General features: G+C 40.2%; 2 protein-coding genes and 1 long non-coding RNA gene across 3 annotated transcripts in view; all 3 read right to left on the bottom strand.

The window, feature by feature from the left end:
- Positions 1–14656: 14656 nt before the first annotated feature.
- On the bottom strand, positions 14657–36370 carry LOC105925983. The gene is made up of 3 exons (XR_001166206.3): positions 36267–36370; positions 19899–20076; positions 14657–16863 (listed from the first exon to the last, which is right to left on the bottom strand). It is a non-coding gene; the product is annotated as an uncharacterized LOC105925983 (long non-coding RNA).
- A 1797-nt stretch (positions 36371–38167) lies between these two features.
- Positions 38168–40754, bottom strand: foxa2 (forkhead box A2). Its single transcript, XM_012862121.3, has 2 exons — positions 40418–40754; positions 38168–39799 (listed from the first exon to the last, which is right to left on the bottom strand). The coding sequence occupies exons 1-2, from the start codon at positions 40487–40489 to the stop codon at positions 38588–38590; spliced, it is 1284 nt and encodes a 427-aa protein (XP_012717575.3). The 5' UTR covers positions 40490–40754; the 3' UTR covers positions 38168–38587.
- A 14219-nt stretch (positions 40755–54973) lies between these two features.
- prkd3 (protein kinase D3) overlaps positions 54974–72089 on the bottom strand; it is a 60235-nt gene continuing 43119 nt past the window's right edge. The window contains exons 9-19 of the mRNA XM_012862084.3: positions 70645–70768; positions 70428–70505; positions 65423–65699; positions 63131–63183; positions 62623–62695; positions 62416–62522; positions 62127–62288; positions 60178–60276; positions 58901–59168; positions 56953–57038; positions 54974–56832 (exon numbers count right to left, since the gene is read on the bottom strand). Of these exons, the coding sequence (XP_012717538.1) occupies positions 56659–56832; positions 56953–57038; positions 58901–59168; positions 60178–60276; positions 62127–62288; positions 62416–62522; positions 62623–62695; positions 63131–63183; positions 65423–65699; positions 70428–70505; positions 70645–70768 (1501 nt within the window). The 3' untranslated portion in view covers positions 54974–56658. The remainder of the gene's footprint in view (positions 56833–56952; positions 57039–58900; positions 59169–60177; positions 60277–62126; positions 62289–62415; positions 62523–62622; positions 62696–63130; positions 63184–65422; positions 65700–70427; positions 70506–70644; positions 70769–72089) is intronic.

Raw genomic sequence — 72089 nt, 5'->3', positions numbered from 1 at the left:
TTTTTTTTTACTAAAATCCATACTATTTGCAAAATGGAAATATTATTATTTTTGCAAACGTATTAATGGGCTCAGCCAGAAGATTGATGAACAAAACAGCACAGCCTGCTTAATACTGGTGACAGACTTATTATGACAGACTTTATGAATCAAAAATATGATAAAAAGCAACACTACAAAAACAAGAAAACAATGTGCCACGACAGATAAGAGTTGTTACTTAACAGTGGGCTTCGTGTATACAGTGGAATCCACATTTTTTACGTGAGCTGCTTTAGTCTTCCTGGGATAAAGAATCAGTGATGGATGTGGGAATCTGAAGTCTGGCCCTAAATCTCTTCTGTCAGGAGGCATTACTGCTCCAGGTTGAGCAGGAAGACAGTTGGAATCCTTCAACACCGAGATATCTTAATCTGAGTGTTTCAGAAGTGCGACTCTTGATGAAGTGGTCACCGGAGCAGGAAGGAGGAGGTGCAAAGAATCCAGGTGGCCCGTGACATTCAAATCTGAAAGAGATGGCGTGCCTGAACTCAGCAGCTCCAAGATCCAGGAATCCTCCAGCTTTAACCCCCACCCTCTACCCCACCGCCGTTGCAGGAGAGCGCTTGCAGGCGGAGGTGGTTTAAAAGCCGTGCCCCTGTTTAAAGCTGCCATCATCATTACACTAAGAGGCTGAATTGTGGCGGCGTAATGTGTGTGCCGAGTTACTCTGTCTGTTTGAAGGGCCCTCAGCAGGAGTGTGTCTGCTGTTGACACTCCCCATTTAATATTGTTTGAATTTTTCATCAAGATCCCAACCCTTGTTACAAGAGCTCTTTGTTTTCTGACTTGTTTGTACATTCCTTCTATGTGTGCAAGTGTGTTTGCAGAGACATTATATGCATTTATTTAGCTTAAAATGTAGCAAATTTACCATAGCTTTACATGCCTCTGAACAAATGTAGATTGTTCCACTTTGCTAGAGTATTTTAGGTCGGAAGGTTTCGCCGTCTTGGGGGCCAGTGGAGGCTGCTGGGGTCTTGCAAGGGAACTCCGGACAGGACATTTTCAGCTGCAGGCCTCCTGGTACCCCGGTCTTTTGTCCGGTGCCCTCTGACGCGGCTTGAATGCAGGTCACCGCAGGTTACTGACAAAGCTCGGTGAAAGGCGAGTTTTTGTGCGCCCCGTCTGAAAGAAGTGCACGCGGTTAAAAATAGCCCGCCCTCCTGTCAGCGCGTCGCCATTAAAAACAGCTGGGCCGGGCTCCTGCCTGCATTCAGCCACGTGAAAGTTGATTCTGTCTTTGTGCCGCTATCTTGTCCCAACTCCCCCTTTACAGCCGCTCTTTGTTGGCCGCTTTGTGCGAGGACCATCACAGAGGCAAAGTCAGCCTAATAAAAAGAGTTCATTTTGGATTCACTGGCCGCGGATGAACACTGGGAACTTTCCTTATTGTTCCGCCGTCCATAAATTGGTGCTCACTCACTGGGCCCTGTCAGTCTGTCTCAAAAGATTCTTTATGAAGCATTTCCTACTTCTTCCCTCGGACACGTTTTGTGAATTCAACCATGTAGGTAATCAGCCTAATCATGCTGGGCTCATTTTGAAGTTGCTGGGGTTCAAACACTTGCACTGTAGTGTTAGCAAACTGCATTAAAATATACAGTGCCGTGCAAATGTATTCACCCCCCTTTTCAATTTAACTGTTTTTTTTTTTTTTTTTTTACATTACAACCGGTAATATAAATGTTTTTTATCTTGTTTTATGTGCTAGATCTGCACAAAATAATCCAAGTTGGTGAAATGAAACATATATGCAGAAAAAAATTAAATAAAATACTGAATGAAGCCCCTGGAAGGATCTGGTAAAATGAATTTCCTCCAAAAATCTGATCATTTGTGAAAGGAAGTTCACGTGTGTGCAATGTAAGTGTCCTATGAGCTGTCAGTATAAACACACCTTTTTTTTTAAATGCCCCACAGGCTGCAGCACCACTAAGCAAGGGCCCCATGTAGACCAAGTAGCTCTCCAAATAAGTCAGGGTCAAAGTTGTTGAGAAGCACAAGTAAAGGTGGGGCTATAAAGAATGTGCAAATCTTGGATGTATTCCCAGAGCACCATCAGATCCATCATCTTCATCTAGAAGGCGCATGGTACCACAACAAATCTGCCAAGAGAGGGCCGCCCACCAAAAACTCACAGACCGGGCCTTCATCAGAGAGGCAGCACAGAGACAAAGGTAACCCTGAAGGATCTGCGGAGCTCCACAGCAGAGACTGGACGATCTGTACGGAGGACCACGATAAGCCGTACAGCTGGATCAGTTTAGCCTTGAGGAATGGGCAAAAATCCCCAGTGGCAAGATGAGGCGAGCTCCTAGAGACTGATCCAAAGCCACTTGCAGCAGTAATTGCTGCAAAATGCTGGCTCTGTAAATACTGGCTTTAAGGGGGTGAACAGTTATGCACACTGACGTTTTCTGTAATTTGTCCTATTTTTGTTTGCTTCACAATTAACAAAAATACATCTTCAAAGTTGTAGGCATGCTGTGTTAAGGAAATTGTGCAAACGCTAAATAAATCCATTTTAATTCCAGGCTGTGATGCAAGAAAATATGTAAAATGCAAAAAAGAGGAGTTCTTAACCTCATCCACCCATCCAGAGGTAAAGGTGGATGAGAGTTAATCACTAATAGAATCCAGAATTTAATTTATTATAAAGCCAATCTTTAATGATTAAACATGCAAAAGAAACACTAACAAATATGGAGAATAGAAAGACAAATCTTACACTAACCCTACCTTACACGTTAATTATTAAAGTGGAAATGTTTATCACGATGACATCGATGTTCAAAATATTAAAATTATAATATCTAAAACTTGATTAGGCATCTCTATCTATCCTGAGGGAAAAGTTTACAGTGTCAGGATCTGTGCCTATCTAGTGTCTGCACCGTGACACGCCCACCAGCTTCCGCTGCTATCAAGCTCATGTTGCTCACCTGAGATCATCACTATGTAAGATCAACACACACATGCAGACAGCCCCAGATCTTTGAAATTTTTGCCAGTAGATATCCAGCATTTTATTCATGCCTGATCTTCGTGTTCTGACCTCATCCTGTCCCTTGGACTTCCCTGCCTTGCCCTCTTGTCGGACTTCTACCACGCTTTTGATCTCTGGACCCCAACCATGATTCTGCACCCTGACCTGTGAGCTTTGCCTTACGCTTTGGATTTCTCTGCCCATCTCTGAACACCAGTGCATGACCCTTGCCTGCCCCCTGGATTCCTGTCAAGCCTCTGCCATTCTACCTGACACCTCTGCAGTGAGTAAGCAAGCCTGCTGTCGCCACTGCCTGAAAGAAACCTGCTTGCTCCTGCAGTGTCCTGACTGCATCCAGGTTTTCTGGTTTGAATTAACCTTTTTAAATGCAACTCTGTGTCTGGCTGGAATTCTGGGTCCAAAGTCTGGTTTTCCTGACATTCGGGCCTAATTCTGATTCAAATCTTCGGCGGATTTCTAAGAGGGGAAAAAATAAAAGGCGGGATGAAACCAAGTTTAAGAAACAGCCTTAATCTGTCAAAGTTCAGCACCAGAACTATGACAGTGGAACAGCAAAAAAAAATACTTTTTCAGATGATTTGGTCCATGAAACCTTTATAGAACCACTTGGACTTTCTGCAAAGGGTTTCCCTTTACTTCCATTTCCCTCTGAGATGGTTAGATTTCTAGAAACAGCAGTTTAGCCTGCCTAAAGTTGCTCAAAGGCTATCGGTGGGTTATTCTGGTAGTTTTTTGACAGCCTGGAGGTTCACCAGATTAGACTGCAGGTTGTTGATTCAAAAAGGATTTTACCTAAAGAAAAAGTTAGACCTAACACACGTCAAACATCTGGGAAGAAAGAGCTGCAATCTTGTACAGCTTTAGCAACATACCATGCAAACAAACGTGTTTAATGTGACCTAATCTCGAAGGGTCAGTCCTTCCTCTGACTGGGCAAGGGCAAATGTTCTTCTCCATCCTTTCTGACGTTCATTCTACGCCTCTGATCTCAGCCACGGAAGAAAGCACTTCCGTTGAAGGAGTCGTCACAAGGAAATGATCAACCAATCAGAAACGGTCTTGGGGTAACATCTCTTTTGTAATGTGATTTGCATCAGAGACACTTTTGACATCCAAAAACAATCTATAACGTTGGCCATAACGGCTACCTGATGGCTGAGACTTTCTTAAAAAAGCTAATACTTCAAACAGGGAATCATTCCACCTTTAAAATTTGACACACATAACAATCAGTATGGAAATTTTGCACCACAGTATTTAAACACTTTCTTGACCACTAAACTAAACAAAGCCAAACTATCAGCTTTAATAAAGTCTTGTATTTGTCTTGTGTTGAGGGGAGGTTTTCAGTATCTGTTAGCAGCTTTCATAAAATGAGATGCGAAAAAAATTGTCCATTTGCCAATTTGTACCCACGCTTCATACCTACACATCGCCATTTTGTTCTTTCGTATGTTCATTGGAGTCAGGCCATAGCCTATTATTTCTCGGTAAATTTTCATAAACAATTAAGAAAAAAAATGATCGTCCACACGAGACGGCGCAGCACAACTGAAAACGTTGCATTAGGTATGCGGGGCCCATTGGTGGCGCTGTGACATTGTCAAAGAAACATGCAAAAAGCACCCTGCAACCCGTGAAGTAAGTGCAAAACATGGAGGGGATCAGACACAAACATTTATGCATGTTCAACATCATTTTTATGTAGGTTGGCAGAGGACACACAGCGTTTAGAGGGCTCGTTAGAAAGAAAGAGTCCGAGGACGCTACTACCAGCCAGAAGGAAGCCGATCTTTTTCTCGTCATGAACGCAACACCGGACAGCGCCATGTCTGTTGTTATTTATAAATGGTAAATAGCAAATGGACTGAACTTATATATATATATGAGAGTAATGCGAGTTTCAGAGAGAGGCAAAGATTTGCCTCACATGTAAACATGGAAAAACAAAATCGGCTATTTGTAATTTATCCACTATTTCAAAAATTACTGTCTACAGTCCCCAAAAACGTCACATCCAAGTGGACGCATAGACTGAATGACTAAATACTTTTGTGGGTACACTCATCTTCATGTGGACGTGGCTTTATTCTTCATTTTAATGAAGCATTTTCATGAACTATGACAATAAATGGTAATAGAAATGCATAAATCTCATGTATAATCTACGTTAATTGAGTATCGTTCAGTTTGCATTAAACTTCATTTGCTTTTTTTTCATTCTCATTTGGGCCTGTTGACTGTTTGAATGATAAGAACTGATGATCAGACCAAAACAACTCTGAGATATCATTTTTTTGGAGTCATATAACCATATTTCTTAACGGCGAAGCACGAGTCGAATAAGCAAAAATATTGTACCTCTACTGTTGTCAGAGCAGCTATAAAACAATCCTCCAGGCTGTTATACCCAAAGAAGGTGGAAACAAAAGATCTAAAAAAGTTGTCGGCTGCACCCTGTGAATGTTCGATGTGTAGAGAGTTTATTTTGACTGGATCTGAAGTCAAGTGGTGCTACTTTCTGAATGGGAGATTTTGGCCAACTTTAAGGTGTGTGTGCGCGCGTGTGTGTGTGTATGTGTTTGTGTGTACACACACATACACACAGATTTTTATATCTGTTGTAATAAAGGTTTAGATGAATGAGCTTCACACTGTGTTGTCAGATGATCCAGCGAGTCTGTGAGTGTTTTCATTGTGCTGTCAGCTATGACACATTAGAGCTTTCACTGGCTTTTGGATGAGTTCTCTGCAGGTAAAAGCAAACACGCAGGATCCCACCCATGGAGCAGCTGTCAGTGGCTCGATTCAATGAATCATCTCTACCTGGGCATCTCTACCACTAATGGAAGTGGAAGGAGAGGCGGAGCCACGGAGGAGAACCGCTGCGAGTCTGGTCCGACCTCCTCTCTTAGATGTGGTGCTTTCCTGGTTCACCAGACTTGTCATTTTCCGCCTCCCCCTATTGTTCCAGCCATGTCTTTCCCTCTGCCCCTCTTGTTCTTTCCCAGGCCTCGTCTTCTGCCTGTCCGAAGTCTTTTCTGATGCCAAGAGAACGACGCACAGGCAAGCAGCAACATGCAGCCTCTCGTGCACACACTCTCATAAAGGAGGACATAGAATAAAAAAAAGACAACAGACACCCACTCCAAAAGACAATCGCAAACTAGCTGAAGGTTGTCTTATCTTATCGGTGCTGTCACTGCTCTATCATCCATGGCCCATTCTTTTGTCTGATTGCTCAGTGATTCCTGAAGAGGAGGGGCAATATTTATTCCTCAAAGGACATTTTGAAAAAACTAAAGCTTGAACATGTAAAAGAAAACTTCGGAGAACTAAAATGTGTTTAGTCCTCTAATCATTCCATCAGCAGAGATCGTATTTTTGGCATGCGTTTTGCCGTGAAGCCTTGATTAACCCATGAGGCTTACAGGCTTAGAATATGTGTTGCAGTGAGGCTCGTTTGTCAGATTAAAAGTACCGTTTGAATATAACAACTTTTAAGCAGGTATTAAACTTTTTTTTTTCAGTAAGCCCACATGTCTGTATTAAAAAATTTATTTCATTGGTCCGATGTAATATATTAATGTTAAATGTTGTGAGGTTGTTGTTTTTTTCATCATAACGGAAACGAAGGTTTGAAATACCAGTCTTTGTGTAATCAATCTATATAATGTGTTTCACTTTGTGATTTGAGCTACTAAAATAAAATAAGTTTTCAATAATATTCTAAGTAATTTAATAGGTCGGTATATGCAATTCTTTTCACAAGATGTTTGGAGAAGAAGATGTTTTAGCTAGCACACTAACTTGCACACTTAAATAATATACACAGAGATTTCATAAATTATATTTATACAAATGTTTTAAATATAGCAATAGGTGTATTTTTTTGAGTTGTCAGATTATTTAAAGCAAAACTGTTGTTGCTCAGCATCCCCTGTTTTAGAGATGTTTTAGTATTGAAAATTAAAACATTTTCAACATGTGTTTACTTTTAAAGTGGTGGAAGTTTATGGAAATTATGACAGTGATATTGGATAATGGCTATTTTTGATACTGGCCATAGGGGCAGTTGCACGGGGCGGCATTAAAAAGCAGAGTGAGGGGTGCAAGCGATGGAGAGCTAAAGCCTCGGTGTGTAGAGTAGATTTTCTTTGCGTTCTGCTGAGAATAGGGAAACTGCGCTCACACACTTCATTCAGCACTGTTACTGCCTTTTATCCTACCCACAATCTCAGATAGTTTTCAGGATTTAATTGAACACGGAGTGGCAGAAGGAAGAGCTCACACAGGGAGCCATTTGCACAAAAAACAACCACTTATAACTGAGAGGAGAGAAAAACATTGTAACTCCTAACACAAGTGGTCTTCATTCTTGGTCTTGGCTCCATAAATGCAATACTATTTTATTGAACTTTCTTGTGCAACTTCTCGTAATGCCTGTGCAGACCCTGAAACGGCTCCGCTCCTAAATAATTAATGACTTTTCATCATGAATGTTAGTCATAGAGTTTGCAAGCTCGGTGTTGCTTAATTTAGTAGCTTTTCCGACCATTTCACCAACATTTACACCCCGATAAAGCTGAAGAGTTGACAGTAGCAAACTTTTTTACTACTGTAATGTGTTAAAGCTCACTTTAGATTTGCTTTTTTTATTTATTGGTTTATTTTGACAGATGTAAAATGTGGTAGAAATTTCAGAATAGAATAAAACTTAGCTTCCAAGGTTATCTGCTCATGAAGCAAAACCGTGGGCTGTTGTGTCAGAGATAAGTCGCTCCTGCCTCTTCAAACGGACTTTAAACTTCAAGAACAGCATGATGGAAAATGTTATGGTTTTGAAACCATAATTCAAAAAATAAAATTGTATGACTTGTCACCGGTAACTTACCCAAGCCTACTGTCTGCTTTTTTCTCGTCTCTCTTTTTATTGTCATTATTTCACCATGATGAAATTTTGGTGAGACTCCGGCTCAGGATTCACGCCGATTCACACATAACACACAGACGCGAACAACACAGCATCTTCAAATAGCTGAATGCACCGTCAACACTTCCTGAGAAGCTAAAAGTGTGCAATTAGTCCTTTGCATCTGATAAGATTTAAATGTTTTAATCAAAAAAAGACAAAGAGCAGTCACTTTACAGAAGGATCCAAATGAACAGCATCTTAAAATGTTCCCTGAATGTATTGTGAATCTAACATGATAAAAAAAACATGTATGAACTAATGTACAGGCCAGAACGTCTGATCATACATTAGTTTAACTGTAAAAACAATTAACGCTACAATAATATGCTCGACATTCCAGGGTACACCATGGACAGGTCTCCAGTCCATCACAGGCTAGCTGCACCACATATAGCTCAATAAGGATAATAATGATAATAATTTTGCCTTTTTTTTTATTCTAGTGATTTATGTGTAAGTTTTGGAAACTTAATTGTTTGGGTGTTTTTTCTTTTAGAAGGTTGCCATGAAATGGAAGATAGCTGTTTTGGGACGTTTGTGTAAATAATGTAACCTGATGCATCTATTCGTGGGTGACTAAATTGCTCAAAGTCTTTTGTGCCAGTGAGAACAAAACATGAAAAATAGTGCTTTATTTCTCTTGGTGTTGAAACATTGACATTAAGGTAAATTATAAAGTTATTTACGTGGTTAATCCCTTTTAGAATTATAAAACATCAAGTGAACTACTTTGTGAATAAACCAATTAACGCATTCTTTGAACATGTTTTTGTATAATATGAACATAAAATTTGTTTAATTGTTAGAATTCCTTATAACATGTTAAAAGTGCAACAAAACACAGACTGTAATTTGTCTCCAAAGCCAAAGTGAGGTTGTTTGAGGCTGTAATAAGGACTTGATTTGGGGTTTCTACCAGCAGTCACCACAGTTCAACATATACCCCCCATTGCCATCCATGTTCAAACATTTTTAAAACATTTAACATAATCATATATAAAGAGTTGTGCAGTGAATTAGTGGTTTGCACAATATCATGTGGCAAGAAGGTCCCGGGTACGAATCCCAGGCTTTCTGCATGGAGCTTGTATGCTCTCCCTGTGCATGTTTGGGCTCGGTCCAGGTACTCCGGTTTCCTCCCACGGAACAAAAACACGACCAATAGGTTAATTTGTCTGGTTGTTTGTCCTCCTGTGTGTCTGTGTGTTGTACTGTGATGGATTGCTGACCTATCCAGGGTGTATCCTGCCTCTTACCCAATAATCACCGCTTGAGATAGACACCAGTCAACCCTGCAAAGGATAAGGGAGCGTAGAGGATGGATAGCTGGATAATTATAGAAGTCTGTCTTAAATTGTGCAGTTTACTGCCATTAAGTGGTTGTATCATGCAGAAAGGTAGTGTGAGTGTGAAAAACAAAAGCTTGCCAGCTTTTAAAACCTTAACCCTAAACAACACCTTTTGCTCATAAAAATGCTTTCACAGCTGAATTGCTCTAAATTACATATGGCATTTACATTTTCTAGGATCGCTCATGAAATAAAAAGTTACCTTTTTAGTGTGGCATTTCCTGTGCTCTTGAGGGCCCCCTGTTGATCCTGGAGCCTTAAGCAGCTGCTTAGTTCACATATCCATCAGGCAAGCTCTGTGCAGAGCCATAGCTTTTTTTTAGTTTGCATGGATTCTCTGCATTTTGCATAAATATGTCCTAAAATATGATATGGTAACATTTTATAAATTTGACTTTTTCATATTTGTAATGATTTGGGTTTTAAAAATCTGAAACAAATTAAATATAATTATTATTCACTCTTAGAAATGATTAAGCGTTTTTAGGACTAACAGGATCAATTAACACTTCTCTTCAGCATTACATTTCATATTTTAGAGAGCTCTTGCACTCATTTAGCTCATTTTCTCCCCCCGTGTCTCCGTTCCTTTGTTCCGACTCCCTCTTTCTCCTTTGGCCTGAGCTGCGGGGGCTCCGCTGCTGATAGAAGGGATTGTCTAGTTTTATTAATATGACAGGTGAGCCTGCCCAGCTGCTACCTGAGTGAGTCTCTGTGTGTTTTGTGTGTGCTTGTGGCAAAAAAAGAGGCAGCTGTCTCATACACGCAAAGCACACAAGGTCTCATTTGAACCCATTCACGCAGGCATTAACGCGGCATGCAGACTTTTATTTTAACAAACAAATGAAATTTAAAGGATGCAATAACGTGAAGTAGATCAACATATTTAGTCAATCTGGTGGAGGAAACTCACAAGCTCTCCTCTTCTTTTCCGTCATTGCGCTCATATATTACCACTTTGTTTACCTCCTGAGCTGGTGTAATTTTCACTGCCCCCACTGAGACGGCCATAACATCCCTGCTCTTGTATATACACTTTATGATTCGGCTCGCATGCCGAGGTTCAATACATCCATATTGACTCAGGTAATTGAACACAAGGGACACGAGCTGTATTCATAAAAGAGACGGACAGGCGTCGCAGTGAATGGAGGGTTATTGGAACAGCCGTGAAAAGCTCCTGGAAGCTTGATCGACGTTGTTTTTGCTTTGAGAGAGGCGTCGGGCTGGATGTCTGTCACTGGCTTCAGTTCAGGCGTGACGAAGGCAGAGCAGAGGTCCCCGACCTGAGCAGACTTTGTTCGGAGTCGATCCATTACCTGAGTGGGTCGCCTTTGTGTTGCGGCTGAATGTAGAAAATGAACACATACTGAAACAGTCCAGGCCACAGGCATGAAGGAACTAAGTTGTTTACGAACTTGTCAAGGTCTGAAGGTTAAAAATACGTCTTGATATCTAGTTAAACCTTAAGTGTGAGCATGTAATTGATAAAGTATCGCGTCTGATTGTCACACATGTAGTGTACATGAAAGCCGTAAAGTTGACCTTTCACCTATTTTAACCGGTTTTCTCCAGGTCACTTGAAAATATCCTTACCAGAGTAAATGTAGGAAAAATAACCTCTTATTCAAGCACATAGCATCCTAGTCTCCAAGATATAAATGTTTTTTTATTAACTCATTAACTCTTATACTAAAAAAAGGTTTTATCTCAACATCTGATATTGTATCAGAGTTTCTGTAATGTGAATCATCAAGGGATAATTCAGCAAGCTTTAAAGGAGCAATAAGCAAAATGTCATTATTTTAGATAGAACTAAAAAAATGTTTTGTGAAGAACTATCTTTTCAGATGGACTATGGTTAAACGTCACACACCATCTCACTGTGTTGTTCTCCAATCTCTTGTTTACATAGCTTGGCAGGGCCATGCATACACGTACGTGCACGTGAACAGCTTCCACTCAGGGCTTACCCGCTCCCTGCCCATAAAATCCCACCACCAGGCACAAAATGGGGGAGAGCACACCCTTCAGATCAAAACGTTCTCTCCCTAACAGCATTGTAAAGTCGTGAGTTACTTACTTCTTTACTAGACTTGTTCCCCGGAAAGCTGATGCTGTTCTGCTGTGTATTTATCCTTTGCAAATCAGCTGTTATGAGCCAATGGGTGAGAAGGGGAAATGGGTGCGGAGTGCTGGAGCAAGGTAGAGAAAGGCGTGGCTTGATAAGCATCTTGTTTTGGTCTACAGACAGTGATCAAGCTCCACCTAGTGGTGAAATATCACTTGTTGCTCCTTTAAACTAATTATTGACTAGTCATTGCTTTAAATATTCATTAATTTGTTGAACCTTGAATTTGCAGTCAACTTGTCTTTTGTGTAATGAGATAATTATGTCTTTAATTCTTAGGGGTATTTTGTTAACTTTTTCTTGCAGTGTTAAAGATGGGGTTTTTTAAAAAAATAATAGAATCCCTTTTTCTCAATGGCTGTCTTATATAGGGTCTCTCTCTATTATTACCCAAGTCTGTCACTTATTGGTTTAAAAGTCCATTGTGATGAATTTTTTCAACACACAAAAAAAAAAGCTAATGATGTCCAGAAGAGGGTTGAATCATGGGTTCAGTGGGTAAGAACCAGTAAATCCGTCAAAAATCAGTACCCAAAGAGAAGCCTGATTAAACTCGGGATTCAGTGACAATAAAACTTTTTGTTTGCGTTGTAAGCTTTTCAAAAATGGTCTAACTTAAGTTTAAAATCCAAGCAAGTTTTTTTCTTTAGTTTTCTCCACTTCTTGGACATATTCAGCACATCACTTAGTAGTACTTTTTTTTTTTTTTTTTTTTTTTTGTATATGAACCCGTTCCAAATCCAAAGTGAAGAACCAATGGGCCAAACCCAGCAGCCTGCCAGTGTGAGTAATCTTCAGGCTGAAACGACAGATGTTTGTGCAAAGATTTTCCCCATCAGCCAACCGAAAAGATGGAAGTCCAGAGACCACACACATGCAGAAATGATTCTAACTTTTGTAATATAGATGGCTCAGTGCAAAGGTAAAGAATACATTGCTGAGACTGATTGTGAGTTTAGGAGACTGATTAGATTCAATGGCTGTGACGGCAACTCAATTTCAGACCACAATAAGGTGTTCAGATCTCTGTATTTATATTTATTGGTGGACTCAGTTGGCTTACAACTGGATTTCATGCTCCTTTTTTCCCTATAAGATTAATATAGAGATTAGCATCAAAATTAGGGCACAAACCGCTCTTCCTAGCTTCCTGAGTGACATATACTTTTGATAAATGTTGAATACTCTGTTTTGTTACAGATTCCCTTGTCGTAAATATCCTCATTTTATTAGTAATTTGTAGAGCAAAATTAGTATCACAGTTTGTAAACTTCATTTTGTGAGATTTCTTTATTTCTAGATGTGTTTTCTAATAAAAATGTATTCCTAGTCGCGTTGACTACCAGTTCCTCATAACCTTTCTTGTAATAATTTTTGAAATGATCACTTTCTTGTTGATCCTTTCTGGATACTTTAATTCAGAAGTATACAGAACTCTCCTTGCTTCTGACATTCTTCATAAAGTTAGCTCACTGCAGACTTGAAGAAATGATCCCACTGATTGATTAGGAGGGACCACAAGACAGACTGATCTTGGTAGATTGCAAGACTATTTAAGTTTATGAACATTATTAACGTTTAACAGAGCTTCATGCCAGCCATGTCTAAAACCAGTTCTTTCATTAAACACTGAGAGTAACCACTGCTGAATTGGCGCTATAGACCTACCTCTCAAAAGAGAGGATGAGTTTTATTAGCATTCCTTGAGGAGTCAACACACTGTCTGGCGGATGGGCAGAGATAGTGCTGGCTCACAGAGTCTGGAGACGGAGTCGGCCTGCGCTGACCCGTGACTGCCATGGCCGACTGCTCGGTGATCTCCAAGCGCCACCAAAATGCTGTTAAGTGTTTGGTTTTTATCTCACTCCGTTAAATGCTTCTTCTTCTTTTTTTGACGCAGCTTCATGAGCCACAACTTTTACGGAATTGGCGACTAAAATCCGAGATTTGAGAGAGATTTAAGTTGCAGCGATAAAGAACACACAACAAGTGGGTTTTCTGTTCTACAAAGCTTTGAACAGAGGCCAACTAAGTCTTTTTCTTGCGCGGCCGACGTATAAAGGCAGCGGGCAGAAATAGCACAAAGATCCTCCGCTCCACAAGGAGGCCATTACTCATGATCTACTTTTTTTTTTCCATTGAATGGGATATCACGTCTTTCTAGGTGTGGACCTGTCAAAAGACAAGGGGTTAATGCGGTGCGTTGCCGTTTTAAAGCGCACTTTGCTCTTTTCAAATTTTACCTTTGTGTATGGCAAGATCAAACGAGCCCTTTCAACATATCGCTGTGTTCGGATAGCTTTCATGTCTTGCCTCATTACTGGAAAACTTTTCTTTTGACTGCAGCCGAGGTCTGAGAGGAGTCTGGACAGACAATGGGGCTGGACGACTTTCTCCGCTGTACAATGAGAAGGCAACAAAGATGTTGTCTCAAATCCCTCTTGAGGTGCCGGAGCCCCAGCTCTGTACCGTGGCCTGCAGGCCTGTGAGTTACAGTCTCCTAAAGCGGGAACTCGTCTGATCAGTCTCAGCACATGAAGAGGTAAAGCTTCATCCCAGCAGGAAATCACCAGGAAATCCGAAATGAGATGAACGTCTCTCAAAATGTCCTTTTCTATTTTAGACCCGATTGCAAAAGGCAAAGATGGTTAAATTGGGTCAAATCAGAACTTTAAATATGATTCCTTTAGATAAAACAATACCCGGGGACCTCATTGTTGAATTCCAATTAGAGGGTTTCATATTTTACAGCATTTTCAGACATCTACACAAAGTTAAATCCAGTGTATTTAAACTTAAACGGTATTTAAAATCTATACCATCAAGATTTGTCAAATTTGTACTTGATTATCCCTCAGATGCTTTTAAGTACAAGTTGTGATCTTTGATGTCTATATTTTATTTGTCAAAATATAAAAGATTTAGTTTTCAATGCTTTAAAACAGTGTAAAACTATGACCTAACAGGCTAGAGCCCAAAAAAAGCAGCATGATTATTCTTACAGAAAATGTCTGAATGAGGATACATTTACCTCTGGCTCAGTAACTTAAGACTGAACTCATCAATAAAACAGGACAAAAATCCAGTTAGTGATGTGGTAAAATAAGGATAAAGGACACATATTAACTATAAATCAATCAAGAAAGCACACATTATTTTTTAAATTGCTTTATTTCAATTGTGTAATGCAAGGAGGAATAAAGTCTGAAAACATTTTTTTTTCTGTACTAAATTTTATTTATCTTTTCCCTTACTTATCAAAACTTGGAAAATGAATCAAATCAAATTCAAGACATGAATGAGGAGTTGAAAAGTAAAAGTTAAAAAGACAGCCTCATAAAGGCTACTTTGGTTGATTAAATAGGCTAACAGTGCCTAAGTATTCAAAGTTTTTGTTCTGAATAAATTTGGATGGAACATTTCAGCTAAAAAAGTCACACATTCAACACATTTTTGACAGAAAGAATGACCAACCTTAAAAAGCCATAATAAAGGCCATGGATGTCTAGTGTTTGGAGGACATGGGGGGTAATAGAGAAAAATGGTATCTCAAATAACACAGAACACATTTTCTTAAAACTAAATATATTATCCTCGCAGAATATAAGGGTGTTTTTAGTTTTAAATTATTTTTAGTTCCAACACAGGGCTAACATTTCATTCCAACGGACACTAATATTTTTCCAATCATTTCTCGGGGAAGTGGGCAAACAAAACTTTGAGCGAATCCTTGTGTATACTCATTTTTTTTTTCTTACACTGAGAAATAGGCTGCAAAAGTCAGCGAACCCAGAAGAGAATTGATGTTTCATCGATCAGTGGACGGTTCAAGAGGAAATCACATTTCACAATTTTTCCTGTGAGAACTCGTTTGCCTCAAACACCAGAAAAAAGCTTTGACATTTTCTCTTTCTCTTTTTATTTTTCCATCTCTTCTAACCAGATGTTTTTTTTTCTGCTTTTGCTACGTTCATGTTTACATCTACATTCCCTCTCTTCCTGATGTAAACATTTTTTTTTTTTATGAAGTACATTCATCCCCTTTATCCTTTGATTACTGGTTTACAGGTTCAGGTCAATGCAGTTTTTTAACCTTAAATCCAGCATCAGATAATAGAAATATTAAGTGATAAAAAAAAAAATAAAGCTGTCCCTGGGACCTGGCTTGAGTACCAAATTGAAAATGAAATACCAGCACCTAATGTGAATTTTCCACGCTGATAATTTTTCCTTTTCTCGGAGGAACCGGCCAATAAGAGCAAAGCTTTTGTTCCCTTTATCACACACTGTTCATTTGTCTCCCAGCCGGAAAAGCCGTGTTAAGATAACGCCATCCTATCATCTGATTGTCTTATCAAAGTCGAACGACACAGCACCCCGAGTCACTCTGATGAAAAGGTTAAGAGCCTCAGATGCCTTTTGTTATGGCTGCTAAAATCCTCTTTTTTTAAAACAATGACTCGCCTTGATTTTAGCTATATAACCTATTCGTTTTTTTTTATTCCACTTATGTACAGCTGTGCTCAAGTCCTGGTTAATTTCTTATGGCCTCCTCTCAACATTTCAAGTGCAAGAGTGTGCAACCTTTACGCAGCATTTGACACCGGGGTCAGTGGTATTGCCCCACTTGAGCTAAAAGACGTTTGGTTTATTTTAGTTTAGTTTAGAAAGTGAAAACATGGACACCATTAATTTGTTTGCTCTCCCACTAGTCATGACCGCAGCAAATGCCATCACCTCAAAGAAGTGGTCGGCCGTCCTCACTTTTATTTGTTTGTTTCTTTGGAGAGTGTGAGAAGTTCTGGAGCCTGGCTGCGGCAGACATTGCATTTGTGCAAGGAAGGGGAGGGAAGGGGGGGGGGGGGCGGATTGTGGCGACCATGCAGAAGGAGAAAGCTATAGGGAGCTAGCAAACAAGTTAGCTGGTGACAGAGTGGGGGGTTGAGGAGGTGGTGATGGCGCTGGGAGGGGTGGGGATTCATTTAGCCAGGCATAGCTGCTCTTGTTTGTGGTTGTCCCTGACAGCGTCGGCACCGCTGCTCCAAAGCACCTGTGTTTGCTCACTAGCTTTCCCCCAATCTGCTCGAAAAATGCTGTGAGCATGTCACATGGTGGCCAGATAGCCTGGGCACCATGGGAATACAAAAGCCGAGGCTTTTAGAACAGTTAATCATTAATAGAGGCCTCTCTTTTGTTCCCATTCAGCTCCGTGCTGACAGAGGCTTTGATATTACATATGGCAGACAGGTCAGACGCAGATATAGCCAAGTACATCGACAGGAAGGAGCTTTCGGCTCCGACCGGTGCAGGGAAGTGAAAGTGAGGAGTGCAGAATGCGTCCGCTCACATGAACATCCATCTGTAGATAGAACAGAGACATAAGGTGAAATTACAGTGCGTTAATGTTTTTTTACTCATGTCTTTAGCCTAAGATGCAAATTTGCCGAAGCTGCACTTAGCCTTGTCATTCAGAGTTTTTCAAACTTTCCGTTTGTAGGCCTACACGACATTTGCAAACTGTCAACCATGATGCAGCAATAACTAATAACCGATCAGGATCCATTTAAAGATTGTGAGTTGAGGATGTCTTAATTGTAGCAATAGGTGATAAAGCTCCTAAGCTGTGTCGTATCTCGATGTGATTGCTGCAGTGTAGCGGCAACATGTTCCGAAATGTGATATGTGTTGTCTTAAGATATGACAAAGACAAAGTTTTAAGGTGGTAGTTAACTATTTTGATGCAAATTTCTATTGAAAGGGGTAGAAGCTGTTAATAGCTATGTTTCCATCCAATTTTCATGTGAATTTCAAGTAAACTTTTAAAATGTTGCAAAAGAAGAAGAAAAAAAGAAAGTGTGAGTTAGGTGTATTTCCATCCACATGGCTTTGAGCAAATTTTTCAGGCTACACAAATTCATAATTTTGTGCATAATTTCATAAGAGGTTTACGTTATGCATGGCTGTAATAAAAGGGAAGCATGCAGACTTCTAGTGTTTATGTATCCGGTTAGCTCCGGTGTTCATGTTCATTGTAGCTCTGCTGCTCTCACTGTATACTTTGAAAATGACAAGAAACAAACTGTGTTCAAGTTTATGAGAAGAAGGCCTCCATACAAACATCTAGCCACAAGCAAAGACTCTGGACCTAACGTTAGCTGCAACAGTCCTGGTACAGGCAAGTGCTGTAGCCAGCTCAAAAATAGCAGGTATGGAGCCCAAAATGAATACATATCTGACATGACTGCACAGGTTCGCATTTCATATTATTGATTCAGCGCTCAAGAAAAATGCATTTGAATCAAAAAGCTTGGCTTCTTGTGTCAAACATTTGTATTTGATCAAAAATACAATGAATCACGTTGACCTTACTGCAAATGCTCAAATTAATTTGATTTGGTTTAATACAGTTGCATTAAAATCTTTAAACTGCCATGTCATTAAACCATATCAAAGTTAAGCATTTTACATATTACTTTAATACCAGACCGTTAACCCTGGCCTCAAACAGTTCACATGACCTCCCTCAGTATGTGTTTCACACAGGAAGACCATTGGGGGTGCACTGTGCCCTACTTTCCCTTTACTGTGCAAATAATCACCTGCTTCTGTGTAATTAACCACCAAATACAAATGTGGGAACAGTTTAATGGTTTATAAAAATGGAACCTGCATAAACCGCAATGATATTTTTGAGATTGTAGTTGTTTTAAGATGGAAAAAGTCTGTACTAGTCGTGAACCGTGTCCTATAAGCAGTTAGCTTTAGCTTCCAGAGCTAGCTAATCAGGTTTACTGTAAAAGAAGACATTAATAGAGTTATATACCGCAGTTGACTGCTTGAAACGTTTTACAGAACTTCACATAAACGTTTGGTTGTTTTGCAATAGAAATAAAAATGGAAAAGAAAAAGAAATATCAATCTTCCACACATCAGGCAGCTACACTGCAACAATCACATGGTATCAACATGTACAGACTTGCAATGCACTCTTAGTTCACAATGTTATTTTAAAAAAAGAATCTAGATGTGCTTCTTTTTTTCTCTCCGTTCGCTAATTGCTACATCCTTTGTGAACTGTGGCTTTAAGCAACGCTTGTCACATTCAAAGATGAAAAATGGGTGAAAAGAAAATGAAAATTTTGGCATTGTCACAAATTGGCAGCATTGCAATAAAAAGAGAAATGTCTTCCGGACTGACCCTGCAATTAATGAACATCCCCTAATCTCAGTTTGCTCTTCATCTTGGACTGTGAATGAGGAGCCTGGGACTCATTTCAAGTTTGTCAAAGTCGACTTTGGAGCAGGGGAGTAATACAAATACGTGAACTTGCTTTCACCGAAGCAGGGCCAGATTTATCTGGAAGAGGGGGAGAATAGGTTTGCTCAGCCACATTCACATAAAGCGCTAAAAGGGTCAGAGACAAACTCTTTACTTCCCTTTACCTCAGCATGCCAATGGTTCTTTATTGAAACTTTTTTCCCGACCCCACCCTCACCTCCCCTTCAGTGCTAATAAGGCTGTATGGGGAGCTGAAGAGGATAGTGGTACCACAAACATTTACAGCTGAAAATGCAGCACAAGTGGAGGCAAAGTGGCCACTCGATCCAGGATGCTCAGCGCGCCAGGAGTCAATCATTAACGTGGCACTTTTGGTGATATCTGCTCTCTCTCTCTCTCGCTCTCTCGCACTGAGTGGAAGGCAAAAGATAAATGAAGGTTGTGTTTCAGCGAATGAAGTCAGGCTCCAACTCACAAACTTTGGGTGCTTTAGCAAACATACCAGCCCACACATTGGTTCCTTTTGAGATTATTGTAGTCGGTTCAACCTGGCCAACAACAGTGAACGCTTGTGCTTACGTCACCAGGAGGAATTCGCTTACGTCTCATGATATGCATTATTTATGTTGGTTTCTGGTATTTCTTATTCGTCTAGGAATGATTTAAATGACAAATAACGTCTTTCTGTCGTCCAACATTTTCTTTTCATTCGGTTTTGAACCGAACCAGAAAGTTAAAAAAAAGGACTCCTTTGTCATGTGCGAGCGTCATGCAGCTATAAATCTTTCCCTGCTTCCATGCAGCTCAATTTCTCTATAGCGTGTTTATTTGCTAACCCTGGTCACTTGCGATAAGGGCCACCAACGTCTTTAAACTGTAATAACTAGCCTCGGCGTGCACTTTTGCACCGCGGAGCCTCAAATAGGAGGAAAAATGGTACAAAACAAAAAAAGCGGTGCAGCTAATAAATCTACAGCCTCGGGTTTTAAGTAAATGATTTCAGTTGAACTAAATCAAACGACGGGCTGAACAAGTGCATGTTTCCAACAAAAGTTCCCGTTTCAAGAGGGAAGGAGCATTGCTGATGGATGGCTTGGCAAACATAGTTGACATACCTGGGCAATGCCACGGGCCGGTCACAGCCTAGGACTGAGAGGGGACATTGTGTTTGAGTTTGTGTGAACACGAGTGCATCAGCAAGGCTCCTCCAAAGCTATCCCTCTTCCCTCCGAGGCATCCTCTCCCTCCTCTCCTCCCGCTCGGGCCGTGGGGATCACTTCAGTCAGCAGAGCCCTGTTTGACAGAGACACAGCCTCCATATAAATCCCATCCTCCTATTTATTTGATGTGCAGTTCTACTAGGACGCCTTCGATCCGTCCTCGGGGAGCCCGCATCTCAAAACACTCAAATAGTCTGGGTGTGCAGATAAGCTCGGGGCCGGAATTATACTCCCAAATTCGCAAATCCTTGCAGCGCTGTTCCCCGTTTGAAAGCACGTTCGCCGCGAGAACGCCAAAACGCTGCATCATATGTGTTAACCATGCTGCCGGGGAGAAAATGTTGCCACTTCGATAGGTCTTGGTGTTGCTTTGTGCATTTAAAATACACGAAGAAAAATGCGTGTCGCTTGTTTCTCAAGTGGGGTTTGGATTGTGAGACGGGTCAATGCAGCTCGGTAGAAGAGTGGTAGACCTTTACGGGGAACACCCAGGAATGTTTAGTTAACTGGCTCGTCCCATTTAACCGCGTGTGTTGACGTTGTTTACCGGGTGTTGACATTCACACACTGCTAAAAAGGTAACGTGACGGTGCAGTGGTGTCTAGTTGAGATGTGTGGTGATTCAAATTATTTTTCTTGGAATTATGTAGCAGAAATCCTGAAAATTCAGTAAAGATAAAAAAATAATTATAATAAAAAAAATGCAAACAACAGTAAACCATTTTTGCATTTTTTCTTTTATCACTACAGCATTTTTACACCTTTGCAAAAAATTTATGGAACTCTAAATCTCAATGCACATTAAAAGAATTTTAACTAAATTGCAATAATTCAACTAAAAGTACAAATACTGTTAATTTGCCTCAGTTTCTTTAAAATTTTTTGGAAAGCACAGCTTAAAGTGTTTGAGATGTCTAAAAGTGTTAGGGATGTCTCAAGGTATTCTTTAATCTATTAACCCAGCAATGATTTAAAAATGTGAACTGGGTCACAATAACCAGTGGTTATGTTAACCCTCATTGGATCAAAGCAATGACCCTTACACTGGTTAAATTTTTAACCAAGTGCTCAAAGTATTTATGTGACAAAAACACGGTAAAGCGCATGCATATTTAAATGTTTATATATATATATATATATATATATATATATATATATATATATATATATATATATTTATATATATATATATATATATATATATATATATATATATATATATATATATATATATATATATATACATAGTTTTTCCTTTTTTTCCTGGTATGCAATATATATCATTTTAATTATATATATTAACCCTAACCCTATTTTCCAAATGAGATAGGAAAAACAAATTGGGATGCATGTTTACTTTAGCACGTAAATGCTATTTTAATCTTAATTAAATGCTAGTTAATGTTATGTTGTGCTCTTTTTTTTGTTTGTTTTTATTAATATGATTATTATACAAAGAAAGCCTAATGACGCAGATATTTAAGTTTATGATGCGGTAACCTGCAATTCAGCTGATAATGTGTGGTCCAATTTCCCTTTATGTGGTACCTGAGCAATAAAACCTAATTGTACAATCATAAGTTTGCAAAGGGCAAACATGAGTTATCTCACATAAATAAAAAAAATTGGCAGGTTTAAAATGATTACAAGCTGCAAACCCAAATACAGTTTCTCCATCTGATATATATATATATATATATATATATATATGGATGTATGTATTTGTGCATTTATCACGCAGTATTATAAGGATACTTTCTATTTTCTAAATGTACATGCAACCAAGCCTGGCTGTCTTTCCGTCTGTCTGTTTCCTTCCTTCTGACCACCCACTGAGGGCCATATGGTTAAAAGCCAGCGCTCCTCTCCACATCCTGCCACCTCTACGCTGACCTACAGGTGGCAAAACAGCTAACCTGTTAAAGTACCTGGACATCCAATTACTTTGGGTCACATCACCTCCACGTTTAGCAACTGAACCAAACACCACAGAGAGAGAGAGAGCCACATGCACCCTTCAGACTGTTTCAGGTAATTGGAGCAGTGTTGTAAGTTTCCTATGACTCACGCGGCTCTTTTCTCCACCCATGAATGCTGGAAGATTGTAGGTCGCGGTTAACTTTAGAAGCGGAGTCCTCTCAGCTCATAAATTACACGGCAACGGACAACCTTAAGCGGTGTTGAAATGCCTCGAACAGAGCTTTATTTCAGCGCTGCTGGAGCGTGAAGCTGGGAGCACCACCCCACAAGGAGCCTAGCTCTCACAAGCACACATAAGACAGCTATTTATCTTGTTGTACCTGAGGTCTGACATGCTGGCAAAGCGCTGTTGGTGCACCAAAGGCGGATGCGAAAACAAGCACTTACTGTTTCCTGATGGATGCTGATTTTTTATTTATTTTTTTGAGGGTGCCTTCGCATCATACCGTTATCTTTTCATTTTTATTATAATGAATTCCGGTCCCGCATTTAAAAATTTCGGGGGCCCCCACCCTCTCCCCAACACAAGGGTTTTCCTTCCTGGGACCTGTCTTGGCACAGCTTCTAGCACTTTGAAATCTGATCTGATAGATTAAGAGCTTAGCCATTAGAATAAACCATTGTGGAGTCATTATGAGTCGTATTTTCATGCTGGCGGAAAAAAGAACAGTTTTCATGCTGTGTCTGTGAGTAAAAAAGGCTTTTTGTAACCACAGATCATCACTCTCTTCAAATACATTTTAACCCCAGGGGGGGGGGGAAGAAAAAGAAGCTTACACAACATATGAGCTTTATACAAATGTGACAGTAAAAACAGGCATTGAGCATCTTTCTTTTTTCAAAGGGATGCTTCACAACATCATATTGTGTCGAAATCATCCTCGGTCTGACCACCCAAGGGGTCTTGACACCACAACCTTTACAGAGGGGGATGGGCGTGTTTGTTTTTTGGCAAGTGTCTGCTCACATGCATGAATGTGCTCCTCCGTCTTATGTGTATTGATCCTCCTATGCATTTCACTGCTCCTCTTTTTTTTTTTTTTTATTTGTTTGTTTGTTTGTGATCCTTTCCCATTCTTATTTTATTCTCCACAGCCCCGACCTCAGAAGCAGGCTGCTTCCATTTCCTGTCACGCAGACGGCATTACACAGATTGATAGGGAATACGCATTTGACGGGGAACAGGTCAATGTAAATGCAAACCAACCAACCAGCTCCTACAGTGGCCACATCTTATTTTTCCCCTGAGAATCCTCCGAAGGTTCCCTCTTTTAACTGGAAACGTCTTTGTTAGGTTCCAGAGAAGAGTCCACGTGTCTCAGGTTTTATCTGACGATAACTAGTTCTTGATTTTTGAAAGATCATTGTTAATCCATTAAATCCAGATACAAGAAAATTTGGATTTTTGTAAACATTTGACACTTTATCGGATTTTTCTTCTAAACATCGCCTTTTCGTTTCTGTTTTTTGTACCATAATCAATGTTTTAATCTTTTGCCGTCATGCACGCATCATAACTAATTATAACTATTGTATATTTGGGGGAAAAAATCTCATATATAACTCTAACTAATTTGCTCACAAACCTAAGTCTCTTTAATAATACCGTTTAACTTTTCAAATAATTAACTTTTCAAAGGACTGATACATAAAAAAAATGAAATGTTATATTTCATAACATGTATTTGTTTATTGTTCGCACTTAACGCAACATTATGTTTATTGTTTAAACATTATTATTATATTAAATAGGCTGGTTTCCCCAGTTTTCTTTTTGGTGTTGTATCACAGTGGACACCTTAGGCTTTTGTTGTCATTTAGTCATTACAGCCAAAAAGATTCTCCATTCAATATAAAGATGATTGCACCATTAACCATATAACGATCAAAAAAGTTGTTTTTTGATTTTTTTAAAAAGACTCCTTTTTAACAAAGTTGTTCCGTTAGCCCAGAAACCTCATTCTCTACAAAAACATTGAATTCTGTTTAACATAACGAATCAATTAACACATTGATTTTTAAAATTAGCATTAAGAATAAGAATTATTTATGCTTGGAAAAATGTTTATTGCAAATGTTCCTGGTTTCCTTCTTTTTTATCATGCATTACGTTTTAAACATTTGTTAAAATCAAAAAGATAAAGAATGCATAAATATATATTCAGCAATATCTTTACTTAATCCAAAAGGTATTTTAGGAACATAGTAACTTTGTTAAAGAGGCACAGGTGTCAGGGGTTGCATAAAAATAAGATGTTTAGCTTTATGGGGTTAAACTGATCAAAGTTGAAATTAAGCATCTTTATCACACTCTGTTCTTGACTTGTGTTTCCCTCTTCAAGACGAAGAGAAAGGTCAGGCCTTATCCCCCCCCCTTCCTCGGCCTAAACCCTGCCTTTTATGGCAAAGTGGGAGCGATTCAACCTCTAAACGAGCACACATGCAAGCAACAGAGATACACATGCGATAACCTGTTCAATTAGACAACAACCACCACGACAGACAAAAAGTAGACAGATAAATGACCATACAGTATGGCGTACAATGGGAATTAAAAGTATAGGGCAGCTGGGCTCTTATCTGGCCAGGGAAGAAGAAACCAGGCAACAAAGGGAGGCCTACGACTAAGAGGCTTGATGCATGGGAAAGCCATGGGCCGGCCATTGTGGCTGCCCTTCTGCTGAGCAAATAGTCCAAACTGTTCATTCCCCATCTCCTATTCTCTCGTCGGTACATTGTTTGTGTCCTTGCATTTCATTCTGACTCGGGAAGATTGCTCTCAGGGCCAGTGAGCAAACAGTCCAAAAAAGAGCCAGCTATCTCCTGCCGTTCCCAGGAGAACTAGCATTTTTATTTCGGCTCCAAGCTGTCAAAGGATTGGAGAGTTTATGTCAGGATCCTGAATTAATTGCTTTAAGCCTCAGGGCCAAAGCCCGATTATTTTTTATTTTACTTTTTTTTTTTGCCTTAGATTTATTACCAAATGTTTGGTAAAATATTTTCTACCAAATTATGCAGAAGCCACCCCCCATCCCCCACCCTTACCCCACCCATCTCCTTTTTTTTTTTTTTGGAGTTTTTTTTTTTTTTTTTTTTGGTAGTCGACAAACATTTGGTGTTGGATACATATTGGGTTGGTTTTCCTGCAATACAAATGATGCGTTTAGTTGCTGCTGACAGCACAATGGAGTGAATGGTGACTGGCTACAGCACGGCTGTTAAGGATTTGGAAGAGCAAAGGCAAACAGAAAACTTTTTGTGTGGATGTGTTTTCTTCTATTCCAGGACGGTAGGTGCAGGAGCCAACCCTGGCAATAAAGTGTGTCAGCTTACAGATGCCTCAATAAACCATAGATGTTCAGACATTTGGTGGACGGAGCTTTAAAGGCTCTTAAATATTCCCTAAATGGCCAAATGGACTTCACAACCGTCTGTCGTTCTTATATTCCTCCCATGCTAATGGTTAATTTATAACTAAACACAGTATATCATACATCCGTCTGTCTTAGGATCAGTCTTTTTCATCCTGCTCATAAATGACGTTGGCAGTAATGTCACTGCTGCAAATGTTAATTTTTACGCTGATGATACAGTAACATATATCTCAGCTTTCATATCCACCCTGAACCTCGCTCAGCTGCAGTTGGTTTATAATACTGTCCAATCAAGTTCTAAGTAAAAAATCTTTAAAAAAAAAATCTTAATCTGCCACTCATCAACACTATTCCCAGATGGAGTGTGTCTCTCAGTACAAATATTTGGGCTTTTTACTTATTTTTTCTCTGTCTGTTATGTCTTAAATTCAGATGCTGATTTAAAACAAAGCTCAAACTCCAACGGAGCTTTTTTCCTTTTTTTTTTCTATTTTCAAGCTTAAAAGTAAGAAAGTAAGAGAGTAAGCAAGTGAGTGACTAAGTGAGTGAAGTGTATTCATATAGCACGTATTGCAGAAAAATATCTTTAAGTGTGTCACCGCGTAACAAAATAAATATTAAATTAGCACATAAAACAATACAATTGCTTAAAAGGGAAGGATAGACAGCATCAAACAACATAAAATATAATACAGAGCACGAAAGACTAAAGTTTAGGATGTAACTGGAAGCTTGACTATTTAAATGAGCATTCAGCCGCCTTTCAAAAGAGCCAATCGTGTCAATGCAGCAAAAAAAATAGAGGAGGTGCATTCCAAAGTTTTGGTGCTACTGACTTAAAAGATCGATCCCCACGTGTTAAACGAGTGAGTGGGACCATCTGCAAACTTTGGCCTCAAGATCAAAGAGCACAAGAGCAGAAAAAAAAAAAGGTTGCAGTAGTAAGTTTGCAATATATTGGGAAACTTTTCCATTTAATGCCCTAAAAGTTAGGACTAAAGTTGTAAAATCAACTGGCAACCAGTACAGGAAAGCCCAAACTGGGGTATGGGCTCTTTTATTTGTACCAGTTTGTGCCATTTTTTTGCGCAATCTGTATTCTATATATGACATTCATTTGTTAAACCAGTTAAAGAAAATGACAAACATCCGGGTTAGTTCAAACAAAAATGAACCGATCATCATCTAAAGTCTAGCTTTTGACACCAGCAATCTACATTCAGATATAATCCTTAACTGATGAAAGCAATTACAGATTGTTTGAAATTATGTTCAAGATGACATTTAGTTGGATCTCTAAAGCTCAACAGTACAAAGGTGCTTCGACATCTTCAGATGTTGCTTGATTACAACAATCGCGTTATCAGTGGCAATGATCCAAGTTGCTGTTTTATCTGCATTAAGCTAGAGAAAACTCATTTAATCACTTCTTCAATTAAAACTACAAACTTTGTGAAGCTTGGACACCCCAGAAGAACAGTAAAGCAGTATGTCATCAGCATAGACATAATAATGGATGTTATTATAGTGTTTTTGCAATCTGATCCAGTGTAAGTGCATAAAGTAAGAGAAGAATAGGGCCCAGAACAAAGCCTTGGGGAACATTAAACGACAGAGCTGCTGTGACCTGATTCACTCGGTAGTCTAAATTTAGACTGGTTCCTTACAAAATACAAACAAATTACTTATGTAACTTATGTTTGTAATGACATAAGTTACATTTAGCTTTTACTCAATAACATGACTGTTGCTTAGTAGCAATAGTCCTGTTATTGAAGCAGTGATCAGAGTTTCTAGTTATATTGTGTTGAGCTGGAGAAACTTAACATTTAACAAATTCTTGATTTATGCAAGGCACTAGATGAAAGTAGGCATTTTTTGTAGTACGGAAACCCAGAGGGAACATTACAGCTGAAAATCATCAGCATAGAAATAATGACGAACATTATTTTAGCACCTTAGACTCTGCCCCAGCAAAAGTACATTACCAAATTCACATAGACACTGAAAGATCTTTCGGAAAGCTACGAAAACAATCGACGCCCAAAAGAAGAAGAGGCCCAAAAAAAAAAATGGTGTATGGTGATGGTAAAAAATGGTTGCTGTTACATTTATTTATTTTATTGATGATAGAGGTAAGAGTTATGTTTATGGGCATCCTTCCAAAGCCTACAAGCTCAATTTACAATTTGTCATGGAGCTTTGATGTTCAAAACTAATCGTAAACGATCTACACACCTTTGTCTTTGTTTTCTTGTGTTCTGTATTTATTTATTTTATTCTTTTTTTAATTATTATTTTGTAGAGCACTTTGGACAGTACAATGTGTCATTGGAAGATGCACTAGAAATAAAGTTTGAATGATTTATTAATTGTTTGCTATATGCTTAGGTGGGATGGGCCGACTACTCTACTGGCACAGTGAGGCACTAGTGGATTTTAGTTTGTCAGGCAATTTGAATGTGGTTCCCTTCCTAATTAAAGACCTACATTCATAAGAAAATACATTTTAAAGACATTACCCCTCACACCTGAAATTGGTCACAAACTGACTGGCAAAACTATATATATATATATATATATACATATATATATATATATATATATATATATATATATATATATATATATATATATATATATATATATATATATATATATATGATATACTGTACATGGAATATCATGTCTCTTGAGCACTTAAACAGGCTTATTAATGGCTTCAATTATGATTATGTCTATGCATGTGTGTTTTTGTTGTTCTAGTTTGTCTCCTTAATCTATACAGCTGTCTGTCTTGCTTAGGAGACTCTTGAAAAAGAAACTTTTAATCTAAACAAGGTTTTTGCAAGGTAAGTAAAGTTTAAATAAAAACAGAAATGTATTTTAAATGTTCTGTACGGGTCTTCAAGCTATACACATTAAGCCGTATTCCACATGGTGGATGGTGAATGTGATCAAACAATGAACCAAAACGTCTACATGAAAATCCTGCTCAAATCTAATCACTAGCAGTTGTACAAATGTGAGGCCTTGACCTTATTAGGAAACAGTTGGGGAGGCTGTCAAAATAGAATTAATCTCTTTATTATCACTGATTAAACTTATGTTAAAAAGTGGAAATATTTACTGTATTTCCAGTTCATCAAAAAATAGGAGCACAGTTAGTGCCTGGGAACAGCCTCTTAACTGCTGAACCTGTTCTTCAGGTTTTATGGTCTACAGATTTCCAGCAACATGTGTAGAAAACAATGCAATGAATGTTATTTATGTCATTCTAAGCTTTGGTGAATTTACCATTCTTTCTGAAACAACAAATCTAGCCAGACTCAGTATATTAAGACACTCAAGGGAGGAAGAGCTTAATTAAAGTTTGGATTTCATTTCACAGCAGTTAATGCTTGGATATGTTTGTGCTTAACTAGCAGAATTATCATTTCGACGCTGTTAAAATGAAAACTGCTGGCTTGTTGAACACTTTAAGATGTCATATTAATCTTAAATAAACAACTCATTCAGGCCAGATTTATTTTTCACTGTTTTTTGTGATGAAATTAATTTCTTTTTTATTTTCAACATGGAATGCCAGTTGAACAGTTATAGCCTTTAAAACCACACATCAGTAACTGAACTTTGAGCCGACACGTTTTTCAGAGGTGTTTTGTAATGCGGTGGACCATTTTATTTGCATCCAAAATGCATTCAGCAGTATGTCACAGGGCTGCTTTGTGTTATGCAATTTGTTTAAAAAAAGCCTCCTGTCAAGTCCTGACTTCAATAAATCATGGTGGTAATCCTGGGATACATTATGCATTTATTTCAGCGGATTAAAATAAAATTGATAAAGAATAACACATTTATTCCAGTATTTCAATAAACAAGTTAAAATCATACTGTATATATGGAACCATTATGCATTGAGTGATATAATTCAGTTGTTTATTTTTGCTAGTTTTGATGGATATGGCTTACAGTTGCTGTCCTAAAACTTGGTTTATAAGAAAATTAGAGTATGGTTCAAAGTCCTTATTTAAAATAAAAGTTAATTATGCCTTTTATTTACAAATCAAAGTTCCCAGAGTCTGGAAGGGAGCACATAATTCATGGGGCTTCCTGTCCAGTGGGAAGTTTCCATAGCCAGTGATGATTTTAGGGAGTAATGTCTGTTGTTTATCTGCAGTGTTCTTTAAAGTCAAAGGTCAGTGCCGCTGTCTACCAGGACATTCCCCTCTGCTGACAAGCTTCACGGAGATGCTAACTTGGCACCTGCCCACACTCGAAAAAGTACCAATGCATGCCTTAATGATGGTATCACTGTTCCTGACCAGGAAGCAGGCCTGACCTGAACCTCAAAGAAAATCTGCAAGGTATTGTCAGGAGGAAGATGAGAGACACCAGACCCAACAATCTAGAAGAACTGAAAGCTGCTATTAAAGCGATCTGCGCTTCCTTAGCACCTCAGCAGAGCCGCAGTCTGATCGCATCCAAGCCGCGGCGCTTTGATGCAGTAATTCATGCTAAATGAGCCCCACGCATGGAATGTGCATACAGCACAATAGTAGAAATACCTTCTGAGATGAGCCTGAGATTTTTGTAACAATGGTATTTATTGGTTTTATGTAATATTTTAGCTTTCCAAACAAATTTTGGGGGGTTTTATTAGCTCTAAATAAGTGATTTAAACAACAGAAATAAATACTTGAAACAAGTCCCTCTGCATGTAATGAATCTTTATCATACATGGGTTTCACTTTTTGAATTGAGTTACTAAAATAAATAAACTGCTACTTTATCGGGTCTAAATGGACAAATTATGTAAAATCAGTAATCGCTGTGGACTAAATATGTCTACCACATGTAGATACTATTGTAATGTGTATTGTACCCTGGTTCAGGATGATGAAAAAGCTATGTTTTTGATTGTGCTTTTCCCATAACGTCAGAAAAATAAGACTAGACCCACCCCCACCCCCCACTCAGTCTTTTTGTTATGAATGTTTGGTTATGATATGAAAATACCACATTGGCTTATGTTATTTCTGCTCATACTTCCATTGTGGTGGTAGCTGGTATGTACAAAGTAATTGTAACTTGCCTTTCCAAATAAAAGTTTAAATATTAAAAAAAAACAAATAAACTGCTACTTTATGGAGAAGAGCATCTAGTCATACTGAACCGTTAACATCCAGCTTCTCTTCGTGGAAATATATTTTGCATGGGGCAAAAAATTTGCTTCTGCCTATCAAGGCAACTGTGCGGCCATGTGTTTTTTTTACTCACCACCAATTTAACCCTGTGAAGCGCAACACGTGCGCCCTCACGTTTTTATCTTTCTCCGTGGCACTTAAAGATAAGAGTGCCACGGCTCTGACCAATAAATCTGCCGGTTGACTCCCTAATCTGAAAGGATATTGGGTGACAAATGGTGAGATGTTTCTGTCAGCGTCAAGCAGGCGAGGGTTAAATAGTGTGTATCAGGGGACTACTCTGCTGTCGGGGAAAACATACAGGATTCATCCTTCACTATAATCTGCTCAGCGGCCCGGTAGACGCCTCCCAGCTTTCCGCAATCCTTCATCCGCGCATCCGTCTCCCCTTTATAAATAACGCGGCCATTTATGTGGAATTAAATTGGGGATTAATTTGATTCAAGTCAGGGTATGGGAATTCATTAGCGGGCTGACAGTGGCTACATACATGGAGTGAATTTAATTTGAGTCTCCCAAGGGAGGCTGTGTGAAATGGAGCTCTGAAAGACAATTAGGGAGGTTGTTTTTCTTATTATTATTCTCACACCCTTAAAGTGGAACTCCATTGCTGTTGATGGCTTTTTTATCATATTAAGAGCAGCACTTGCCTTCTGATGAAGTCGACTGAAATGGAGGGATGATGTAAGGGGGGGGTGGGGGGGGGGGCAGAGGGCCTTGGCCTTGTCCTGCCACATGGATCAAGACCCTTGCATGAATGGGACGATGTATAAACAGCTTTTTTTCCACCCAGATCTGGCTTTCACTCATGTATGGTATTAAAATAGGCACATTATTTGAATGTCAGTGATTCTCATGAATGTCGAAATGGCATACCCGCTGCCGCAGTTTTCTGACAAGCAGGGCAGTGTAAGGCAAATGCATTATATTCAACTCCAAGGACAGATTAACGAAGTTACCCCCCTGCAGCACACCAGCCCAGCTGTTTTCTAAATTGGACAAGTCCCATTGTAAGGTGTCCTATCAATGTGCACATGTCTGCATGAGTGAACATATGCAGGACAAAATATTCTGTAGTTTGTTATTCCGAGGACAGCACCAGGGGCACAGAGGCTTGTTTGCCTTCGCAGAGAGAGGAGATTGGATTGGGGGTTTAAATGAATCGCTGGCGCACTACGTTTATAGGTTTCATTAACTTTTAATGAGTTGGATGTCCTTCGATGTGATTGGTTGGCAAAGCCGCGCTTTCACTTCCTGAAACAGGAGCTCAGGAGGGGGGGGGGGAAGTGAGGAAATATTGCGGCAACTTGGCTCGCACATTATGACCATGTGCTGCGAAATGTGCCACTTTGGGTGGAAACGGCTCAGAGAAAAAAAAAAGGCATATATATGTGGTGCTATTCATCAGCCGCTTCTGAGAGCGGAATCTGAAACCTGGATGTATCGAGTCTCGGGGGGAATAAAGAAACCAGGGCAGATCAATCACAGTCTAGCAGGCATCCTTTTACCACTCCTGACTGACATATCATTTTATGGTGGCTCTGCCAGCAAGGTTTGATCTCCAAGACAGGCGCGAGGCCCAAAGGGAAATGCCCGTGGAATTGTCAAAGAGGGGCTAGATGCACAAGTGAACACAAACACTTCCAGCTGATGCCCGACTCCATATTAATCTCCATCCAATATAGTATTTTTCTGCCTGGGTGATCACACTTTTATTATCTTGCAGAAAGGTTTTTTTTTTTTTTTCCAGATGCTTTATGCTTTGAGAAGCTCATCTAACCCTCCCTTCTGGGCCTCACCTCAGAGCTCCTTCCGAACCAAAAGCTTTGCCGGGGAGTCTGAGTTTTATCTCCATCTATGGAATGCTCCAGTTCAAAAGTTGCAATCTGGTTAACGACGATTGATATTCACCGGTTTCTTTGAGGCTGTTGCTTTTCAGTTTGCATGATGAGAATAAACACTGACCATCCATCCATTTCCAGAAGTATAAAAGCAGCAGGGTAAAGAGGGGCACCCCGTCCAGGCCTGAATGGATTGCCTTTAGGTCACAGCATATCCCACCAGCTGTTGCCTCACAGTACTCAATGGGCATTGTTGATGGATCTTTCTGTCTCCCTTTCTCTTTTTTTCTCTCTCTCTCTCTCTCTCAGGACTTGAAGGAGTCCTGCACTGGAATGTCACAAAGTCGTGTCAGAACTGAGTGCGGGCACATCACAGTTAGCATCCGCATTCTCAACGCGTCCCTTTGGGTCATCCCTCTCCTTTTCTGCATCTTTCTTTCTCGCAAATTCATTTTTTGTTTTTATTTCCATCGTCTATATCTAATCTTCTGCATGGTTCTAAATGCACAAAATAATATTCACGTCAAGAAAGGCTTTAAGGCTTTAAAGGAAATTTATTACTAATTTTAAAAAAAAAGAAACTATTGGCAGTTTAAAATAGATTTTGTAAAATGTCTGTATGCGTGTGTGTTGGAGTTATTAAAATAGACTTACATTCAAAGGGTATTGATAAAGAAACAGTAAATAATCAGATTGAAATAAAGTAAAAAATTAATTACTTAAAATATGGTCAAAATAAAAACTTTAAAATGTTCGAGTTGAGGAGGAAATTAACTCCCCAGAGTAAATTTCTGCTATATCATTAAATGTATTTTTACTATAAAACAAACAAAAAAGGTCCAGCTATGATTAAATCACTGAACGCTAACATTTGCTTCCAAAAACAAATGTAGTTTAAAAGTCAGAAACCACTCCAAAAAATAAATGATCATTATTTGACATCAAAAAGGTCAGAACAGACCTATTGATTTACCTATGCATTTGCATTTTATTTACATTTTTATTACTTAAATAGAATATGATTCCAGGAAAATGTCTTATGATTAATACATCTAAATCCAATTTTAAATCTGTAATTTAGAGCTAAAAACTTCAAGAAGATCCAAATTGTTGTGCGTAGCCAAACAATTATTAAATTGGAAAATTGCATTTATGTTTTAAAATATTAAATTCCAGTTTCTATTTTTTTTTTCATGAAACACCGTAATACAAGTGGGTTTATGATTGATTAGTACATTTTGACCTGCAGTCTAATAAAATCTATGTAATTTTCCTTTCTGTATGGGATATTATTGCCTTTATAATAAGGACTTTATTGATGCAGAGTTTTATTGTTATATAGTTTATGGTTTGTGTAGCTGTGGCAATAGAAACCGGCTAACAGCTGTCATCAAAAATTACTTAGTGAGTATTTTTAGTCACGATGACCCTTTGCATCTCAAATACGTCAAATTAATTAAATACTTTAAACGAATGCCTTTTGTGTGTGATATTGTGCACATGTTCTAATAGAATTTATCTTACCTGTTTTTCTATAAGTAAAAGTGGTTTTCTATAAGTGCGGGACATAAAAACAAATTTAAAAAGATTAAAAAAAAAATAGGAATAAAAGCGCACGGTGGATGGGTTGGTGGGCACGGAGCGCCTCACCGGGACGGGCCGCCCTGCTGTGAAACCATGGGTGGCTTGGAGTTCTGACTTTGTGGTCCCTTTAATATACTGAGGGACGCCAGTTTGCCCTGCTAAGATATGGGATTAGGAGTATTTCTGGTGAAAGAGGAGTTAAGTCGGGCTAGTGTGGACGGTCCCTCCCCTGCAAAAGGCTGAGACAGAATTACAGCTTGTTGGACCGGTGTCCCGCCGTCTCCGTGGAGACAGATCTACTTGGGTGTTCCAGTCCGCGGGCTTCGGCGCGCATGCAGCCCATGTAGGTGCGGCAATGCTCCGCGCACTGCGCGGGCTGCAGACCGCCATGCCATCCCCCGGCGTGACTAAATTAATAAATCTGAACAGAGCCAGAAATAGAAAATGAAAGTCCTATTTGACAAAGCGAAGATTTATTACTGCGGACCATGCCGTTCGAATTATTGCAAAAAAAATATATATAAGGAATATATTATAGCTCTACATTTCCCCTCGGTGGACTTGTATTAACTAAGGAAGTCCCATTAGAGCTGACGCCCTTGGGTGGATGCTCATATCTGGCTTATGATGTGAGTCATTTTTTAGAGCACAGAGGCCCAAACTCGCCTATAGGCATTACAATGTCTAGCTCTGGAAGATTGGAGCAATTAGAGGCAATTAAAAGGCATGAGGAAAAAAAGGAGTAATTGCCGATCATTGTTGCGACACGGATAGTTTGTCTTAAAAAATCTTTAAACGCGATTATCAGAAATATGTGCTCGTAATCCGCGCTAAATGCCAAGTTATTCAGACTTTCTCGAATGCTGCGATATTTGAATGCACCTTTCTGGAGTCAACCCCCCCACCCCTGCAAATGGCTGTGAAAGATGCGCCTGGGTGTATTGTCTCTCGACGAGAATGGGGGTCCGGTTTGCAGGCCCCTAATCAAGAAATATGCTAATTTGAGCTCAAGAAATGCAAAGAAATCAGGTTAGCGGGTTAAACAAAAAAGCAGAAGAAGAAGAAGAAGAATAAACAGGCGCCGACATCCTCTTTTTTCCGTTGCTATAACAACCCGTGCTATCCTCCCTGATTCAAAAGCTACAACATAAAGTTGCTATATGGAGGAAAATAAAGGTGCAATCCTTCGGCCTCTTTGCACGTTTCCCTCCTACCAGAGCAGACCCAAGCTCCTTGAATCTGCGGAGATCCAAAAGACCATCCCTGATCTCAGAGCGCGCTGGGAAGGGGTCTGGACCAGGGTTACTCCCCCTCTTCAAAGGGCTGGGGGGGTAAAAGCTGCTTTGAGAGGCAAATGTTTAATATTGGCTGAGAGGCTGTAGAAGAGCTCTTCATTCTGAAGCCTGCTGGAGATTTATTATTTTATTTTTTTGCAAAGGCATTTGTATATAATGTATTATTATTATTATTATTATTATTATTATTATTATTATTATTATTATTATTATTAATAATAATAATAATAATAATAATAATAATAATAATAATAATAATAATAATAATAATAATAATAATAATAATAATAATAATGCAGTTATTTTTGCAGTTTTTATAATTGCAACATGTATTATTTTTATGCACTTTTTCCCCCTTGTTCTTTGCTGATTAAACTATGTCATAACAAAAGTCATTGCAGCTGAATCGAATACCAGCGGGGCAGGTTCAAGGCAGCAGAAAGCGCCTTTTTTTCCGAAATTTGCGCTCATGGGAACGGGATATCAATCAGCCGCACACTGCAAAAAATAACCAGCTGCATGTCTTCAGGTCTCATATGTCCCTCGGACATGTGGAGACATCCGCAAGCCGACTATCCTGTCTGGTTCAAAGCAACGTGGTTTCCAAGCTCACGCAGCGCACTTGTCCATTGGCTCATATAAATGCACCTGAATAGAGGAACACGCTCTACATATCACACTAAGGAACTCATAGTTATTTGATAGGAAAATATGAAACGTTATTTTGTAGTATCAAAATACTGTTTGAGCACAGAGACATCTCTCTCACGCGTCAGGTACACAGAAACTCACAGATCTCCTCAACTTTGCGCCGCAGTCGCGAAATCCAATAGATCCCCTTTCCCATTGAATTCTGGATATCATCGCCTCTGCCCCCCCTCATGCGTGCATGCACACGAACGGCCGTCAGCTCGTTTCACCCGTTCAAGCAAAGTGGCCAAAGTCAAAACGCGATATGTGGTGGAAAATAAAAGCTCCATACCTGTGCAAGATAGCCGGTGCTTGTTGGCAAGCCCCCACAGAAGCCCATTGTAGGAGCTTGCCTTCTGCCTTCTGCAAAGGGCTCCAGACATCACAGCATTTATTTGAGCTCAAACTCTGTCACTGTTGACTTTAGCTACAAAGCAAAGATTTCACTGCCACGCTAGTTAAAAAAAAAAAATGATTATTTCACAGAGATATCGATCAGTGCGCTATAAAAAAAAATCAGCTTAGCATTATATGTCTAAAATGAAAAGAACGAAATTTAATGTCTGTGTAAATTTACAGAGCGTCCGATTCAAAGTTTACACTTGTGCAATTTGGTTTGTGCGTGCCCGTGTGTGCGTGTGTGCGTGTGTGTCCGTGTGTGTGTGTGTACTCTTCCTATATGCGGGCATAGCCTCCACTCCATTGTTTACTGGCTTTGTTTATTCGCAGATCACGCTGTTTAAAGTGCGGGCTGCAAAGAGGGTCTGGAGAATAAACGCACACTTTTGGCCCCTACGTGTTCAGAAGTTCCAAAGGGGAAGTTTGGCCTGTGCAGGAGCAGAAGCAGTCCCAGGTCTTGAATTTTTCTTTTTTCAGTTTTTTTTCTTTGGGAAGGGGGTGAGGGGGGGATATGTGAACGACAACTAGTCTGCCTTATCTAACAAGAAGGGAGGGTCCCGCTACTTTAAGAATAAGGAGTGAACAATGGAGCCCCATATTGTGGGGAGAGAAGTTAGAGCATTACATCCAGGCAGCTCAGTTCCCCCAAATCAGGCCTCCTGTGCAGCAGCTATTCTCCTGCACAGCGGGAGGCTGTTCTATCTGACAATGACACTTGCTCATCTCATTCACTGATCTAAACTTTACAACGTGTGTGTGCGTGCGTGCGTGCGTGCGTGCGTGCGTGCGTGCGCTGATACAGAGAGAGAGGAGGGGAGACACGACTGGGACGCTGACAGGCATGCATGGTGTTTGATTGGCACACTGTATGTGGGGGAATTTGAATGTTTGATCAAACATCCTCATGGAGCATTGGTTTTAACCCGAATTTGCAATTATGGGTGCGAAATCACGGCACCGTGATACTTTCTTGCAAGGTGCGCAAGATGTTTATTTAAAAAAATTTGTTTTATCTCCCCTCTTAAACCTTGTTTTTTTTTTTTTTTTTTTTTTTTTTGTTTGTTTCTGTGTCGGTTTTATTGCACATTTAAAAAAATAATGCAGACTTGGTGCTGGGTTAATTGGTGCATCAATATCTCCGTTTATGTTTGGGATTAATTAGCATTTATTTGTTTTGTTTGCATTTCCTGGGAGACAAATTGTGAGCATTGTCTCGGTTTTATCCCGCAAAGCTATTAATCCCCCGACTGAAATTATGGGCCTTATTAGAAAAGCACGGCGGCGAGAAAACTATTCCACAATTTAGAATAAGTTTGCATAAATACATGTAAAACAGCCCACACCCATTTATGGGACTATTTTCCGTTAACATGCCTGGCACCACTGGAGTTTTTCTTATTGCGGTATTTTATCTACTCATTACGTTTTTATTTCCTTTTAAAGAAGATTTTTTTCCTTAAGCATTTAAACACTTGTTTTTACGTCAATGGAAATATATTTTTATGTTTAAAAAAACAAGAAATGTGTTTGTTTAGCTTTTGAAGCCATTATAAATCAAAACCACAATTTCTAATGATTTATAATCATTATTTGTTGTTGATGATAGTTTTGTTTTTAGATAAACGTTTTTATAAGTAAGGCAAAATATATGGAATGCCAAAAAGTGCCTAAAGTTTTTATGTGATAAATATGTGTCCTGATATCAACATGTGATGAAGCTAATAATAATAATAATAATAATAATAATAATAATAATAATAATAATAATAATAATAATAATAATAATACACCATATTCAGAAAACAAAACCAGTAACACTTTAATATAGATTCTGTTCTTGTCACTACAAGAATACACATATACAAGCCATAAATAGGAATTACACAAATGATTGAACAAATCCTGTGATGCATTTAAGTTCATTTAGGAATCCCGATGAGCGGGTGTCAGCTATCTTACAGCAACTTGTTTTCTTGTTTTTATCTTTGGGGTCCAGTTCAGTCGAACAGATCTCGTCACATTTTCATCCTTTTTTTTTTTTTTTTTTGTCATCCTCCACATCTTCTCCTTCAAAATAAGCAATTAGCCTACTAACAAACTTGACAACTAAAACGGTGGCAAACGTCAAAAATACATATTATACACAGTCTATATTTTTTTCCGTTTTTGTTTTTTACAAATGTACAAAGCTATGGCGAAGAGAGTCCACGGGCTTTATGAGGAGTTCATGATCGGCCTGGAATAGACGCCCTGGTAGTAAGACGTGTCGGGTATAGACGCGGAGTCCAGGCCGGCTTTCCCCGCCATGGAGCCCATAGAAAGCGCCCCGGCCATCGGGGACCCGTACCCGGAGTAGTGCATCACCTGCTCGTACGTTTTCAGGTCCATTTTGTGATGATGCTGCTGCTCCGAGGACATGAGGTTATTGATGGAGAACGGGTGGTTGAACGAGTAGTGGTGCTCCGGCTTTAGGTGAGCGTCGTGCGCCAGGACGGAGTGATGCTGCGACATGAGGTGCTGCCCCTGCGACACCGGCGACGCGGCGGCGGCGGCGGCGGCTGCTGCGGCGGCCGCGGCGACGTGCTCCGGGCTCAGGGCCTGGCTCCCCTTCATGTCCGACAGGGACCTTTTGTGGTCGCCGGAGGAGGAGTTGGAATGCGGCGACTCGTTGCCGTTGCAGCTCTCCGAGCTGCTGTTGGAGGAGCCGCCGTCTCCCGACTTTCGCCCGCCGTCCTTCAGCGACATCTTCTTCTCGCACTTGAAGCGCTTCTGCCTCCTCAGGTAGCAGCCGTTCTCGAACATGTTCCCGGAGTCCGGGTGGAGAGTCCAAAAGGAACCCTTGCCGGGTTTGTCGGGCGACCGGGGCACTTTGAGGAAACAGTCATTAAACGACAGAGAGTGGCGGATGGAGTTCTGCCAGCGCTGCTGGTTCTGTCGGTAAAAGGGGAACAGGTCCATTATCCACTGGTAGATCTCTGCCAGCGTCAGCATCTTGCTGGGAGACTGCTGGATGGCCATGGTGATGAGGGAGATGTAGGAGTAGGGGGGTTTGGCGTGCGTGTAGCTCCGGCGGTAAGTCTTGGGGTCTCTGGATCTGTTGATGTTGGACTGTCCGTAAATGGGGCTCATTGCGTTCATGTTGGTGTACGACGTGAGGGCGTTCATGGAGGCGGGCTGCGCGGTCATGGGGCTCATGCTCGGGCTCAGCGCTGCGCTCATGGCCGTCATGCCCGCGCCCATACCGTTCATCGCTCCGGTGCCCGGCGACATGCCCGTCATGGAAGGGCTCATGCCGGTGTTGACGTAGGACATGTTCATGGAGTTGGCCGTCATGTTGGCCGTGGTGCTCATGCCGGACATGCTCATGTAGGTATTCATGGAGTTCATTCCCAGGCCGGTGTTCATGTTGCCAACCGAGGTGTAACACTGTCAGTGTGGGGGGGGGAGAGGCATCCGTGAGTTTGGCACATTCAATAACATCAACAATAATTCCTACACACACAAGCTTCTTATTAATTAAATTTAATATAATTTTTCAAATGAAAATAAAAATAATAATAATCAAGAGTCAATATTTAAAACGTGTTGTTCTAAGTTGAGAAAACATCAGAACTATATTTATTATTTACAAGCATGATATAAGAAATAAAACCAATTAAGAAATGCTTTAAAATGCGCAAAGGCTTTACAAATGCCTCTAAGAGCCATCGCGGCGCTTCTGCAACACAAGTACACTTGGTGAACCAATCCCCTTACCCAAAAACCTAAAAAAAAACTACGGGTGTTTATTAAGGTTAAACGTGGCAAAAAATGAAACAAATAATAATCTCCTTTATTATTGGAGTTCCTCCCCCCATTACATGTCAAGCAAGTTTGTTAGGATAGCGCGCTGCGCGGAGATGGGGGAGGATTTGGAGGCGCCTCAAGTCAATATTTGATCACAAAGTTAATATTATCTCAGGGCTAATATTGAGTTGTATAAAATGGGATCGGCTTTAGACCGGGGGAAATATATATATAAATATATATATTTAAGGTACCCACCTCGGGCTCTCCGTAGTAGGCGCTCCAGTCGGTATGTTCGTGTCCTTCCATTTTAACTGCTCCAAGCATCATGGAGGACTTCTACGAAGCGTCTCCCAGCAGAGGAAAAAGCCAAAAGTCTCTCTGATAGCAAGTGACAGGGGACCAGTTAGTGTGTTTGGGTCGCGGTCCGTCCCTCCTTCGATGACTTGGTGCATGTGCGTCCGGCGGAGCCAGAGACGTGATGCGCCCGTCAGAGGCGAGAGTCCAAATGACGCTCAGCGCTGTCTGTTAGCGCTGTGATATAAGCTCTGTGCGCCAGGCAAGCCTCCAATCCCTACTTCTACGACTTGGGCCCTATTTGAATAATCTGCTCGCACCTAGGCGTGAGACTCCTCAAGCTTCCCCCCCCCCCTCTTCCCCCACCCCTTTCCATCTCCGTCCCCCCCGATTGTACACCTGCGCTCACTGAAAAGAACAGTTTCATATGAAAAGCTTCATTATAAACTAATCTTATTGTGGGGTAAAAAAATAAAAGGGGCAGGAGAGATTTAAAAAGGAATGTTTGGTGCTTTTATACGCACATCCTCCAACGGGTTTATTTCCACTTCAGCAGTCCTCAGATCATAATCCATTTTTACTGTGCTGCGTTTAAGGAATTTATGTCCAAAACTTGCATGATAACCGTGGGTTACTTTAAACATGACCAGAAACCATAAAGAGACATTTGCTGGGGGGGGAAAGTAAAAAATAAATAAAATTAAAAGAGAGAGAGAAAGAGAGAGAAGAACAAGAAAGGCAAATCTGGACGCAAATGTTTCTTTAAAGGTTTCTTCTTTCCAAAAAGAAATGTGGCGCTATGTGATAAAAATGCCAACTTGCGTAGAGTCTCCACGAATGGTAACAAAATATTAAATTATGTTGTTGTGAATTCATTGGAGAAACCATGAATTCATATATATATATATATATATATATATATATATATATATATATATATATATATATATATATATATATATATATATATATATATATATATATATATATATATATATATACAGTATTTTACCCCTGAATTATTTTTATTAGTTTTTAATTCACAAGCCATAGCTTAATAGCGCCCTCTGTTGGATTTCACGCTCCAACTGGCTTGACTGCTTCGAATAAAATCAAACAGTAAATCAATCTACTTTGTGCAAATTCTATTTCAGTTTTGGACATTAAATCGATTCATAGAAATAGGCCATTATTTACTCTGAGCATATAATATGATACCAACCGCTGACATTTTACGCAGCGTTTAATTTTCCATTCAGAAAACGATCGCATGCATCGGAACAGGGCAATTTTAGGCCGTGAGCTGCAGTTCTGCAGACGGTTTTTTTCCTATTTGTGTTGGTCTTAGTGTGGCGCTTTTAAATAATGACCGTTTGCTTAATGAGTTAATCTTCCGTCGGATGGGGCTCTAGAGGCCCTGCGGCGTTAAAGGGCCCCCGTAATTCTCGCGGCCCGTACAGTATTTGTATGAAACAAACATCCAGGTGAGGCTCCGGAGCGCTGTCAGCCACGTGGCGGTGGTTGTACATCTATTTGACTGCATATTTACGCAAGAGCATAACTATCAGCATAGAGCCCCCATTAGTAAAAGCGAGTAAACCTGTCGTGTTGACGAGGGACCAACACAGTCTGCTTAACTTGGAAATGAGATCATGAGAAAAAAGCTCCCTGTGTTTGAGGATTTGGGATTGCACCGGCGAAGAGCTGGAGATGGAGAAATCTGCGCCTTGTCGCCTTTTCCTGAGCTGTTGTAAAATCACTTTAAGTGTAAAGACTTTAATTTCTTTTTTTCCTGGGGTCATAAAATGGGTATGCAAAATCCCAACAAAAAGCATGCACCAGCTCGTGTTTTCATGAATTATAAAAAATCATTTCATGGCAATGTTTCTGTTGCGTAAATTCGCTAAAATAGGTCACATTCGTGTGTGAATGCACGAACGCACACCGCTGTTTGCGTTTGTTACACAATCCGGTAATCTATTAAAAAGAGAGAGAAAAAAAATCACAAAATTATTTTGTCTGCTCCTGTGTAAAATATACTGTGATCTGTTTATTTGAAATGGACGTGTTGAAAAGTGTGTAAACGGGACATTTTGATCTTCCATGCACAAATCATGAATTGTGAAACTTTTCCATGACCTTTAATGGCATAATGTCCCTGAATGAGACACGTTGCTAATAACAGGTTAATTATCAACCTGCCAAAGTCCCCTCACATGGGGTGAAGGACACATTTTGGACTCAGCCAAAAACAAAAATCCTCATCAGAAGCTCCCGGCAGTTTCTCCATCCAAGACATGTTTTGCATTTCTTCTTTCTAACTGTTTGCTTTTATATTAGTCATCCTCTTAACTGTAAATGAACTGCTGAACTTTAGACACGAGGCACAAAAAAACACTGGCCTGCATATTTCCAGGGTTGCAGAAGGACCTCATTCTGTGTTTGATCAGACTGTTTTTAGACTGCTTCTCATATAACTGTGTCATAGTTCATTGTGCCTATTTGGTTATTCAATCCAAAAAAGGGTGTCCGGAAGAATAATTATTATTCGTTTTCTTTTTGTATTGCGTTTTATTTAAATCAGAGAGGAAAGGTAGACATCAACAGCTGTTATAAGAGGCTTATGAAATATATAGCGTAACTGCTGATCCCACCATGAGTTACAGTTGACAGAGCTGATGGTGGTGTTGAGCTGTTAAACTCACTCAGTCTTTATATACCATATGTTGAAAATGACTGAGCTGCCGACAGCATACAAACAATAGCATTTTAGGTAGCACTCCCGCATCTAATGACCTTATGCAGACATTGCATACTATTTTTATGCATGACTTTATGAGCGTAAGGTCAATGGTTTAGAGAGTTGCAACATTTATATATACATTTTTTCTTACTTTATTGACTGCTTACAGCCCTTCTTTTTTGTCATATATATGGCCCGTTTTTTTAACCTTTGTCCTTGATTTTGGCCTCATATTTAAACGGTACCAGGATCACATCTCTAAGGGGGAAAATAGGAGAGTAACAGTGTTTCATAAGCAGACACAATACATTTTATGGAGGCTAAATATCATGTTCTAACATTCCTTTTTTTTTTTCTTTTTGCTCCACAGGCACTTGAGCCTCAAATTCAAGTTCCACCATAGCAACATGAAACCCCAAGATTTTTATTTAGCACGATTAGAAGTACTTTAAATGAAAACAACAGAGTGAGTGTGGTTCGGATCATACAATTTCTAACCTAATATTAAAAATTTTCTTAATAGCATAATTCTCTTGTTAATTTATGTGCTAAAATTTGCAGAGTTTAAAGCAAGTCAAAGAAAAAATAATGACAGTTTCTATATATCTAAGTAGGGATGTAAATATACATCCAGTTTACAAGAACAGAACAAGATGTTAACAAAAAATGGGGGGCCTGGGGGGATAAGTGAACTTTGTTCTTTTCAGTAGGCCACAGTCATGATTGCAGTGATTACAGATTGATTCATCAAATAATCTGCCATTTCTGTAGAGTAATTTGGTTCAGTCCATTTTCTTTATTGTTTGTATAATTCAAAAGGGATTATATAGCTCAAATAGCAATAAAATAAAATAATGGTTTCATCTCAAATTTTGTTTAAAAAATATATAGACCACTCTAAATGTTTTAGATTTTGAATTAAGGGTGCAAAATTGCATTCATTCCAGGTATCTGAAAAATAGCCAAATTACCCTTTAGTTTAGCATTTGCTAATTTTAGCTTTGTTAGCAGCTAACTCTTAGCCAGTTGCAGGAGTCTCTCCATGTTCACGAAACAGTCATGGTTTGACTGTCTCACTGAGTGACTGCTTTTTGTTTTTCTAGCAGACTATCCCAATGGATCCACACAGTTGTTTTTAAAGTGGCGGGAGATTCTTTATTACAGATTATTGTTGGCTAGCCCATCTTCCAGTGTTTATTAGCCGACCTCATGGTACAACGAGACAAAAACTCAAGAACTAGTTTCTGTCTTACTTTAACAGTTCCAAACCCAAAATCAGCAACTTGACCACAAATAATGGATGACACATGCCAACAAATAGGACTTTTAAAAATGTTTGATTTATGCTTAGTGTGCTATAACTCTGTCAAAAACACAAACCCAAAAAAAATCTAATATTAAACTAAAAACTCCCCAAAAATCCAAGAATATTTTATGGAGACATAAACATAGCTTACCTGCTGTGTCTCTTAACTTTGTGACCAACTCTTTGGTAAAAGTCACTGTTGAGCTTTGTTAGCTCTAACTTGGGCTAACTTCTTAGCACGTAAAAGGTAAATGGCATCTTAAGTGAACAAACTTGTTCACTAGTGTGATCTAAGTCACTCACAAACAGTAACATTATTATACAGAATAATTTTACCATCTTACATTATTTGTTATTTCATCTTGCGGAAGAAGTTTGGTGAGGTCGGATCATGTCATTGTTTAAATTAGCTCAAGATGGCGGTCTTTGAAGTACCAAAAAAAACTGGGTCAATTAAATTGTATTTTTTTATCTGTATTTATAAGGAAAAATTGTGTTTTTGGCAGCTAATGGTTGAAGTTGGCTTTTTGTTGGAGTAAAAACTACAGAATGTCTTTCTTTGCATTTTAATACATCAAACCGTTCAAACTTGCTTGAAGGCGTCCGCACCCAGGCCGGAGGGTTTTGTCTGGTTTGCCACCTGCCTAGTCAGTTAGTCTCCATAATGAGCAGTGTTACATTTCACACGTTCGGGTGCCATTAATTCTGTGATTATGACAAGGAAAGCCACCAAGAGGTGAACGTTTAATGAGTCAGTTAAAGAAGTGAAAAGAACGACACTTACACTGACAAAACCCTGAATGGAAAACCGCAGAGGTTTTCGTGTGTTCACGGAAAATTGGGGGGATGGAGACAAGGTGATCTCTGCTCTGTGAAAGGAAGGCGGATCTCTTCGAGCATTCCTTCAAACACCCAGGAGTAGTTGGCAAGAATGTGTTAGCTTTTTTTTTTTTTTTTTCCAGCTGAAATAAAAGATCCACTCAGATTGACCCTTTTTACGCCTTTGTTTCCCCCTCCGAGTACACAAGGTCATGCAAAACCTCACTGTGTGAGGGGTTAAGCGAGTAATTTGTCAAAATAAAATTAATAACGAGAGAGACTTCCCCTCGGAAAGTGCTGGAGAAAAAAAAAGATGTTTACTGCCAACCAACCTGCCTGTGGTGACAGTAAACATTCCAGAGCTTGGCTGCAGTTTGGACTCGCCATTATCTGCCACAGCTGTGACAACGCCTGTTGGCTGCAGGTTTGTGGTTGGCCACACCGTGTTTACCTGGAAATGAATCTGAAAAGCGGCCGGACTGGGAAGGCACACAACCCGGAAAAAAAAAAAAAAAAAAACAGAGAGTGGTCATTGCAGTGAGGGGCAGTGGGAGGGAGTCCAAAGTTATTGCGGTTGCCCCAGTGGGTCGGGATGCAAACACAGGCGTAAACGCACTAAAGACATCCTCAAATAAGCACCTTTTGATATTGAGAGGAATGCCGCGAGGAATGCCGTTTGATATGTTTTATGTTGACTGTATCCAGGGCATTGCAGATTCAATACGTGCCCCTTGTCATGGTAAGGGATCCTTGTTGACCGCTGCCCTCCATCTATCAAACAAGGTGACAGTTTATCTATTAGACCACAGGAGTAGAATGAGGAAGGTCAGATCACGAGAGATGCGCAGATTAGATGACACTGAAGAATGTAGTTTAGAGTTTGTGAGACTCCATCGCTGGCATCTAAAGCAGGTTCAAATAAGACCTCTTCGTGGACTTTTATAACACCTTTCTCGGTGGCATTATTGGTTGACAAGTACCTGGCCCTACCCTAAACAGAACAACGAAGCCTTACCAAAAAAGGATCCAGATGGTTTGATCCAAAGCTTAATGACTTTCATATGTGCATTATTAATTCATCTTTTTTTCTTCTTCTTGTTTTCCATATGCAATCAGATCATTTTACCCCCTTACACATGTTTTGTTTATGCTTTCTTGTCACGTTTTTAAGATACCACAGATTTAAGGCCTGCCTGAGATAACCTGAGAAGAACAAAACATAAAATGCAGTTTTCAAATGATGATTTCATTTAGTAAGAGAAGAAAAGCAACCCAAAGCAACCTGTCCCAATGTAAAAAACGTAACAAGTGGTTGTGGAAACCTTGGCGGCAACAACTGTCCTCTAGCATTTGCAATAACCTGGCAGTCATAGGGGAGTTTTGTCCTACTCTTCTTTGCAGAACTGTTTTAATTCAGCCACATTGAAGGTGTTTTGAACATAAATTGCCCACATAAGATCATGTTAGCCTCTCAACCTAATTCAAGGCTGCAATGTTACTAAGCGAAGCCAAGTCTTTACTCATTTCTGTTTTGTTTGAGCGATTCAGAAGTAGAAGCCTTGATGACATGCTTCTGGTCATTGTCCTGCTTAATAACTCGGTGGTACTCAACGGGAATGCTGAAAAATGAAAATAAAAATGTGGCACATTTCATGTGAGAAAAGATGTGATGATTAATTTTTATTTTGTGACTTGTGTTTAATGTGTCTATTCTTTTTTCTACTGCAATTTTGATGTTGCCGGCCTGGCGCCCCCTAATATCAAGCCGCAACTTGTCGGATTATATCACACAGGTGGACTCTATTTGCAAATCAGGTGTCTGCTGAAGCCAGTCAGCTGTGTTTGATTTTATTTAAGGTTTTTAGAGGGATTATTAAGGAATTAATAGGCACAAAACATTATTTTGATTATAAACAAACAAATAAATAAATAGAAAATCATCTATCAATTTCCATCAAGTTCACATGCACGGGTGTGCTGATCTATAACACTGAGTCCTATTAAAATACATTGCCGTTTGTGACTATAATGTAATGTGTTTTTAAAAAGTCCTGGTGTGGATGCTTGTTTAAGTCACTGTGACTCCACCCAGTTACAGCCAGGCCTAAAAAGGTTCCTAAACCCGCATAAAGAACCCCTTTTATGATTGGGAATTTGGAGATGTTCTTACTGGACACCCCTCATCCCGAGACTAGAATCCATGAAATTTACCAAAGATGACAGTCTCGCTGAAAACTTGGTGTCAAGATCGATCAACTGAAGATGCTTCTCCTATCATTGCTTGGGTCTTTACTGGACTTTTAGATGCTTACCATCGACTTCAAGTACATTTTTAGCTCCTTCTTTAGTCTTTTGTTTTCCCATTGGCTATACAATGATTGAAAGTGAAAAAAAGCATCATAAGTTAAAAAAGAAACAACCTCTAAAAAGGCTTGCAAGGAAACTACAGATGAATACTAATGTAAAACACTAAAGTATGTGAAAGCAGGTGTGCTTTAAAACATTTGCATTCTTTTCTAGATAGAATGAGCACAAAACAAATTGGAAAAGACCAAATCCCTCAAAATCTAATTTTATAGCACTTTCCACTTGAATCTGCCTAAAATCATCAGCTTCGTCTGCCAGATTTTAAAGTAGCTCTAAACGAGACACCTTACATTTGAAGCAGACTGTGTGACCCAGGTCACTTCTTATGGCTCCTTGAAATGTCTGAAACTTTCTCAGAACCACAAGGATGTGTATTGGAGCAAGAAGGTTTAATATCATCAAATCAGCACATTGTTATTCATTGGTGGACCAACTGCAGAGTCAATACACATTTAATCACAGACTGAAGGCAATTAAAAACCGAAGGGGAGGGCACTGGTGCTATGTTAATTAAAGAGCCGGGCTCCCATGGGAAGTCCCTGGTGCTAAATATCACTACAATCAAGCCCACCCAATAATCCATGATGAGCTATTGCCATTCACACGCGGCGGCCACCACGCTGTCAGATTCTGTCTGTGCGGACAAGAGAGCAAACCAGAGCCTCGTGATTAAAAAGTTGGGAATCAGTAATTGTCTTTATAATCCCGAGTGTCTCGGGGGACAGGGACAAACGGTGGCATTCTCTCCTTGACAGAATAATTACTCAACAACCCCAGATATTGTTTTAGTTGATAGGGGCGGGAGAGATGGCAGCGAGTCGAATCTGTTGGATTGCAACCGATAAAAAAAAAAAAAAAAAAAAACACATCTCTGCTCATCTCGAAGTGGCCCCCTGTTTCCTTTTTTCCATCAGTCACAGAGGCAGCGAGTGAGCGAGGGTCATATCCCCCCCGCAGGCTTATCTGTATTCCAGGCTGAGGGGGAAATTCAAGTTCGGGATTACCTCTGACTCCTGAACCCATCTCAAACAGCCCAGCACTTTCATTGCGCTTCGCAGAATACCAAAAAAAAAACATCCTGCCTCGACAATCTGCTCCTCCCCCCCCCCCCCCACATACACGAGAGACGACGATGAAAATGCATTTACTGTCTACATTACAGCAGAGCGGATATCTTGAACTGTCATCCTCCTCCTCATATGGCCTGAGAGCCCATCCATATGCAGATGGCTAATTTGTAGTGTTTACAGAGGAGCACAGGGAGGAGTGGGTGGGGTGGGGGGGGAGTCATGAGGAGGCGCTGCCTATGTGTCACCCCAGGAGCCTGGTGTTAAAGCCTGCCCTTCCAGAGCAACAACATAAGTGTCCAATCTGTGTTTGCTTACCCGCGGACTCTGACGGCTGAGTCCTGGGCTGGGGCCCATAAATTGTGCCTTTTTTACAGGGGCCCTGACAACTAACAGGCCATTGGGAACTGGGGTCCAACCGCACAGCCTCTCAACAGATTAGCACCTCATCAGCCTCCTGCAGCTTCGAACAAATACCGCCCCTGCCTCCTTCAAGATACAATAGGTCTCTGGCAAGAGCGAATCCCCCCCCTCTCCCCACCCCCGTGCCCCCCCCCTCCCTGATGCAGTTAGGAAACTTCCTGGTTCGTTCCTTTTCTGGGGCCACAGCTGCACCAGAGAGCCCCTTCCCCAGCCACGGAGCCCACCCCCTGCTCCAATTGGGAAGATGTGTGTGTTTCAGGTGAGCAAATATTGCCACTTGCCTGAGAGTTCAATGACCGTCCCTTTTAGGAGGGGTAGGGGGAGGAGGAGGAGGAGGAGGGTTGCGGATTGTGCCTGAGAACTTTGCAATAGGGATGCATTGTGGGTCACGCAGCAGCCGGTCCGCCGGGTCGGGTCAGGCCAAATCCGAAGGCACAGCTGGAGTCAACAAGTCAAACACACCTATATAGCTGATCCGCGTTTTGGCGTGATCAGGAAACCATTCCCAGCTTTTATTTTGTATCTGTTGTTTAAAAAGGAGATGCCCTGCCACACACTGGGCTCTCATCTTTATTTATTTTTTTCTCTATGAAAGTCTAAATCCTCTGAGTCGAGGAATCTCTTTTAAAAAAAAGACTTCTTATTAGAAACTAACAAACCAAACTCAAAGCGCGTCCCTAAATCCTAAGAGTGGATTTTCTGCGCGCCATGTTTCATAACATCTTTTTCTCCAATAAAAACGGGATTAAGGGAGACAAGGCATTAGCTTTTGCATTTGCTTCTAACTGCTGCTCTACTTCGCCGTGCAAAGCTGCGCGAGTTTGGGGGAGACTTGGTGCGGATGTATCTAGAGGGCATGAAAAGAAGAGTAGAGCTACAGTGTCTTACGAGAGGATTACATTCTTTTCTTCTTTTCTTTCGTCACATTACGTACCCAAACTTCAATGCATTTTATTAGGATTTTACGTGATGAACCAACAAAAAGTAAAGCATAATACTGAAGAGTATAAAGATGTCTGCTTTCAAATTGTTTCTACCAATGAGCCTCATTTCATGACAATAACAAATCTTCTGGGGTGTATCATTACCCGCTTTGCCAATTCTTATTAAAACGACACTGTGGCCCAGTTATATTATATAGGGCGCACCTGTGAAGTTTTCTCCAAAGATTCCTAACCGGATAGGTCTGGGCCATTCCAACACATGAATATTCACCAATCTGCCCCATCTCATTGTAGCTCTGACCGTATGTGTCAGGTTCCTCTCCTGTAGGAGGCGAACCTCCGCCCCCCGTCTTGAGTCTTTTTCATCCTCTAACAGGTTTTCTTCCAGGATTTCCCTGTATCTTGCTCCATCTCTATTGTCCCATCAACTTTAAGCAGCCCTGTTGAGGAAAAAACACAATCTATCCAACAGCATTTTTCTCCTGTGGTGATAGTGTGTTTGGGAAGATCCTTAATGCTGCTTATTTACTTTCTGAAGCGCATTTGCATGTAGAACCAAAAGTTTAATTTTGGTCTTATCTGACCAGCTGTCTATCAAAACTGCCTGTCTTCTTGCAGCGACTCCATAAAGGCCGGGTTTGTGTATCAAAAATAGTTCTCATGTCAACGGGTCCAAGGAGAGCGAATACTTCTATGTATGAAAAGGCCAACCAAAGCACGTTGTAGACATTGATAAAACATTTGTTTAACCTCTAAACCACAGGTGTCAAACTCAAGGCCCGCGGGCCGAATCCGGTCCGTCAAGGTAAATAATCCGGCCCTCAAGAGCCAAAAAAAAGGCACGTCATGTCATAAAGTAGAGGCATATATCCTTTTAAAGTGTATAAATTGGCTAAATCTGTGCCCCCTGTAAGTTTAACTCACCCCAATGTCAACTTTTGTTGCAGATAAACTGTATAAACTGGGCCTAAGATTGCTACTTTTATGTTACTGTGCATTTTTTATACTTCTATGTGAACTGGAATGAAATTAGAAATTGAAAAGTATCGTCTATACACGTGCAACCGGCCCTTTTAATGACTTCATGACGCCAACGTGGCCCTATATAGAAATGAGTTTGACATCCCTGCTCTAAACTCTTAGAAATATGTTACTTTACGAATTAGATTCAAAGTTTACCTTGAATTCAGATAATTTAATGATTCTCGGTTCACTGTCCGTGGCTAAGCGACGGCATTATGAAGATGAAAGGTCAGCAGTTAAATGGCATGCCGACATGCCTCTCAAACAGAGAAGAAACAGGCCAGCTTGGGTAAAGGGTACAGGCCTGTGGCTGCAGCCATGCAGCCCATTGGGTCAGAAGATGATGTGTCAGTGTGGACTGCGGACTGCCTTGCTCCCCCCCTGGAAGTCAAACACAAGTGTGGGTATAGCCATGTCCTGGGAGGCCTCCTCTGCCATCACAGTGAAATGGAACTGGCCTGCAGAGCAAACAAGATCTCTCTTCATCTCATCCCTCCAGCCCAGGCCAGCCTTGTCTGATTGATGGCTTTTTTTTTTTTCTCCTGTTGTTCTGTTTGTTTGCTCGCTCGGTCTGCAGCCAATGGATATCAAACATATAGAAAAGAGAGGAAAAGGTGGATACGGAGGAAGGGCGCAAGGATGCAGGGGGGCACGACACAGACCTCCCTTCGAGTTCTGTGTATCCTGACGAGAAACCTGCCGAGAATCTGCCACGCAAAGCCTATCTGCAAATATACCCAGACCCCAGGCTGACGGGACAGAATAAAGGTCGCTTTCTGATCTTTCTGAGCTCATCTTTCAGTCTTTACATAGGTGAGGTGTGGAGACGTGTCATTTGAAAGATTTATTTTATGTGACTGGTAACACTCAGCTATTTAAATGTCTGCCCAGGATGTCATGCTACATGAACACTTGCTTCAGGTCCATCTCAATATGACCAAACTGCCCCCCTTTTTATACTGTTTCTAGTACATATTCCTTGGAAAAAACAATATAGAGTGACACCTTCTGGTAGCAAAGAGAACTGTTTTCTTCCTGAAATGTAGTCTACTCTAAAACACTGGAGCATATTTCTGTATAAGCATGGCCCCACACAAAAAAAATAATCAAAAAAAGCTTTGTAACATAAAAAAGACAAATAAAATAAAATTTTACAATAAATGTATTAGCTTTAGAGCAGCAGCTCCCAAATCCCAGGTCTTGAAAGAATATAGATTATCAGGGTGTGATGGGGTTGTGTAGAAATTAACAGGACGTCTTGTAGCTTCTTTATCAACATGGGGTGCCTTTTTGCTGCTCTTCCATAAATGCCAGATTTGACGAGTGCACAGCACATAGTTCTGGGTCAAAGGCCTTTGGTTTCAGCGGGATTTTCAGAGGGGGGAAAGAAATTCCCACACAAAGAAACAACTGACTAGTGCCACACTTCTCTGCACCTCTGACAAACCCAGCTTTTGGGTTGATCAGAGTGTAGACATCAGGCACCCCTGATTCGATGGGTCTGTATTATACATCAGCGATCGCTGCCATATTGTGAGTCGTATTTCAGTTGAAACACGTCCAAAGAGATGAGAAAGACCTTTCTGTCCCAAGGGTTTTTAGGTTGAGCTGCTCAACTGTGAGGTCTGATGTTATGCTGTGAGCTGTTAGCAGCACAAGGTTCTTCCGTTTAACATTACGTAGAAGTTAAAGACATAAAGTTAAATCAATAAATACGTCATCCAAAACTAAAAACCAGATTTATTTGAGGTGTGGTCCCTAAATATGATAGAATATTAGTTTGTTATATGATTAAATAAAGAAACCACTACTTTTAACTGTATTTGTAGATTTAGAATAAAGAAAAAGAAACAGAATACATCTGTATGTATGGAAAATAAAACTCAGTATGTGACCGAATGAAAAACATGTTAATCGCACTGCTAGTTTAGTTCTCTTGTAGAAATACTATGCAGAGATTGCCTCAATACAGGGAAAAAAAGCCAAATAATGTAATTTTCATTAGCTTTATATTTAAAAACATGTCTGAGCTTGATATTATTTTGGCCAAAGTAATTAGAAGCCACTATAGAGGTCTTTAAAAATCACACCACATGGCTCCAGGGCCTTTTAATTAGCATCTGGTGTCCTCGGCTATAAATATGACGTAGCTCATTTTTAAAAATGGGTAAGACAAGAGAACATTAGTGTAGATCTTCCTGTATCAGAAAATGATTAGAAGAGAAAATAGCTACTCAGCTAAGCCTGCCAATATCTACAGTCAGAACAATAAACGTTTTAAAAAACCGAGAAAGGTGAGTAACAAGGCTGGACAAGCAGCCAGGTTTATCATCTCACTGCTAGCAGCCAGGAGGACAATAAAGGAGGTAACAAAAATCCATAAACCTTAGTTTGGGGGAACTGCATCCAAGAATGGTATCTGTTCAAACTTTAGACGCCATCTACATGCTAAAAGTCTGTTGGGGAGCCATGCCAGGAAAATTATTTTCTGTCCAGCAATCAGAAATGTAATCATGCTGATCTGTGCTGGGACTTTCACAGGACCCAACATTGGGTTTGGAGTGAAACAAAAGAGGAACTTGAGGAGAAGGACCTCCTATTTACAGTACAGCAGAGGGTCTATCAGGCCGTGGGCCTGTTGCTCCTCCAAAGGCATTGAGGACCTTGTTACAGTGCAGGGCATACTGAACTCGTTGAAATACCAGATTTTAAACGATAGACTTTACCTGAGAACTGAACATTGGTCGTCAGTCTTTCAACAGGATAGTAATCCAGAACATTTCACAAAATCAAACCATAAATAGTTCACCAGACGCTAAATCAACCTTCTTCCATAACCATTTCTAGCTCCTAAATCCTACCGAAGACATGTGGGGAGAGGTGAAGAGAACGGAGAATAAATGACCCAGGAAACCAATGAAGAGAGAAATGTAGAATAAGGAGATTTCTGCCAATTCTTTAACAGCTGTGCCAATAGGACACAGTCATTAATAGGCGCATAAATGCAAATTACTGTTAACTGATTACTATCATTTAACAGTGTTGGCAACTTCATATCATTTTGATACATAAAGCAGTGGTCCCCAACCCCCAGGCCCTGGGTCATTTGGTAACAGGCCGCACAAAAAGAATAAATAACTTACATTATTTCCATTTTATTCATTATGAGTCTGAACTGTTTAATTAAGAAAAATGACCAGATTCTCTTTGTTACATCCGACTACGGCTCATTCTTGATGCCACATCACCAGAATGGTAACAATTGTGAGTGAACTGAGAGCATCATACTTGGTGGCTAACCGTATTGCTGAGGCTACGGTGAAGAATCGATCCTGCCCGCCACTAAAGTTCATGACATTTGTCATGAACTTCTAGGAGAGGCTGCACAATTACGGCGGCCTTAAAATGCGTACAAGAAATCTCTTCCAGTGTTCTGGATTAAAGTCAAGGCAGAATACCCTGAGCTCGGCAGAACAGCACCGAAAAGACCCATCTGTGGGAAACAGTGACATAAATCCAAAACAAAGCAGACAGGACATAAGCAACACTCTTTAGGTGTCATTGTCTCCCATTGCCCCTAGACGGGACCGCCTGGTTGCAGAGAAACACGCTCAAGGCTCTCACTGATTCGGTGTTACGGTGAGCTGCATTTTTCGTGCGTGATTGCATAATAGAAAATAAACATTTGTATTATATTTAGAAAATAGCAGGGTAAGGACCACTGATGTAGAAAACAGAATCCAGTATCAAAAATAAAGAAATAAAGGACACCTCTGATGGCTTGTGGCGACGCCAAGCAGAGACTCAAACATTACCACCAAACAATCAAAATTACTTTTGGCAAAAAGGGCATTTTATTCCGACGACAGTTATTTGAATCAAACAAGCTTTTTACTCATGAGTGATTTCAAAGTCTTCCTCAAACTCCTTCTTTCCGCCGCCGGCGCTCCTTTGGTAGGTCGTTACTCCTTTGTGTCGAGCAGCTGGCTCTGCTAACTGCTCGTTGCGGCACAACAATGGCATCCAGCTGCTGAAAGCGGGATCTGACGTCGCGCGCCACAACAAACCATCCGACACACACCATGAAGCATCTCACACTTAGTAAAAAAACCTCAGCTGTTTACTGACTTTTGATTGTCTGATGCAGATTTTCTAATTCAGAAGACCTTTTTTTGCTTTATTTAATCAGCTAAGTAACTGAAATATACAAAACACGGACACCTGCCAATCCAGTGGCAACAAGGAAAGAAAAGGAAAAAAAAAAAACAGGAAAAATGACAAAAAGAAACTGAAACACGCTCCCAAACCACATAAACAGAGCAGAGTACAAAACTGGTTAAAATTCCTGAACTTAACTCTGATCAAACGCAGTTTTATTTATAGAATTCTGTTAATTTTAGCGAGACGATTTAGAAATGGTTCGGAGAAAATAATAAGCAAGGACTCTGGAAACGTTATTCAGGTATCCATAAGATGCCTGCTGAGCAGTAAAAAGTCTTTTCCAGAATCTGCACAACAAAAAAAAAAAAGGTTAAAAAAAAAGGAGAGAGGATGCAGTAACATGGTAGCTTGTTTTAAACTCATCTTAGCATTTTGCATGTCCAGGGTCCTGGTTTGCACACAGAAATTCACAATGTTGAATAAATAAAACAGTAAGGAACAACATTTGTAACCAATTTTCAGACCTCTTTCTGCAGGGGAAGGTTGATCACGCTTTCACACTATTAGCTGCCACTGTCAGACCTGAAAACGCCGATAATACCTGCAGCCAGTTCCATGTGAGCTGCTAAGACCTTCCACTCATTGCTAGGACACGTCGCAACAGCAGAGGAAATGTAAAAAAAAAAACAAAAAAAAAAACACAGTTTGCTTTCTGCAGCAGCGAATAGTGTTTTCTATTCAGTTGCTATTCTTATTAGTTGTATAGTGCAATAACCTACAACAGTTAGTAAATACAGAAAAGGACAAACATATGCAGGTGATGGTTCCAGTTCATGCCGAGGGACAAACAGCTCAGAAGAGAGAACAGACCCATTAACAAACTGGTTATCCCTTGTGAAAGGTGCCCTTTCCTCCTGATGCGAGACTGCTTTTGGTCATCTCCTCTCTTACATCAAGACTACTGTCCAGAATGAAGTTTCCTTGGCACTGTTACGTATCAGGCAATACGTTTGTCCTGAAGAAACGAGCCAAAACTAGGCAAATCCAGGGAATGTTTAACAACTTTTACAATAAGGAAGAGAGGGCGTTCCTCTTTGTCTTTTAACGCGCTTCTGTAATGCACACCTTCGCCATGCTACAAAAAAAGATGCTCCCTCCCAAACTCTAAAAGCTCCTGACGTGAAGCTCTCCACTTGGTCAGCTTTGCTCTGTTTCCACAACAAACAGTTCTGGGGGGGAAACCTGAGGCTCCAAAAGCTCATCTGTTTTGTTTTGTTTTTTAAAAAGTCCCCGGTGACCACCCCCCTCTCTTTCACGTGAATGCATGGTGCAGTAAAGCCCATTCACCACTAGGGGTCCTCGTCCATGTCGTCTAGGTTGGGAGCCATGATGAAGTGTTGTGGGTGAACGAGGCTGTGCTCGTCCGCGTACTCCTCCCAGCGCGCGTCGTCGCTCTCGTGGGTGATGTAGCGCTCGCCTCGCCGCGTTTCAAACTCCCTGAGGTCCAGCCACGTCTGGTAATCCTGGAAAACACGCGCAGCTTTAAATCTCTGTAGCTGTAATATTCCTGCCAGGTCTGGCAACTTTCTGACATGGTTCTTTTAAGGTAGGCAAAAAAAAAAAAAAACAGGAAAACGTATCACCTGTAGCCAGGGATGGCTGAGACACTTGTCCACGCTGTACCTCTTCCTCATTTTGACTTGGAGAAGATTGTTGATCAGGTCTGTGGCTGTGGCAGAAGTACACATTGATCAGACTTAGACACACTAAGTACTTTACAGACAGTAAACATAGCCCTGAAGTTTTTCACATCGTAACCCATTAGAACCACATACAGACATGGATTTTATGTGGAGAGAAAACCAAACCATACTTGGTTTTCAAAGTTTTTGACAAATAAAAATCTGCAAAATATGGAATTCATGTTTTAAATATAATACCCCATAACAAAAATTTATTAAAATTGTTTATTCTTTTTCTTTTTTGTTCTACATGTAAAACACTGTGTGGAGGAAAACTAAAACTGCCTATCACCCTGAACAAACACACTGACACATGGCGGTGGCAGCATCATGCTGTGGGCCTGCTTTCCTTCAGCAGGAACAGGAAACTGGTCAGAGTTATGGACCCCAATACAGGGCTGGAAGAATACTGCAAAAGCTTTGAGATTGGGGTGTTGGATAAATACCCTGAATTTTCAGCCACAGCTACGATGGACTGATTTAAATCAAATCATTTTAATGGCTAATGGTGTCTCATGACACCTGTGAACTCGAACAGGACCCTTCTTAAACTGCTGATAATATACCATCCAAGACAATGGCTGGAGGGGGGGGTGGAGGGGGGGGGGGGTTCTGGAGTGCCCATACTGACATGCACACACGAACATGGTGATAAATACACCCTCCTGTGACTGACCGCATTCACTATGCCTGATTGTTTATTCCCCCTGGGACAGGAACCCAGGTTGGATGTGCTCATAAGCGCTGCTCACTTGGGGTACTGGACTTGGATGAACACCCTCCCACCTGAAATATGTTTGCTTATGATGTGGTCTGTATGTTTGCTTTCTTGTGCTGAGAGTTTTTTCTTGCATTGCTCAAATTTTCACAAAGTACAACTAATGCGCTCTTTTTTTTTCTCCCTTCAACCATCCTAATGTATTCCTTTGTCCACTCTGCAAGAAGGCGGCACCTGGCAAGGCTACGGCCGCAGTCTCCCATCTACCCATCTATGTCTGTCTCTTGATGGGCTGTACTGAAACGAAATTTCCCCCTTACGGGGGACAAATAAAGACATTCCAATTCAAGGGCCTAGTCAAAGTACAGAGATAAATACAGCTAATAACCTTCAGCAAGATTTGTCTTTAAATGTCTTGTCTTGTCTAAAGACGTCTAACGGTTTCTGAACATCCCTGCTCTATCTCATCACACCCACAAAGACTTGCAGGTGTTAATGCGGCAACAGCATGGGGGCTGAGGACAAATGCATGCCACACTTAAGATTTTCATTTGTAAAAGAAGTTGGCAACCAGCTGTCCTTTACTTTCAGATTTGCAATTATTCACCACTTTGTGTCTATCAAATATATTCCAATAAAATACAGTTAATGTGTGGTTGTAATGCCAAGAATGAGGAAAATGTTCAAGAGTTATAGATACTTTAAAAAAAAAGGCACCGTCAATAAACTAGAATCATGCCAGATCTCCTCCTAAACAAACATTTTCACACATAGTTTAGGGTTTTGTGACCTTTACAGGGACATATAGAGATAAAAGGAACCACTAAACATTAGCATCATTCTGGGCTGTGAACTGTATGTAGGAGGAGCTACAAGCTTGGACTGTTTAGAAGAAATGAAAGTGATTCATCTCAACCACAGACACAGAAAGCCAAGCTTTAGAAAGTTCAGATGACCCAGACGTGTAGGTGGGGAGGGACAGTTTGTCTGAATTTCACTTTGACAGCAGAATACAGGTGCAGCCAGTTCCTGCGACTATTTACAGAGGTCAAGATCAGAATGAAATGAGCTTGGTAAATTCCAGCAGGAAGGGGGAGCAGAACTGAACAAGGCTGCTCTTTGTCTCCCTACCCTCTGCAGAGATGTCCTTCCAGGGTGTCGGGGGGTACATGAAGGCGGCGTTTTGGATCTGATCGTTGATGTCCTCGTCCTCATTAAAAGGGAAGGTCCCGCTCAAGCTGACGTAGACGATGACTCCCACTGACCACATGTCTAAGGACCGGTTGTAGCCTTTGCTCCGCAGCACCTCTGGGGCCAGGTAGGCCGGGGTGCCAACGACTGACCGCCGGAACGACTTCTCGCCAATGATGCGTGCGAAGCCGAAGTCACACAGCTTTACCTGAAAAAACAGCATGCATAGTAAGCACACATACTTGTTTTTCACACTTGTTTTTAACAGAGCATTAAGAGGTGGATATTTGACCACCGTCCTGGGTCCTCTCTTTTCAACTCTCCTCCATAGTTTCACTTAACACATTCCTATAGTCCGAGATCTCGCTACCAAGACTTCAATGTCTGGAGACCGATTCTACATTGATTTAGTCACAGTTTTTTTTTTTTATTATTGGTGTCAGACTGATACTTCCAATGATGACTGGTCACCACAAATTACAATGTTAGAGTTTATGGTGAGTTCCCAGGGATTTTGGAATAGAAATCGGCCCATATCATCACAGATCCTCTACCGTACATATCAGTGGGCATGAAGTACCTTTCTAAATATTCATCTTTATTTCTTGCCATAGCACACAGTTCTAGCACCAAGGCAGTATGTCACAAGCTTTACATATTTGTGTTTGTGATTGTAGAACAAGAAAAGCTTTTTTTTTCTTGTATGCCTAGCATGTGTCCAGTTGGCATGTCGATAGGATGAGACTTTTTGACCCCAAGATGCCTTTTTTGGTGCAGTTCTCCAACAGTGAACTTTGGAGAGAGAAAAATATTTTTACCTGTTACAAACCTGCTAACTGTGTGCTGTGGCAAGATGGGTCCTCACCTGGTCTTGCTGCTGGTGGCTAAAATAAATATCCACCTACTGTGTTACTAAATAGTAGTTAGTGGCAACTACGATCAACCTGAAAAAGTTGGTAAAAAAAACTGGGAACAACTTGCGTCTTCATGATGGACTATTTGCAACCAAGTGCCAAGGAACCATAGATCTAATTTGCAATTGGTGTTTTAAAGCCTAAAGAAGTTATAGATCAGATTTAAAATGAGAAAAAAGAAAAATTTCCTCCAGACTAAACGGCAAAGAAAAGGCAGTCCCGACCCTTTTGAAAAAGCAAAGCATAAATGATACCATAGACCCACAGAAAACTAAACATCCATGTAATATTTATCTTTATTACCTGTGGAAAGGGTTCTGCAGAGGCCAGTAGTACATTTTCAGGCTTCAAGTCACAGTGAACAATGTTTTTGAAGTGCAGATGCCTCAAGGCCACCAGGATCTGTTGGAAGCACAAGTTGATAGTTAACACAACATAATAACCATGTAAACTATAATTTAATTGGTTAAGTCTATAGATCTGACTGTGTTTTCTTTGAAGGAAAATTTGTTGTTCAGTCATGGGGACGCATAGTTGCAATTTGAGCGTACAGATGCCTTTAAATACTTCCACATTGCACAGCATCAGCTCATCTATATTCACCAGATCCTTGCCTAAGCTCACGCTGTACATATTTCAGCCTGTGGCCCTGGACCAAAACCACAACTCACTCAGCCCCCAAATCCCGGCCCCGGCTTTAACAGACGTCCTTCTTGGCCACATCTGAGCCAGGCCCCGCTGCAGCTAATGGGGGCCGTGGTTAATGGGCCCTGCTGCTGTTTGGGACCCAAAATCTAAGCAGACCCCGGGGCCCGCAGCTCCTCTAATCAGGCCACAACGCCACCAGCGCACTGCAGGCTGTAATCGGCAGCCAGATAGGAGGCCGTGGTGCCGTGTGGACCGGTGCCATATAAACATATCCCCCCCCAATCAGGCCACCACAGTAAGAATAAACAGTGCCTGAAGCTGAAGCAGAGGGTCATCACACCCCGAGACAGAAAGAAGAAGGTTTAAGAGATGAAGCACAAGGATATAAAACGCACAGACAGGAGTAAGACAAATTTGAACTGATGTAACGGAAAATGCAACATACAGCACCTTAAATTCCCCCTAAACTTTTTTCTATTCCCTAACAACAAACTGTATTTTATCGGGATTTTATGATTGTCACAAACTAAAGTAGAATCATGTAAGAAACATAAAAAAACATTCTTATTCAGGACAAGTGAGCCAATACTTTGTAGAATCACCTTCTGTTTTGGGATAAGTCCCTCTCAGCTTTGTTTTATAGAGACTGAAATATTTGGTCTTTGCAAAAATAATTCATGCTCAGTAATATGGGACGGACAACATATTTAAGCACTGAGTTTCAACAGTTGGATGCTGCCACCATCATGGTTCACAGAGGTGTGTTCAAGGCTATATGGGATGTTAGTTTTCCTCCACATACAGTGCTTTTTATGAGGGCCAAAGAATTCAAATCTGGTGGCCATTAAGGCCAACGGGTTTATCTGCCCAGAGCACCTTCATCTACATTTGCTGTGTCCCCTATGTGGCTTGGAGAAAACTGCAAGCTTTACTCCTTATGGTGCTCCTCCAACAATCAGTTGCTTTTGGACACTCTTCTATGAAGAATGACTAACAGCTGTCCTAACAACAGATTTTCCCACCTGAGCTATGGATCTCTGCATCTCCTCCAAAGTTATTGCAGGAAAAATGGTTTCTCTTATCACTGCTCTCCATTTAGCTCGACAGCCATCTATTTGTTTACACTTTTGCCATAATGAACTGAACAGTGCTCTTTGAGGTGTTAGAAGCTTGTGGGTGTTGTTTTATAATCTAATTCAGCTTTAAGATTTTCTACAATTTAGGCCCAGACCTGTATTTGTAACTAATCTTTGCCATTTAGGTGACCTCGGAAGGCTATTGGTTTCAGTGTATTTTATTTAGCAGTATTAGACTAAAGGGAGATGAACAGAAATGTAACAAATTTTTAGATTCACATTCATAAAAAGATTGGAACCTATGTATTAATTTTCTCCCACTTCCAAAACATGTTTCACATGTTTATCTATTATATATAAAATATCAATAAAACACATTAAGGTTTGTAGCTGTAACATGAAAAAAAAGTCAAAAAGGTCAAGGGTTTTAAATATAGTCAACATTTAGATGCTTCACAAACAGAACCATGATCGTGAAACTGTTTTAGTTAGACGGTGGGAATATTAGGAAGTTAACGTGGCCCAAACCTGTGTGACGAGGAATTTGGTGATTCGTTCTGGTAGTTTGCTCTTCTCGCTGGACAGGATCATCTCCAGCATGTCTCCATGCAGCTTCTCCATGACAACAAACACTCGCTCGGGGGTCTCAAACATACACTCCAGGTTAACAATACCTGGATGATGCAGATTCTAAAGAAAAGAGATGAAATAAATTACTTTTTGTGTCTGAGGTCCTTAGTATGCCCCTTATGGAAAGGCCTCCACTAATTGTCTATAATCAATGATTTGTGTTATTATTGATTGATTCCTTCATTACCTGTAATATGGCCACCTCATTCCTTAGCTGGCTTTCCTGCTTGGTAGGAAATCGCATCTTGTCTATAACCTTGATGGCAACGTCTCGGCCGCTCTTTCTGTGCTTTCCTAAAATGTGAGAGGAAGCCCAGATAATGTCGTTTAACACGTGGCATTACTAAATGAAATCATTCTAAATATTAAGACTTTGATAAAATAAAAAACATACCTCCATACACAATGCCAAACTGGCCTGATCCCAGCACCTCATCAGAGAATATTTGATAAATCGAGGCAATATCCTGCACAGATATAATTTGCACTGTTATTTAATAGCTGCCATTTACTTGTGAAGAAAAATCAGGTTTCTTCACATACCGAAATTAGAAGCATCAACAGTTAAATCATCTATGGTTTGGAAAAACCGTTACTTTTCCCAAATGTCTTTGGATATTGCCAAATATTTAACTTTCACTTAGTGCAGAAGTGGAACTAAATAGAAAACCCCATGACCAAAAAAGATGGAGAAAAAAAACGGAAAATGCAGGTTCCTCATTTGTGTGGAGAAGAAAAAGGCTTCCACTCAATGTTTTAATAAAAGCAGCAGCAATATACAATTTCTGGTTTGACCACAACAGCTACTTTAATAGCACACATATGCATGCATTTGCAAGCTGTGCTGGGAAATTGTGCAATTGCTTCTGGTAGAAATGGAAAAAAAAAGAAGCTCCACTGACCACATTCTCCTGGATCTGGCAGTTGGACACAGATATGCTGATGGACAGCTCTTCTGAAAGAGGAAAACAAGAAATCTTTTCACCTGAAGCACTAAAAAAAAAACATTTCCCGCATGCATTGAGCAATAAGTGAATCAATACTGCAATCCTCACGTTCTAGTTTTTCTCTTTTTACACTACTTTCGAGCGTCCTTCTGTCATATCACAACCAAATGCGGACAGAGAACTACATGACAAAGCATTTCATAAAAAAAAAAAAAAAAACAGATCTGGAGGGATTTGTGTCACTAAATGGTGCGAGTACGCAATTCATTTCACAACTTAGAAGTAGGACGTCTACAATGGCTAAAACTAAACACAAGTGAGTGAGCAGAGTTTGGAACAAATCAGTAATGCAAGAGTTTAATTTCAGTCAAAGACTCAAAGGATCAGATGAGCCCGAACAATATTTCCACAAATTAATCCACTTGTTTCTAATGAAAGCTCCCAACTTTTTTTTAAGAAAGTGTTTTATTCAGGTCTGACAGATTTCTTCCTCTCTGGTTCTAAGCAATGGTCTTGCCTGAATCACTAACCAACATATTAACCTCCACGTTAATTGAGAATGTTTCTTTTATATTCTCTTCTTGTTTGTAATCAGTGTGTTTCACTGATTGATCTTTTTTTCTGTTTTCTAATTGTCAGTAAAGGTGTCCCCCAAGGCTAAGTGTTAGGGTTAAAACCTTTTTCCAATTCACATTAATATTGTGGTTGATAATGTTGATGTTAGTGTTTGATTGTCTGCAGGTTTGATTTAAGATCATTCAGTTACATTTGAACCACCTCAAACTGGTGTTAGGTTGCACAAAAAAAGCTCTGGCTTAATATGTACACATTGTACACATTGCCATATCGTCAATTACCCCCTTCCACTTTGTACCTTAAGTTCAAACAATCCCTTTTGCACCCTTGTACTTAAACAATGCAGTTTGAGCCTAATATTATAGTTTATCTTTGTATTAATTTATTGTATGATTGAGATAAATTTTCATAAAATGCTCAAATCTTACATTTAATTACATTTAATTGCATAATATCTGAAAACTTGAGTTAACCTATAATCATATTCATGTTGGTTTGAATCCTTTTTGAGCCAGTTGACAGTTAAAAAAAACTTTAAATGACCTCCTGCTGACGTACAGTATATATAATTCAGTATATACAGTATATTTAATTCAGAAAGAAATGTTACGCAGAAGACTGCATCATATTACTCCACAGAAAATCTAGAACAAAACATAAAAACACTGCAAAGATAAAAAAAATAACAAAGAACTAAAATAACCTCCAAAAAAAAAACAAACAAAAAAAAAACAATGGGGACCTTATAATCATCTTTAATGTTATTTAGTCTACACAAGGAAGATAATTAAAATATCTTAATATTTTAATTGATATTAATCATAAGATACTACTTGACACCCTTAAAAAAACTTTTATTAAAACTTCATAGAAAAGAGATCTTCATTTCTAATGGCTTGTTGGAGCTACCTTCATATCTTGCATTAGCTACAGCGGCATTATTCATGAGAACACCATCATTAGCACTTTACAGATGCTGTTCGTCATGGAGTAACGAGATTTATCATACAAACCTCAGACCAGACTTTTGTGCTGCTATATTTTCATTAATAAAAAACTAGTTTACTAATCACTGTGTCCACCTTCATGTTATTCAGATACAGCCTCTGCTCATGGACTTCTATTGCATTTAGTTTACCTTGAGAGCTCTTTAGATAAAAATGGCTTGGTTCTCCTGCTTTTACTTGATACTTTCATTGCCCAATGTTTATTTTCCCATAATTTTCCTATATTTCTGTTTGAAACCAGCCTTTCTTGAAAAATAAGATTGAATGTCCAAATGAGATTTACCTGCATAAATAAAGTGAAAGTAAGCATAAAACAAAATTACAACCTTTCTGGGGCATCACTTGTTTCCACTTGTTTATGTGGGACTCAACTTTTCAACCCTATTATCTCCAAACAATGACTTCACAGTCTTACTTCATCTGGATTACACACAGCAGGGTTTTCCCTCAGCCTTAAATGTGAACACATATTGTAAACCCTCAGAGATTCAACAGAAATAATGTGAGAAAAAACATCTAGTCTGACCCAGACAGCCCTTGTGATGCGACAAAAAAAAAAAAAAAGAAGAAACAATACTGCAACTTGTAGAAACTGAAAACTTCAGAGTGGGCAGAGATGCAAAAGGTCAATGTGCAAACAAGAGAATGAAGATATTCTCCTTACTGTGATCTCTTCCCTGCCCAGCTGCGCTGGCTACACTCGGCTGAGGGGTGACGGGCATCAGCGCCTGTCGGATGGCCTTCTCCCAGCCCTGGGCCACCTCCACGCCCACTCCAGAAGCAGCCAGGGCCGGGCTGTGGTAGTGGCTGCCGTTGTTTTCCCCCACGTAGTAGACCATGGTGGCCGTGATGATCTCAAAGCAGTGCGGATTGCTGCCCTGCGCCAGATTACTGTAGTCTCTGAACGGCTCCACCTGGAGAATCTCCGACAGAGGGATCTCCTGCAGGAGAGGTTAGAAAACAGGCGACGTTCTTTATTCCTTTCGAATAAAAAAGTAAAAGTGTCGAGAAGCTAAAATCCTCAAAAATAAATTAATTAATTAGTTAAATGTGCTAGTCTTGAGCTTACTTTCAAAACAAATAACATTACTACATTGTAAGATATCTGGCTCATTTAAAGGAATAAAAAAGAAAGCTTTTCAAGATCAAAAGTCAAACAATGCAAGCTTAAGAAACTAAACAAACCACACAGATGGACAAACTCACACAACCCAAAAGCCTTCACACTGTTTTGGTCCAAGCTCAAAAACCTCTTCTTTCTTCTTCTTCTTCTTCTTCTCTCTCCTTTATGAGCACAAACTAACAGGACAGTTTCGGCGCAACTAAAAGTCCCCCCCCCCTTCCCCTTTAAACTCGCCGGCGAATCAAAGAGAAAGGGGGAGGGCCGAACGCAGAGGGAAACACAGAGAATTTCCAGCCAATGAGGGATCACAGAGGCGCACGCTGTCCCCTCCGCATGGCTCACCACAGAGTATCAGATGAAGTGCTTGTGGTTAGCGGGGACCGGGTCACGTGAGCAGCCCCTGCGGCAGCTTAAGTGCTCTGGTTGCCTGATTACAAGGCAGGGGCCGGCCGGAGGGGCCCCATCTGAGGACGAGCTGCCGGCGCTACCACGAGCCACTGAGATGAAGGACGGGGCAACTACTGTTTGTCCCTCACCACAACTGGGGTAGGGGTGTGTGTGTGGGGAGGGGGGGCGGATTGGGGTCCAATGTTTCAGAGTGACAGCGCAGAGACAGAGAAGCCCCCTCACCCCCATAAAAGTTTCTTCAGAGGAAGCCACAAGTACAGGGGTCTCGTCTTCAAACAGGCAGCCGTTATGGCTTCCAAATGGTGAAAATGGCTGCCATGCGGCCACACGACCACCGCTAATCAGATCGGGGGTATAAAGGAAAGCAGAGAGAGAGAAGGAAGGTGGCCACACACTGATAAACAGCGGGCGGGAGAAAACTTCACAGACACAAAACCAAAATGCCGAGACGCTTTTGTTTCTGGTTACTGATCGGATGATAATCCAGGACTGACATCTTTCCACTTAAACTATATCAGAAATTATCTACAACAGCGTAATTAGGAAATATAAGAAAGATTATCTGCAAGACCGAAGGACATTAGAGGTAACACGATAAGTATGTAGAGGATCTTAGATATAGTTATAAGAGGGGAATAAGATTGTAAAGTTCATGAGGGAACAGGCAAATAATATAATATTTTTTGTAAACGTAGGACTAAATTTGATAAAACCCATATTAACGCAAAACATTGCGTGCAATAATATTAACGGTTATACAATCAATGTTTCTAGGGGACACAAATGAAAATTATGTTCCAACAATAGTAAGAATTGCAAGAAAAAAAATCTTATTATTGCAAATATGTATACTGCATAGTTAAACCTTTGCATATTTTGTAATTTTCCCTGTCAATCTGGTGTATTTCCAGATATAATAGCGCTGATGATACGTGCTCCTTTGACAATTATTATTATAATTAAACTGAATTCTGTTAATTTTTATGCTTAAAAAAAACTACTTTTTATGGTTATTGGTAAACCAAAAAAATAATAAATTGATTACAATGTTAATATATGACGTTTCAGTACAAATGGTAACTGATGTGAGGTGAGCTATGTTAGTAGCTACAGCTGCCCTGGGGGCCTCATATGTGTTTAAAGTTGTGCTCACTGACTGATTTTATGTGGTACAATGCTCTCAAATATCTGTTAAAATGTGTAAGTACGACTTTGGTAAGCAACAAAGCCGCTCCACTCAATGGATATTCGCAGCATTACGGTACACTGTGTCACTACCTGATCGGACACCTGAGCTGTCTACAAGACTGCCTGACTGTAATGTCTAAACTAAAAGTGCATTCATGTAAAGACCCCCACATACTCGGGTGTAGTTCACTCCGTGGAGTTCACACTTACAGGTACGTGCAAAGCTCAATTTTTATGACTTCCCGGCGGCAAAGTCTTTACATCAAACTGTTTTATATGTGACTTCGAGCTTGATACACTGAGCTGCTCCAAGCAGGCGGTCGCAAGGATGGGCGACATCACAGTCCCTCTCTGTTCTCACTGACAGGTGTGCGGTGGGAGTCTGCTGGAAAAGAAACAGCTCTAGGTGCTCAGCTAGCTAATCACACATTTTACCATCCGTTCCGCCGCTTCGTCCCACTGGCAGAAGGTGCGGGAATTGTAGGAATTTACCACAAGAAATATAAGCATCAGTACACTCGACTATGAAGGGTAAAATGTCTGCAGAGAGTCAGTGCAGAGTCTGCCAAGCTCACAGTATGCGCACAGTACACTCGAGTATGTGGGAGCCTTTAGGCAGCCTGTGCCTGGAGTACGCGCTAGCAACAACAAACCTAGTAAGTTAATTCAATATAAAACTTTTTGGCCTTATTTTAGAGACAGAGCAGTGTAGTCCAACTACTATACGGATAGAGAGCAGTGTACGTGAAGGGGCGGAGTGATATTACACACTTGGGAAGAATATTTAGTGCGCCTCATAATCTGGTGTGCCTTGTGGTCCGAAAAATACGGTACCGCTTTTATGTACCCTTAAAATGTTGCTTTGATTACAACGTCAATAGATTAATTTTTAGTAGAGAGGGAATTTAATTGTAAGTATTTTCACAATAATCAAAGTGCTTGAAAACTTGATTGTACAAAAGGTTAGGAGTTTAACAGAAAACCATACAAATATTAATGGAGAATCATTATAGATTGAAAGTAAACTGATTTAGTCATTTGCTTTACTTCAATACAAAGAAATCGATACTTGTAGGGTTGTGGGGGAACTTATCTCAGGAGCTTGCTCCATCACAGAGCAACTGAGACACACACACAGGAGTAAAACACACACACACAGGACAGAAACACACACACACACTAATACATAAGGGCAATTCAGTGAGACCAATTAACCTAACATGTATAAGTTTAGACTATGGGCGGCCGCTGGAGCACCTGGAAAGAACCCAGACATGCAACATGCACACTCCATGCAGAAAGACCTTGATTTAGACAGGTCTTAATAAGTGGTTGAGAAATTAATTGACGGACAGAAAACAGCTGTACAGGTTAACCATGACACATCAGAGCTCAAAAGCAATAAATGTTGAGCCCCAACTGGTTCCCTGTTAGAACCTAAACATTTATAATGTATGTATTGTACACGACTGTAATCTGTAAAGCAGCTAATAAACAACTCTTTCTTTGTTTGCAAATGACACAAAGTGCTTTTGTTCTTGGAAAAAACTACAATGAAGTTGTTGACATAAAACCAAACAATATTGTACAAACTATGGATGCTGAAATGGTAACTCAAGCAGTGGACATATTTCAATTGGAAAAAAAAAAAAAAAACATGATTTTTGTTAAAATGGTATTTCATTACAATTAGATAAATATAGTATCTATATATTGAATTGATGGATCGTTGACTATTAATTGTATAGTGAAATCAAATGAGCAGAATAAAAATGGACTTACTGAACAATCTACTGATGTAGAACAAAGGCCAGCCTTTGTAGAAAAAAAAAGGAGATTTGCAGCAACCCTTCAATTTGCCTGCTGAAGGATTTCAAATGTAGTTGAGTGCCAAGTTGATAATAAAGAACCACATAAAGTCGGCAGTAAACACACCCTGAGGAGTCTGTCCCCGCTGAGGTTTCCTCTCTGAGGCTTTAGTGGCAGAAGATGAAGGGTGGGGCAGAATAATTGGGAAAGAAGGGAGAGGGCTTCTTGTTCCCTGCGTTTATTTCTTCCTTTTCAACCAGTAAGCCAAAAAAAGGTGACTCCACATAACAGCCATGTATGAAACCACCTGTTTGGCATACATTCAAAACTCTGCACCATAAGCAGCATCCCACTGCAACATACCTCTGACCACAACTCAAAGAGGTGCCTGTGTCTCAGAAGCACCCATCTCTTAGCAAGCACAGAGACACACGGGGAAGTCTTTACTTTTCAGGCTGCTGTCCTCTTCCCCCCAGCGTTTGCTGTGTAATTACTACACTATTAAGCCCCTGTGGCTGAGTAATGACTAACTACTGCGCTTGCCACCGAGAGGGAAGTGTCACACAATCTCTGCACATCAAATTACCATCACTCACTTCACAGTCAGCACTCTTTTTAAAATAAGTTTGGAAATCCAGAAAAGGGGAAATCTCGCAGTCTGCAAGTCTACAACCTCTGAGGTTTAAAACGCCCTTCAAATCCCCCATCTGCTGAGGGAGAAGCAACAGCGAACCAGTGGTAACTGTTGGTTATGTCACTTATCCCCAATGCGAGGAAGAAACTGGGTTGTCAGGTGAAAAAGAACAGGGGAAATTTCAGTGGGCTGCAGAGACCTTAGGTTTCCTTTACAGTTGCAACGCAGACGGCTCTTAAGCTGAGTCACACGGCTCCCACCGGCTTTGATTTACATACTTCACGAGTAACAAGATGATAGTGTAACGCTTCATGCTTAAATTACTTAACAAAACCAGTGCTGCTCTATATTATTAGTCAGAAAGTCTTCTTAGGCAGACAGTCTTCACCAAAACAGATAGAAATACTTTCAGAGAAGTTCATCATTTAGGTGTAAGATTCAAGTGAAGGACAACACGTGAGTTTTCTGTTTTTTTTTCAAAGAATAAGACAGAACATAAGAGCTTACTTTATAGAACTTAGCTCCGGTGTCATTCTGAAAAAGACTTAGACTCTTGCTGTCCAGCCTCCAGTAATGTCTCTTCCTCTGTTAAAGAAGAAAGAAAACACAATATTACAAAGATGTGCGATTTTATTTTGGAAGTAAACCAAACAGCTCAGTTTTCACAGCGTGCGGCTGATACCAGATGGAGCTAGCTACTCGGTTTCAGGGGCATTAGGCTTACCAGGTTGTCCCGGCTTGTATAATGAACCATCCAGCCTTCCTTCACCACAGTGGAGCTCCGTCTCTTGGTGTGCTTGATAGACTGGACCACCCGCATGAGTGGGATGTTGCTGCTGGTGGAAGGACTACACAAACAAAACCAGAATTCTTCAAGTACGCTATCCTTAAATTTGTCTTAACACAAAGATTCAACAGAAAGCAGAGTGTGCAAACGTTTGCCTAGTCACAAAACTCTTCTCACACCAACAACATTTACACAATTTGACATGCTGCAAAAACAAACTAGAGTCTGTTATTTGGATTCTGTGATAGATCAACACAATGTAGCGTATAATTGTGAAGTGCGGTGATAAGGATGCATGGCTTTCGCACATTTTGACAAAAAATTAATTGGAGTTGTGCTCATGTATTCAGCCCCCTTTACTCTGACACCCCTAAAAAATTCAGTGCAACCTTTAGAAGTCACATAATCAGTAAGCAGCATGACTGTTTGTCAAAAACTCCACAAATTTAGCTTTTATAAGGTGGTAACTAGAGAGAAATGGCTAAAACAGCCTTAATGTGGAAGAAAGTGTTCTGGTCAGACGAAATAAAAAAAACACAACATGTGACGGAAAACTAACTCTGGACACCAGCTTTGAAGCAACGCTAAACAGGGGAGGCGGTGGCAGCATCATGTTAGGGAGGTGCTAGCCTTCATCAGGGAGAAAAAAAAAATCTGATTAATGTTGGTTGGGAGATGGATGGAGTAAAATATGAGGCAATCCAGGTAGAAAACCTGCTAGAAGCTGAAAAAACTACAGACGGAGGCGAAGGTTTACCTTTACACAAGTTAACAAACCCCAAACACAATGGAATGGTTTAGTACAAAGTTAATAATGCGTTAGAATGGCCTAGTCAAAGTCCAGGCCTAAATACAATTCTGAACAGGGATGTTTTTAGATGCTTTCCAACCAATCTGATGGAGGTTGAGCTATTCTGTGTCTAGACATGCTGTTCGTGATACATCCCAAATGACTTACAGATATGTCTCAATCTGAGGTACTGACAAAGGGGAAAGGAAAGCCATGGTTTCCAGATTTTCATTTGTACAACTTTTGAAAACCGTGTATGCTTTTTTTTTCCCACTGGCTATGACATAAAAGCCCAATAAAAAAAAAAAAAACACTGAAGTTTGTATGTGTAATATCACTAAATGTGAATAAGTTCAAAGAGAGTGATTATTTTTGTAAAGCACTATAGAATCTGAAATGGCTAGACCACAATATGACGTAAAATAAACTTCTTTAGTTTCAGATATGTTTCTTTCATATTTTACCAAACCTTTCAATAAAAACTAAACATCAAAAACGATGCACAGGAACTAACCAGTGTGCAGTGATACAACAAAGTAAACACTGCCACCTACAGTATCAACCAGAAGAAAGCCCCTCAGTTGAAATGACT

The sequence above is a fragment of the Fundulus heteroclitus genome, chromosome 19, assembly GCF_011125445.2.
Source record: "Fundulus heteroclitus isolate FHET01 chromosome 19, MU-UCD_Fhet_4.1, whole genome shotgun sequence".
Taxonomy (NCBI): Eukaryota; Metazoa; Chordata; class Actinopteri; order Cyprinodontiformes; family Fundulidae; genus Fundulus; species Fundulus heteroclitus.
Note: the sequence above shows the minus strand (reverse complement) of the source record. Positions and strands in the feature narration are given on the sequence as shown.

Coding starts and splice junctions, on each gene's coding strand:
- foxa2 (XM_012862121.3), bottom strand. CDS start 40,489: ATGATGCTTGGAGCAGTTAAAATGGAAGGACACGAACATACCGACTGG. Junction 39,800..40,417: donor CCTACTACGGAGAGCCCGAG/GTGGGTACCTTA, acceptor CCACACTGACAG/TGTTACACCTCGGTTGGCAA.